Source organism: Calypte anna, chromosome Z (genome assembly GCF_003957555.1).
Source record: "Calypte anna isolate BGI_N300 chromosome Z, bCalAnn1_v1.p, whole genome shotgun sequence".
NCBI classification, from domain to species: Eukaryota; Metazoa; Chordata; class Aves; order Apodiformes; family Trochilidae; genus Calypte; species Calypte anna.
In genome coordinates, this window is record NC_044274.1 from 18708904 (window position 1) to 18780992 (window position 72089).

The following is a 72089-nucleotide window of genomic DNA, read 5'->3' on the forward strand; positions in this document are numbered from 1 at the left end:
TCTCCTGAAAAACAGAATCACAATTTGCCTTCAGAGGTTACATTTTCATATGCTATAGATTTACTTTTTCTTAGAGTCTGTTGCTGCATATTCAATAATCTGTGAGAAATGCATTCACTTGAGTGTCTTATGAGTGTAAGTAACTATCAGCGAGGATTTAGCCATTTCATCACTGGAGAGAGAATAGCTTTCTCCTTAATAAATTCCTCTTTCACAGAATTGCCATCCCCTGATGCCATGTCGTTCTCTGAAAATATAAAAATATATTTTAAAAATTATTATTTTTTTAAAAAAAGGAAAAAAAGATGTATTTGCTAACAGTTTAACCTTAAGGCAGGTGATTTGGGTTCAGTTTCCAGTTCTTACCTTAACACTCCGGTGTGACATGAAACCAAGAAGCACATCCTTGAAAGCTACAGCAGTAAATTAAATGTGCCTGGAGCTATTCTCTGATTGAGGCCAGCTGGCATGGATTAGCCTAGTGCATGCCACTAAACTCTCTCACCCTCAAAAAAAAAAAAGAAAAAAGGTATCCCATTTTTGTATTGGAAAAGGTCCCTGACTGACACTGATTCCTTAGCTGTGTCTGAAGTTGTTTCAAACATCTGCCTAGGCTGGGACAAAGCATGCTGGCTGCTGCCCTGCTGTTTGAGAGTCAAGGTGGATGGATTGTAATACAGAGGAACACACTCGGCACCATTCAATTTATGAGGGCATCTGTAGCCATAACATCTTTGTAAAATACACAGACCAGAAACTCACGTCTTTAAAACACAGAAGCATTCACAGCTGTTTTAATTCATTGAGGATCTGTCCTAGATGCTACAGCTACCTCTGGAGACCACTGTTAAATGAAACCTCACTTGACCACCCCATGTAGTACTACCTGTACTGTCCCTGGTCTACTTCCAGTGACAGACCTCTAAGGACAGAAATCAGTGTGAAATCTTTGCACAGGTAAAAAATATCACTTGTTTCTATTGGGTCAAGATCTTATCTTGACTGGGAACAGAGAAGCTGCTAACAACTTAGGCAGCTGAAGGCCTGGGACCAAAGACAGGACAGGGCAGGAGGAACTGGTAAAAACAGTCTACCTGAGAAGATATGGAATCCAAGATAGATAAAGAAAAAAGTGAGACAGTTATTTTTTTCATGTCATATCATCACCCTTGGTAATAAACAAATCCTGAAAAGTAAATGAAAAAAATAAGGTTCAGAACTGATCCATCTCAAAAATTATTTTTAAAGATATGAATGTAGTAAAAGCATAAGCTGATGAAGCTTTCCTGTACTAGTACTAGTTTCACACTAAGGCAGAGTGAAGGAAAGATAATGTCTGTATTAAGGCAGCAAAGTCGAGATACTTAATAAAATAAGGCACGGTAACTTTATTGGAGGAGAAATAAAATTCAAAGACTATTGACTAAAAAAGACTAAAGACTAAAGTTCAAAGACAGAAGACTAGAAAAGTTCACTGCAGGCTTAGAATTAAATCTCTGATATTTATTTTAAAGTTTGAGTTTATATTGATTTTCATTGGTGTTTAAATTTAGAGTAAACATATTTTAGTCAAATATATCTCAGTATCACCAGGTGGAGAGTAGAAGGGGAAGACATTTTAATCCCAGGTTTAAAAACTTTAGCGATCTGTCCTTACAGCTTCAAAAACACTTCAGTTTCTCACACACCTTTATTTTAACTCTGGAAATATCAATTCAACAGGCTTCAGACATAATCTTAAAGGTAAGAGCTTGTTACAGAGATAGTGTGACAAATAACTATAATAAGACTTTTAATAAAACAGTTCACTGATGTGGAAATGTATAAAACTCTGTCTTCGTGGGGAAAGCAAAAAAAAAACCAACAAAAAAAAAAGATGCTATTTTCACCATATATTAGCTAACACTAGTACATGCAATGTAGTGAAATTTTATTCTACAGAAAGCAAGTACAGACATCGCATCTAATCTAACACGAATCCTAGCACAGCCTCCCCACTGCACAGGTTTTGTTGTGCTGGTAGCACACACAAGAGCTGTGAAGCCCATATTAGGATTACAAAATGTTTTACCATGTGTCACAGCTCACTTAATTCCTTGCTTTATGTTAAGGGAGCTGCCAATAGGAAAAATAAATACACCTTGTGTTTTTAGCTCTTTGCACAGGTACACATCACTTGTGCACTGCATACACAGCATGGTAGCAGACCATGTACAAAATCATTTCTGCTAAAATCAACAGACCCACGAAGTCTTACCTGTTTGTGAAACTAATTTTCGTTCATTTGGAGGCTTTGAGGCAGACAGTTGAAAAAATGGGAACTTCAAACACTTCCCAGTTACTCTGTCACAGATGCCAGAGGGACAGTTGCAGGTTTTCCTGCATTCCATTCCATAGGTACCATATGGGCACTCTGAAAAAAGTAATATAGCAAAGCAGATGTTAGCAATTCAAGTAAGCTGCCAGCACTCCTAACAGCTTATATCCTTAGAAGTGGAAAAACTTTGAGTGGAGGTAGGCTAAAACTTAGCTACAAGATTCCAACATGCCAACTACTTGTTAAAAGTATTTTCCAGTTTTAACAAACCTTTACAAACATTATCTTCATAATTTCTTTTCCTGTAAGTTACTATGTGGAATCAGTCATCCCTCTCTGAAACACTCATAGTATCAAAATGCAGATTAAAGGCAATATGAATATTTAAGTATGTATTCAAAGAGGATGTAGTTAAAGGATTTGCATTGGATTTTGACAAGAGAGACTTCAGAAAGCTCCTAGATACACTATTTGGCCATGGTATTATCTGACTGGCATGACTGTTATGAGTAAGAGCTGCAATCTGTTGTTGGTGCCATGGTGCTGGTGGCCGTGGCCAGTGCATGTAGGCCAGGTGGCCGTGGCTGGCCCAAAACCCAGGAGCTATCCAGCAATGGAACCCTTCACCTGGAAATGCTCCCAGATCCCAGGAAAGAGCCTTCCCTTGAGCAACTGCTTTTCAGACAGCAAAGGGCTCCCTCCCCCGTGGCAAACAGCAAAGAGACCACTTACATCTCCAACCTAAAGAGTGAGTATGCTCTGAGGAGGTCACTGGCACTAAGGTGGCTGCCTGGTCATACTGCAGCTGGTCACATACAGCCCCTTTTTAAATCCCTTGTCCCTGAGCAAGCTCATAGAGGAGCAGCAAAGGGTATTAAAAACAGGTCCAGACGATTTGCCCCATCCTGTAGCTGATATGTATCACACTGGATCACATAAATCCCCAGAGTTACTTGATCCAGGGTCACAGTCTTTGTCTTCCTCTGCCTTTTTTGAACAGGGTACCTGTCCAAGACCATACATGAAGAGACATCAATAAGAAAAATCCTTCTCCAAAATCTCCTTTCCAAACGCCCACACAAGAGTTGAGCCCAAGAGAAATTTGTGATGTCCCAGGAGAAAGGTCTTGATGTTCAGATTGTCCTTGCCAACTCAGGGTGCACCACACAGTGAATCCCTCCAGCTTGGAGGACCTCACTGATACTGTAATGGTGATCTTCACAATACTCTTTCCCAAGCAAGGACACCTTGATCAGCTGTTTGTGTACATCAACATCAACAAAATCCTGCTGAAGCAAAACAGTTTTTGTGTGCAAAACCCTCTGTGAGGGACAAGCTTAAAGCACAGACCACTTGGTACATCAAACTACCCACTGCTGGTGCTCAGCCACTCAGCCCAGAATTTGCACTATTGTGCAAACCAGTGCACAACAACATGGAAACAAGCTTGAGCCCAAAGCACATGGCTCCACGTGTAAGAGTACTGACATCAGTGCTGCTCTTCAGATTTGGCAAAACCAAGATCTGAGTTAGTTTTGCTTTTAGAAGATTTTGTTCATCAGGAGCCTTTGCCTAAGTAAATTGCAAAAGGTTTCCAGTGATCTATGGGATGCAAGAGCAGGTTTTTTAACCCATAAAAGATTTAAAGGGTACTTAGTTAAATAAGTGTAGTGCAGTGCAGAGCACTTTACTCCTAGTCTCCCAGCATTCCTTAATCTCTTCTGAACAACTATGATGTTGATACTGATAATGATATGATGCACTTTTATAACAGTAAAAGTACACAAAAAATTGCTCTAAGACATATATTGTCTATGTTTTATCCATTTTAGAATAAAACATAGAAGAACAGAGGGTTCAGGTAATCTTTCAACTTCAAAGCAAACCAGTCATTGACAACCAGAAAGAATTTAGCTGTGTTGTGTCTGAATTATTACGGATGTGGAATTTATTAAAATGAGTGAGTGATCTGGTATCATAGCTATGAATGTATTAAAACGATGTATAAATAATACCTTGTTATTTACCAGGCCCCATACTTTGATAAAATTCACATACATAGAGGAAGAGTTTATACTATCCCTGATCTAAGATGGAAAAAAGAAAAAGAATTTGAAAAAACATCTATACTTTCAGTGCAAATAAAAATATGGAGAATAAGAGCTTTAAATACCAATTTCCAACCCTATTTGAAATCTAATGAGATTTCTCTAATGAGAAATTTTCCACTGACTTACTGGGAAAAAATTTTACCTTACATTTTATACAGCACTTCCAAGATTCAGCTACGAAGATTCAGATCCTCTGTCCCTCCATGTTTCTTTTTTCTCATTTGAAGTGTGTTACTACAAAGAAAATTCTACTAGAGCACATCAAAAGAGCTGTTAAGAACAATTATAGGTGGTGTCTTTCACTGCAGTAGTTTTTAGTAAACTGAAGATCAGCCAGCTACCTCAGTAAAATACTTTCCTTGTGGATGCACAAAATGTATGATCTTTATGTGTAAATTCTAGTCTTTAGAAATAACAGTAGTACTTTGGGTTTCACGCTCAAACGTTTACATTAATTGTCTTTAAATACCAACGTAAGTAAATGTGTGCTGTATGTGAGTGTCTGAATGATTTTAGAAGCGTCTGGTTTCATGTTACTACTTTAACTGATTTTTAACTGCCAAGTCATCTCCATTTTTTAAGAAGTTACTCACAGGCACACATGCATCTATTTACTGCAGTGAACACAGGAAAATTCAACACGTTCATATTTTGCAAAGCCTGTTTAGAAAATTCTTTATTTTAAAAAGTTTCATCCTGCTTCTCAGTAATCTTATGCTCCCTCTTCTTTTAAAGGTTCTCCTTTTTGCATGCTCTTAAAGGAAAATAGCTTTGTAGTTTATGTCTAAATAAATCAGAATGCAACATACCTGGAATACACTGCGAGCAGAGGCTGCCTGCTCATCTTACAGTCAGCTCCTTTTGCTATTCCCACTTTCCAGGCAGCAGGGTCTCTGTTTGCCTGCCCTAATCACATCCCTAATGTAGCTGAGCACCTCAAAGGCAGGAGTTACACACAACAATGTCCCCAGGCACCCAGGCAGTCCTGTGATCTCCATTTCCCCAACTCCAATGAGACAGCAGCACCCGAGGGAATCTCGCCCCAGGGAAAGCCCTGCAAGGGCAGGGACCCTGTGACAAGGTTGAACTAACAGGATTAAAGTCTTTGCAATTTATAGAAAGCCACCCACCAAATCAGTGGAAGAATCAGAACTAGCGCCTGGGTTTCTCAAGTCCCAATCAAATATCTCATCTCCAAGCACACCCCGTTTGTATTTCCTCACACATATTCCCAGATCTAAATAGTATTTTCAGTTAAATAACCCTTTCATGACTACATGTAACATCTTTTAATACCAGCAGATATGTTTCACCTTTTTCTTGGCTAAGGGTTGAGCTGGAAAAATCTCATTTTAGATCATTCAAGCAGGAGGCAAGCTCTACATGTAGGTTGCTGTCAAATTGCCACATTGGGTGCATGCAGAGTGAATATTGTTACCTTTGCAGATACCAAATTCATCACCAAAGTCATCCTCCTCAGTGTAAAACTGGCACTTCAGCCCAGGACCACACTTGACACCATCCATACCCGAGACTGTACGATAGCAAGTCTCCCCCAGAGCAGCTGCACACACCCTGCAGCAGCCACAGTCATCCAGCACTGTTCTCTTACAGCGCAGGGTACTTTTGCATGCGTTACTGTCACAGGGATCGGGACAATCTACTGCATACTTCGCACTCCAAGCAGTTCCAGCGTGCACGGGCATCAGGAGGAGTGTGAAAAACAAGAAGCCCTTCATGTCTTGCAGGGGTAAATGCTCCATCCCACAGAGCAAGCTTTAATGCTCAGCTTGCTGGTGCCTTGTGCCGAAGGAAGCAGCCGAACAGAATCCAAAGTGGTAGCTGCACACATCAGCCTACAAGTTTATCAGCTTTATACAGTGTGTTGCCCACATGCTGCACCGTCGTCAGCTTCCTCAATCCGGCAGTGCTGCTCCTGCCAGCCTCCCTCGTTTCAGTTTACGAAATCCAGGATGAAGGTTGGATTAGCACTCTGCTGCCATCCAGGAATTGAAAAGCCTGAGCTGATGTAATCTGTTATGTTTAGTTGGGTTGTTTTGCATGAGGACTAAAAACTCGCTCACTTCCGTCTCAAATGCTCAAGGACAACTGCCAAAAGAAAAAAGAAAAAAAAAGTTTTAAAAAAAAAGAAAAAAATTTAAAAAAAAAACAAACACACACAGAACTGAAAAGAACAAAACCCAGCCCCAAGGAGGTTGCATACCTTCCTGCAGGACAGGGATTGCCCCTGACACTAGGCACACTGCTTACAGGAAAGCTCTGCCTCACTAACGTATCTCATGCAGCCAGAAGAAAATCACACTGAGTCATCTCACTGCTGAATGAAAAATCTTTAAAAGGATAAAGCTTTGCCTTCCCCTTCAAGAGGACGTGGACAGTTACTTTAAGGAACAAATTGAGATCATGCCATTTAGCAGCCAAGCTCAGATGTTTCAGATGTTTCAATAGTTTTTTTCCTGCCAGCATCAAAATGGAACTTTTTAATCAGCATTTATATGGAGATGAATTAAACACTTCTGTCAAAGATTGCTGCTAGAACTAAAAACAGGTCAGACAGAAAACAGCATTTTCTAGGATGTTCTGTGGGAAGTTTAGGATAGTGATCGATGAGCTGCCCTGACCTCATAACCAAAGGGGGAAATCCCCATCCATCACCAGCACTGTCTGCACAGACATAATGTGAATGCAGGATGGAGGACCAATGATTTTCCTCCCCTTTACACAGCTTCAATATTGATCAAACTCTGTGGTTATTCCCTGATGTTGCTCTTCAATTAAACCAGTGTGAGCAAACAGAAAATAGGTCTCAGTTTCCCCTATCTCTCCTCATAGACTTCATTCACACTGTCAGAGACTTGGCAAAAACCAGCAACCAACCAAAGAGCCCAATGAAAAGGTGATTCACCAGAGAGAGATGAAAATTTCTGCTCTAAAGAAAAATCTATAGGAAAAACAGGAAGAAGGAAGGAAGGAAGGAAGGAAGGAAGGAAGGAAGGAAGGAAGGAAGGAAGGAAGGAAGGAAGGAAGGAAGGAAGGAAGGAAGGAAGGAAGGAAGGAAGGAAGGAAGGAAGGAAGGAAGGAAGGAAGGAAGGAAGGAAGGAAGGAAGGAAGGAAGGAAGGAAGGAAGGAAGGAAGGAAGGAAGGAAGGAAGGAAGGAAGGAAGGAAGGAAGGAAGGAAGGAAGGAAGGAAGGAAGGAAGGAAGGAAGGAAGGAAGGAAGGAAGGAAGGAAGGAAGGAAGGAAGGAAGGAAGGAAGGAAGGAAGGAAGGAAGGAAGGAAGGAAGGAAGGAAGGAAGGAAGGAAGGAAGGAAGGAAGGAAGGAAGGAAGGAAGGAAGGAAGGAAGGAAGGAAGGAAGGAAAACCACCAAACAAAAAAACCACCAACCCCACATCTCCCTCATATTTTGCAGTTCAGCAGAGTAATATGAATCACAGTCCATTTCTACCAGCATCAACTAATACTGACATTAATTACACAGCTAGGTCAGGCTGTAACCCATGGGGCTGAGGAGCCTTGGTAAATCCCACTGGGCAGTTCCTGAGTGGGAGATTGTAGCTATGTTCAGTCAGAGGTACCACACAACTAAGGGCAGTAACCATGTCAGTCCTCTAGCCAAATCTGCTCACCAGGGTGAAATAACCCAAAGAAGTGGGTTGCATACTACATATGTGAGACTTCATAGGTCTGCATCAATAAGGAGGAGGAAAGCTCTCCCTAAAAGTCTCCCTTAAGTTCCTCCCTTAAGTCTCCCTTAAGTTAATTCACACCTGCCCTTAAATTCACACCTGCTTGCTTAATCAGAGCAGATAATAGAGTGTGCAGACCCATCCACACATGCACTTAGGTACTTATGTCTGTTAGTAAACACCAGCTGGCATGATTCTGTACATGTATTTAGGAAATGCTTGTATAAAACATCGAATGAACTCAAGGGCTGCATTTCACATTTGGGTTTCTCACAGGGAAAGTGTCCTAGGGAGATGATAAATAAACAAAATACACACAGATGTGGCGAGGAAAGGAAATCATAAAAGAAATCAGGACACTCCCCTAGCAATTACCCAATATTACTTGGAATAAGATGGAAACTGTATCCTGTATTTGGAGCTAGAAGCCAAAGTAAATTATTACAATTGATAAAAAAATACATGTAATGGAAGAAAACTATATGACCAGATAGAAGTCTGATGTATATATGAGTATCATGGAGACAATAATAATACTATGATTTCCCACACTGCCTACGGATTAAGTAGTGAAATAAATCCAATGACATACACATTGGCTTTAGTGTTTCTTTGTTGTTTTACCTGTTAAATCCATTAAGTCTTTCTTTCCAATGAAAAGCCCTGAACTGATCTCTTCCTTGAAAACTGTTCAATGGGAAGTAATGAAGCTTTCCCAGCTATCAATCAGAGAAAACCTGGCATCATTATTTAACTTGTGGTATAAATTTACTTTAAATGTCGATGATTTTCTGGATCATATCAGATCAGTGCTAGCTATTTTTTTTTCCAGATTTACTGTATAGATTGGCCCAGATAAACTGGCCCGGGTGCCAGTTTACATCATAATTACATCACCATACATAGTTTGGCATTCTTCTGAGAAGCATAAAAGGTTTCAAACCTTTGGTTCAGCACTTCGTGGAGAACTGGGCAATCACTTTTCAGTATCAGTGAACTGCGTTTCCCTTTGAATAGTCTGAAGCAGAAATCTTCTAGTTATTTTGCAAGTAATGCTTTTCTCAAGAAAAAACAGCCTATGGGCATTATTGAGGTTGCATTTATGTCCTATGAAAAGTTTGATCCCACCTGATTAAGATCCCCCATGAAATTACATGCCCTGTGGCAGATGATTAATCTGTGCTGATAGATAGCAACAGCCTGTTAGCTAGACCAGCACTATAAGGCTTTGCTCATTTTACTCTTTTGATAGTGCCATTCATGTCAGTTCTTTTGAATTTGAGCATTCTGGCCACTGTCATTATTCAGTCTTTTGAACATGTGAAGTCAGGATATGCAGGAAACATTAATACCTCTTTAGACATAGGAAAAGGTTTAATGCCTGACCCTTGTCGCTCATTTCCAAATGGCAGTCCCTAAACTAAAAATATGTTACCGTACATTCCTGAACCATCCAACCTTTTTCCAGGCTTCCTTTCAAAAAGCCATAAGCACAATGCTATATGAGAAGTAAAGGTTCAAAGGGAAACACCGAAAGGAAGCTGAGCTGCAAAGTCCAAAATGAAAACCCAGAAATAGGAAGTAAAAGATAAGAATCAGGAAAACGAGATAGCGGCAAGGACTCCCCTTTGTGTGATTTCTTTTCTTGTATCTTTTCAATGGACTGCTAATTACTCTTTGTTTTGACTGTAACATGGCAACGCAGCTTCACTCTGGTAAAAATAGTTACTTTGGGGTATTTCCTATTTGCTGAAGGCAAGAGGTGTTTACATCCTTTCTCCATGCAGACAAGGTGCTACACAGAGAACTGGGTAGGCTGGCTACCTCTGCAGAGACCTCATGACTGGCTATAGTGAGGGTATCTTCAGGGAGCCTCAAGAACTACAGCCGTAGCTTCTTTGGAAAGTACCCATATACAAATACATGGCGTGTCCAGACTGCCATCTGGAAGCCAAACTGACTGCACAAAACTTCTGCTCTGAGCTCCCTCTGTCAGACCTATGGTCATGCAAATGATGCTGGGCACCTTTCCTCAAAGGGTTACTGTGAAGACCTGACACTAAATGAAGGATCTCTGCACTGTGTGATACCTGCACAGTCTGGCAGGTGGTTTCACAATTACTGCTATCATCTGTGTAGGAGAAATAACTGACTTTCTGCCAATTAATTCATTAATTTACTCAAATAATTTCACAGTACTTGCAAAACATGTTCAAGAGACAAAAAAACCATCAGGGAGTAGTGGAAAAACTCTACTAGATGGCAGCAGAGTTAAATTTTCTTTGAGGCAAGCAAGTTTGGGTTTGTCCAGTGCCATAAATATGCAGGGGAAAATGATGAAAAAATAGGTTGTGATTCTGTTATGCCGACGTCTTTTCTAACTACTTTCAAATCATCCATATTTCCAGAGGAAGAAAGGAATTCAGTGCCCAGGACACCTAAGATCTATATTAGTTTCTTAAAAGTAAGAAAAAGACACATACCTTCTTTGTATGAATATTTACTTGTCTAAGCTTAACTGAATACTCACAGCCCAAACAAATGCTCTGCTCTCACACACACACATCCCCCACCTTATCAAGAGTGTTATCAGTAGCTGTTTCTTTTGCAAGACCTCTTCATCCTAGGAATCTAAATCACCTTGATTAAAATATATGTCCACCTAGAATTTTTTAAAAAGCCTTTCCACATAAGAAAATATCTCCACTATTTTTCATAATTACTGGTTTTCAGACATTTCAGAAAAACAAGCAAAACCTACCCACTTCAGGAATTATATTCTAAAATTTGGTTTCTCTATCAGTAAAATAAAACAAGGTGTGAATTACTGTTCTTTGCATGTTCTACTTAGCTGCTCAGCTCCATGCATTCTGCCTATATAGTACCTAATATTAATGCAGAGACAATGTGAAAGATATTTTGTCTCTCACCCTTTGACTTAATTAGCTGATGCAGGAATACACTCTTATTTCTCCATTGCCATGCAGCCTATGCTCTCAGTAGTTCTCTGCAGAACTAGAACAAAATATGTTAGACATATTTTATGTCTATATGTCACAACATTTTCATTGCATTTTAATCAGTTTTGTTGTGACATAAACAATAGCACCATACTCAATAAAATGTCAAATATTCTGAAGTTCATCTTTCCTCACTTAATGTGAACGTTAATTTACTCTATCAGTAACATTACCATGATAACTAAGCCCAATTCCCACTTGAGAAATGTTTGTTTTTGGTTCCCATTCAGAATCAAAGAGTGCACTGCTTGGTATTTAAATCCTCCTTTGGTTTATGAATCCTACTTTAAAGTTTCAGAATCAAGTACTTCAGTATGTTGGAAAATACACTTTTACTTCAAACTCAAGCTGATTTTGACCTTTGGTCTTTGAGAAAAAAAAAAGGTGACATATCTATAAACACTTATGGAAACAGAACCATATCTTAAGTATTACTGTGATTTCTGCTTTTCTGTACTAAAACAAGTCTTTGGGTACATTGTTGGAATTAGGCAGTGCTTTTGCCTTACAACATTTCTGCAAAAGTTTTATCTACACTTTATATATAGTTTAGATTTGAATAAGTAGCTATTTCCTGTAATGAATGACAAAGCTATTAAAAGCTCAGCTCTTGTAGTCCAGGGGCTGCTACAAGAAAATCTCTTGTTATTTGTGTAAAATGTTGAGTTGCTTCATTTTGGGTTAGGTGTCCTCATGAGCTAATATTTCCATGTATTTCTTGCAATATCACCATGATAATGACCTTTCCACTGGCAGAGATAAAAACTATTTGAATTAATACATTCAGATAAGCAAAATTATCAAATTTATGTCAACAATCATTCTTCTTCAAGAAATCTCTCTTCTTTTTCTTCAGAACGCTTTGAAGCATAAACACTTTCCAGAATAATTACGTGACAAAAAAATGCCATAAGAGGACTTCAGCATCTCCTAGGTAATAACATTTCAGGGAAGAGCCAGCCAAAGGCCAATAAGAGTGAGAACACCAACAGGAACTATTAAAGAATTTTCCATTGTTACACACATCTTATTTCCTTAGTATGAGTGTTGTTTTATCCAGGCTCTTCTCTTCCACATGTCTCTCCAGCTCACCCTTAGTCCTCATTATTCTGTTTTCCATCACTGCTGACATTTTCATCTCTTTATTTAAAAGTCCTCTCTCTGAGATTTATATGTGGCTTTATTCTTTTCAAGTCTACATATGCCATACATTAAACACACCCAGAAAAATAAGTGGAGCAAGACTGTGTCCCTTCAGCCCATTTTTAATGCTTTGTCTTGCTAAGTCCTCAAAATGTTCGTGTCATCTAACCAGTATGAGGTCTTTCTGAGACATTGTCTTAACTGGTCTTCTTAAACAAAACTTGGTATCTACTTCAGTGAACAGGTTTGAATGCAAATTGAATTAGTATCTTGGCTTCTATGAAAAGAGATACCAGTGAAAGTCTCCTAGAATAATGCACTTGGAGGCAACCAGCACATGGCCATTTTTTTACTCAGGGCATCAACAGGATTCTTATGCATGCTTGTGCTTCCTATATTCTTTGTCCTTTGCTTCATCAATCATATGGTTGCATTTTCAGGTACATCTTTTTTTTTTTTTTTTTCACTTAGGGTATATTGTGCGTGAACATATAAATTGTGGGTGAACACCAATCCCAATAACATAAATATTTTGCAACTCGTTTTTGTGGGCCCAGGATTTCATATGATACTTTCAATGCGTAATGAGACTCAAGAGGGAAGTCAGCTACAGATAGTTCATGACAGTAGGACACAGCACCCAGACTGGTGGTACACGACATTAATCCTCATGTGTACCCCATGAGTCCAGTTGTGCCACAACAAGGCAATAGTATCTTTAGTTCTGGCTTTAGTGGCTTTCTGTTTCATAATATTTTTTTTTTTTAAAAAAGCATTGACAGTAAACAGATCAGTCTGTTTCTACAAGCAACACAGAAGGATAGGTTTTTTTGCTTGAGTATTGCCTAGTGTAGTGAAACGAGGCAATCAGGTGTTGCTAATTACGAGGTGGAAGGCATGAGCTTGTGTTAAGCCCACCTGTGCCCAATTAGCAACACCTGATTGCCTCATTTCACTACACCTAAGTCCTGTTTGAAACAGAACTTCTCAACCACTGGCTGTGCCGGTTGAAAGCCACCCAGAGATACCAGCAGTGTTAGGCTTGGCAGACGGATACTGCCCAGGCTGGCTAAGCTCAAACCAGACATCATGAAAAGAGAAAAGCCCAGCCCAACACAGCTTGTGGAATAACAATCCCCTCTGGAAAACACTGTTCAGAATATGAATATCAAAACTAGTATACATTATTCTGACCCTGACTTCACTAACAGAGTGCAAGACAAAAGAGGAGGGAAAGATGAACCTATGACACTTCATTGTTTATGAATTTAATCTAATCTGTGCCTTTGGAAGTAGTTAAGACCTGTAAGTTTCTGTTCTATTTTTCATCACAATAAGGGCTTTTTCCTCATCTTGCTGTGGTTTCCTCTTTGCCATGACAAGGATGTGGAACTTGGTACAGCTTTTAGACCTGCTGATTTTTTTGTGCAATTAGTGGCTGACTTTCAGTATACTTTTCACAGCTGATTTCAATGACTTTGAAGCAATCTGGGCCACCTTGAAATGAATTACAGTTAAATTTAACCTACTTACAATCTGCTAGAGGTTGATTATTAAATATTATTAGCCAATCCAAAAAGAGCTTCATTCGTTGATTTTGGGGTTATAAACATATTGAGATGGAGGTCTTTGAACCATCTGCCAGAACATTAATGAGATGAGGATAAGTTTTGGAAACTAGTAAATCATAATTAAAAGATCTAACAGATGTATCAAAATATCTTGCTGCAATCTGTCTGGCTGAGGTCAACTCACCTATTCAGATGTCAGAGTTTATCTTCACTTCTCTTTTGCAAGTATCCAACAAAATAATCTTGAGAAACTGATGGTTTTCTTTTTTTTTATTCTCCATTCTAAATATTTCTTCCTGGTGCCAGACTGAAATGCCTATAAGGAAGGTTACTTATACAGCTCACTAAATGGCAAGTAGTTCTGTAGTCAGAAGATGAAACAAAGACTTGACAAGGAGCTGTGGAAGAAATCCATGCTCCAATCATACCACTGCACTTGCAGGAACAACAGTTACTGTCAATCGATAATGTAGCTTTCTGTACTGGGAACTAGAATTTTGTTTAAAAAACAACCACTGAACATGCAATGCACTAGATATACAGCCCGAACAAGTACAAAACATCAACATCAAAGGCAGTAGGAATGCCAGTAAAGCTACCGATCTGGCGTCTCCATCCCTTTGTGATGCGTGAATGTGAGTTGCCAGCCCCCTCTACTGGATCGAGCGCTTCCAGCCGCACGGCAGCACCGTGCGCTCCTCACCGCGCCATACATCCCATCACCTCCATACATCGCATCTCTCTGCACGCCTGGTCATCTGCCAGCTCTCCGCACGGCCTGGTCAGCCTCAGGGGCTGCTCTCTATCCCCAGGTATGACCCTGGGACAGGCAACGAGCAAGCCAGACTTCCTCTGCAAATAATCCTTAAGAAATACCTCTTACCTGGAAAAGTGCAGTGAAAACAGAAACAGATGCAAATAGCTGACAGAAGAGTCAACCAAGCTGAGACCAAGATACCAAGTGCAAGAGTAGACAGGAGCTCAGTAGAGCAGGATTCCAGAGGAAGGACTCTTTTAATCCATTCAGAAATGTACAGTAAATATAAAAACAGTGTAGGAGAGCTGGTTTGGTACAAGAACACAGTATTTGGAAACTGGGAGGTAATGTGCATGGGAACACCTCACAGAAGCCTAGAGATTAGTATTGAGATGTGATAGTTTGAAAGAGACAAGACTATATTTCTCTTACTGAATGAAAGTGGAATTAAAAATGCTGTGCTGGAAACAACTGGAATCTATAAAAACTCTGCCACAAGCTGATGAATACATGCTCCTTTCAGTCTAATACGAATTCCAGTCTAGTAAGAATTTCTAGCTTAATTTTGACAGGTTTTGTGGGTGTCTGTTACTGTAAAGCTGTCAAGGTACCTACAGCTACTCTCTATGGCTTTCCTGTTCTCAGCTCAGTTCTGAGAATCAGCCCCTCAGTGGTTTCATCAGTGAGTGACACGGGTGGTCATCTTGTTTCGCCAACAATTAGCTTTCCCTTTGCCTACCCCAGGCTGGAGTAATAGTTATCCTTCCAATGTATGCTTTCACCGACGCAAGTAAAATACAAAATTGTGAGGCATTCTGTAGACTGATCCACACTGCCCCTCACCCCGCAGGGCAGATGAGCACCCACTCTCTTACTACGCAGGGACTCTGGCTCTAGCTATGTCTTCCCTCATGTTGTCTGCAGAGGGAATGAAGGGTCTGCTTGTCTCAGAGTGGGCAGAAAATGAGGCTCCTGCACCTCCCTGGGGATAGGCCAGGGCAAGACCGGAACACTGGCCTGTGGTAGGGACAGGTCAGTATACCTGTCTGGTATACTGGCAGTAATGACCTTCAACCTATAAAAGATAGGTGGAAGATAGTTTTTCCACTATTGGAACTAGGGCTAACCTGCTGGGCTACGGTTTCCAGGCTTTTTCAGTTATTATTTCCCACCAGTGACTGAGATACAGCAGTATTAACATGAGTAGATTTAGTGAAATCTTTCCCTCAGAGATGTTAAACACCGATTTGTTGTTACTAGTTATTAGACGGGTGGGAAAAGACTCCAGTGGGATGGGCAGAATGTTAACCTTGCTGGCATTTAACTTACAAAGGTAAGAGGTACTAATTTGTATTTGAAGAGCCCTCTGACCATTGGCTGAAAAGTAGTAACAGTGGTGCATTACTCCTTCCATTTTTATATTGCTTCCCTGCTTTTTCCTGCATTTTTCCCAGTTTCTGCCTGTGTTCCAGGATTAAGCCAGCTCTCACCAGCATCTCTGAAGACCTTCAGAGAGGACTGGAATGAGTCCATGTACACCACATTTTTACTGCACCATGGCTGACTACCAACCCAGCTTTCCAGTGCCCATTTGCTCTTTTACCTGCATATCACTTAAGAGACAGGGATTGCTCTGCTCCACACAGTGACACAGCTGATGGTCAATAAACAAGAACAGTATGATGATGTATTGGAGTTTTTTATTCATGCCTCTTCAGGAACCTAAAGTTTACAGTATTTGGTACATAATAATGAAATAACCAGAGAAGCAGAGAAATTCTGCAGATGGTCATTTCTAAACTGTATGCAAGAAAAGTCCTCAAGAATATCTGGAAGACAAGGGAATCCACCACACTAACCACAGCCTTCGTCAGAAACACAGCAGGTTCTTCTGTTAGTAGAAGTCTGTTGAAATCCCTAGCAAAATACCTGATTGTTTTGACAGGTGTTGGATAGGCACTGTGTTAGAGGGCTATAATTAATTCTATGAGAATCGGTATTTATATTGTTTTCAACAGAACATTCACTCACAGCATGGTATCATGAACCAAGCTGCGAGAGGAGATGATTTTGTTAATTTGATAACAAAAAAAACCAAAACAAACAAATAAACAAAAATAATCTGTGAAAATAATGTATAAAAATAAAGACAATGTTTTTTCTTTCTCCCATGATGAATAATTAGCTGAGAAAATTTTTATCAGTTTAGCACTTTTTAATACTTCAATTCTTTGAAAATTAATTTAGTTAAATAGCTATCTATTTAGTAGATATGAATTGAAGTATTTGGACTTGAGTCACATCTCAGGAAAAGATTTGAACACTTAAATCTTTTGCTCTGTGTTTTTCCTTTTTGGCAGACATCTCCATTCCCTATCAATCTGAAATCTAATTTTCTGTAAGTACACATTTAAAAGCGTTTCCTCATCCCAGGTACAATTAATATGGTGAACTTTCCCAGAACAGAGAAAACACAAACTGCATTGCTGAAGAGGCATTTTCTTGCTAGAGATGAGGAAATACATTATGTGTACAATGGGAAATATTTCAGACTGTTCTGATAAAGCTGGGGTGGTGTTAGTAAAGCTGTAAAGCTGAGAGGTACTTTCTAAAGGTGTCACAGTAAAGCAGCAGCATCTGGTTCTATTGCAAAACACAGCTTTTATTTAAATGGTCTTGCCTGTCTCATGGATCTCTTGGAAGGGAAATGTTTTCTTTTAACTACTCAATATATTTTCCAGTCAGTCGTGTATAAATTTCAGGCTTACTTCTTCTTCCACATCCTTTTCCAGAAGAAACGATCCCACTGTATAGACCAGCACAGGTTAATGGCCAGCCTGAATCTCCCTAAAACACAAAGCAGAAGTAACTACCAGTGCTCATTCGTTGCTCTCCAGAAAAGCACACAGTGCCACTTGCAGTGCACAAGCATCTTTGGCAGTACTGCTTCTCATCTGTTCCGAGTCACTGAATGGATCTGTGGGCTTACACCAAGTCATGGGTGTTGGGTGGGTTATGAAGAGAGGTTGCTTTTAAAGCCTGAGGGAGTCTTTGATGTCAATGTTGTAGATCAGTACAGTGCTATCATAATTCTATTTCAAAGGTATTTTTTTAACCATCAGTATAAATTTATTCTCATTTCCTTAGCAATTGGCCCTTCTGGACTTGGCACAGAAGATTTTAAAAGCAAGATCCAAACAGCATTTTTGAGTGTACCACTAATTCTGTACTATTCATACCCTGACATCTGGGAAAGGTCAGATGATTCAGACCCTGAAAATCCTTCTTTTTCTCCAATAATACAAAATGATCATAAAGGACAGAACCTTAGTTAAAGAAATGCACCTCAAATTAACTGAGATTTGTAAACAATTCTGCCTTCATACAGCTTAACAAGGCACTCCAATGAATCAAAAGCTTATCCAAAAAAATCCTACAGTTTATTATCATTAGTGCTGGTGAGAATTTCTAGATAATTTATCCCAAGTCATTCAGTACTCCACTAGAGCAGAACTGTAGAGACAGGAGGTCTCTACACAGTCTCAGTCCCTACATGAGCCCTGCTCACCTCCTGCTCCTGTGTCATATTGAGACAAATAATTTTATGGTAGCCACGTCATTCTGCAAGAGTTGTAATTGTCAGCTCAAGAAATAATACTTCCTCACTACCCATTTTGATATTCTGTTTGCTGATAACACTGTACTCCTGATACTGTGTTATCACCGGGCTGGTGGCCACGGGAGAAGCCACTGAAATGAACTTGTCTCCCTGCAATGAAGCATATGTAGAATGCTCACTAACATCTGGGGAAAGAGCTTCTCATATTGGGACAGTGTTAGGTTAGTGGGGGCACCAGTGTCTGTAAATGCTCCAGGTAGTTCCAGAAAGGGTCATTACTAGTTCCCTGCCTATGATATTGTCATATCAAACTGCCCATACTGTCTAAATACTAGAAATCATATTCATTTGCTCATTTTCCATGTATTTCTAACAATTATTTCAGGAGGTTGGTAACATTCATAATACACTGTATCTAGCCAATTATTTTAAATACACATAATGATCTTTCATGTAAACTAATTCTTCATTACCACAGGTGTAACACTGAAACACTCTTTAAATAAAGGTCCATCCAAGAGTTCTTTGGCATCATACTGAAGTTATAATGCTTCTAAAGGTGTTTACAGGTCTTATCTTTCTCAAGGACTTTGGATTAGCATGGAAACTGCTGGTACCAGGAATGCAGTCCTACAGAATCATTTGATCATCTGCAGGTTTCCTGCATAGACACTACCCTCTCTCTACTCAGAATACCCATGGCTGCCCCTCTGTCAGTTTGGGTGCTGGATTAACAGAGTTTTCAGAGCAGGGACATGTGAGGCATGAGGCATGAGGCTAAACAGGAGCTGATACACAGGAAATTCTTACAGCCCTGCCCCAGAGTTACATCTAGCATAATGGTGATGATGATGTTTGTGAGGACACCTTCCCATGCTTCATTCTGCAGTGCCCTGAGTCTTCTTTGCTGTGTGACCATTCTGTGCTCCTAAAGCTGAATTAATCTATGTCCTGTATTATTCATACCTTTACTCTACGTTGTTACCCCAAATAATTATCAATAAGTTTCATTCCTGTTGTTGCTTCGTGCAGCAGAAGATACCCCTTTGAGATACTGCTCTGATCCAGACTCCATTGCATGCATCACTTCGGTACTACCTTTGAAAAATTACTAAAAATATGTTTTAGGGTTTTGGAGGGGTTGACATAGTGAGTGGGTTAAAGGGAGTTTTAGAGCACACAATGGGCTTGAAATTTAATCCCTGCTCACAGTGCCAGTGACCGTGTAACCTTACCTACATTAGGGCAACCAAAAGCAGGGTGTTCTGAAATATTGTTAAGCTTCCTAAACAGTATACTCTTTGATATCAAAGAATAGCCAAAACAATAATCAGCAATACTCCTTTTATAATAATACGTAATCAATTAACACAATACCTTGAGGAGCATTATATCATTTTCCTTGGAAGACTTAATAAACTGAAGACTAGGAAAGAAGTCCATAAACTCAAATATCTGCTGTTTCTTTTTCAGCTACAGATGGCTGATGTGCTCCGAGAACAACTCTGATGTTTGCTTCATTGAATCTGTAATTTAAAGAAAGTACATGGAGAGAGGGTCACTACTGGAACTGAGCAACATCTCCAAAGATAATCAGAAGACATACAACACAATAGTTACAACTTAATTTTACACTGACATGAATAAAACATAAAGATATTGTTCATTCCAATGTTTTGACATGTGCTTGTATTTTCCCCTGCAAAGTAAAATTTCTTTACTGTCAACCAAGTTCTGTGAAATAATGGTGTGATAACAGACCTTCATAGATTTCCAGGGTTCAGAATTAATTTTGTTTAAAAGCCTATTGGCCTTTTAACAAGACTACTAGGCACAAGGACTTCTGGTGATGCTGTCTTTCATAAATCTTCTAACGTTCTCCTTTGGACTTATGACCTAACCTGGCAAAAGACTGAAACACATCCGATTATCGGCATGCAGGGTGTCTTGCTGACATCAGTTGGATGTCATTATATGCATCAACACTCAATAATCATTCTAATGCATATTATGCATATAGGTAAGTGCTCTGATAAAGCAGACATCTTTAATGTTAATAATAGTTTTGTCCTTAAACTCACTAGTACAGGATCCAGCCCTTCAAAGAAGAAGAATTGGGTGTTGCCTAACTTGAGACACAACTATTGTGAATATTAAAAAGGAATACTGCCAAAACCCAAAGTTGTATGTCCAGTTTCTGCTAATAAACAGTAAGAGCTAGGCAATTCATAAATGTCCCTCTTCTCCAAGCTCTCTGAGTATCATCAGAAATTTATCTGAGTTTGGCTTTCTTCATTTTGTCCTGTTAAACTTCATGCAGCCCAGTAAGATGACACTGCCAAAATACATACTGCTGGTTTCCTGTGCTTCATCTTTAGAAGACAATCTCACTACACACAGGACAACTTACTCAAGCCAGAACAAAGGCTTTACCAACAACAACAAAAAAGTTATTTTCTTCATTCCAAATGCATGTCTCACTGTAAGATATAAAAGATATAAAGACATCTCTGTTTCAATGCATAAATAATGAACTGCATCTTTTGTAAGCAGTCTGTATCTTGTAACGTTGGCAGGATCTGATTAATGAGGGTAATTGTACACAATGCAGATCAGTAGAATATGAAACACCCTAAAACAGCATGACAAATTCTAATATCAGTTTAGTTACTGTTTTAACAAATCTTAATGATGACACATGATGTGTTCTCCAACAATGTCCATGCATCCACCTGAAATGCAACAGGAGTGCAATTACGTCGGGTGTTATGTAGAAGTAGTGGGAATATGGATATTTCTATCCTTAAAGTACTTACATCTCTGGGGTAGGATTAGAGAGATCAGAGACAGGACAGCTAACAGGTAGCTTGCCATAGTTGCTGCTATTTAATGTCAAGAATACTGTACATTATAATGCAGTCTTTTCTATTTAAAAGTCCCCTACATGAAATTGTGGTTGAAATGTTTTATTAATACCTCCCTCTCTTGAAGTCTTTACATCACTAATATTGTATTGTTGTAACTGCAACTTGCTCTCTTTGGTTTTTTCTTCAGGTTTCTATAAAACTTGCCTGTTTCTTGTGTTAATACTAACAGGTCCAAATCTCCCAGACATTTCAGCAGCCCTTCACCATGAGTATTATATTGAAAAACAAGCACATAAGACAATCACTGAGAATTGCATGGGATGAAACTATAGTGAAACCTAGGTGTCTCCGGGATTCAATGTCCAATTCAGTGTTTAAAGAAAAAAAAAAGCCTCTGAGATTTCTGAGAAGAATGGAACATCTCTGGCCATCCTCAAGCAGAGGAATGAAGACAAAGGCTACCAGAAGAGGCAACAGTACACCAGTGAGGGGGAAAACCAAGGGTATGCAGAGTACTGAATTCATTCCCAAACAGTGGACCAAGATACAGCAACATCCTCTGTAGAATACTACTGCTCAGAAACATTTGTGACTGAAAGACTGTAACAGTGTGTTTGATATTCCAAATCATTTAATATTGATAGAAGCTATTTCTATTATTTGCATGTATATTTGGAAGTGAGGAACTGTGCCTTCATAAGGCTCTAATAAGCTTTACTCACTTTTCAAGACTCAATTCTGCTGCCTAAAACCAAGCATTTAGTGACATTTGAGATACCCTGGGTTTCCCAGACACGAGTACAGGCTGACAAATCTGAAACAGCATCTACAGAAGACCCATGGCCTTCTGCACCAGGAGACAGATGCAAGAAACCTTATGACACTTACATGGCATTATACACTTAGCTCTAGGCCACTAAACCACACTCTATGCAGATGCTCATCCAGTTCAAAGCTAATAAGGTAGTATCACAAGCTGAAAGAGGCAATCCAAGAGATTCCTTGGTCTTGATGGGCTCCTGAAGAGAACAGATAATTTACTAATGAGAAAAGGGGAAAGGGCTGAGATTAATCTCTGACCCAGAGGCCACCTAGGGTGCCTGAAATGGAACTGTATCTAGCCTAAATTCATGTGAGCTGAGTCTCACTGTGTAACTGGATGCTTAGTGGCTTGCAAGGTTTCTCCTCAGTACTGGTATTAGCTCTCTGCAGTCCAGAAGACACAAATAGAGGCAGATCTTGGCTTCACAAAACAAGAGAGGATGCAATTTCTCCCTAACGCTTCTGTTGTGAACCACATTGCTGGTGAGGTTCCTTTTACCTTTGCCACAGTTACAAATGTCAACTATACCTAAGAGGAAAAACAAAACCCACATCCTTTTCATATATATATATATATATATATATATATATACATATGTAAAGCAGTGAATAAGGGGAAACACCAGCCAGAAATCATGGCAGCTTTTATCACTTTGTCCAGCTCTGCGGCTGTCATTCTCCTGGTAATTCATGGAGGTAAGTGCCCAGTTTAATCCTTTTGTAGGTAAATGCTGACATATACACTTTCTGTTAAGCAAACATATTAATGCCAAGGAATTAGTGACAATCATTATTTGAATTGTTATTAGGTCTTTTCCACTGTCTATGTGTGTTTGATCTTTTGTACAAGCATAATAATTTCTGAGGGGTAGCATTAATTAAAGCTGCACAGAGGACAGGATATTTGGAGGAGTTCAGAGGAGTTAACATAGCAATTATCTGACATTTCTTCTCAGTGGCATAGACATAAATTAATACCTCAATTTTCTGTTTTTCATGTAATATGAGTCACACTATAAAGTCCAGTTTCCAGGTGCCAGCAGAAGCCATATATTGTACATCTATCATCTGTCACACTTGAGGTTGTCACAATGAAAGCTAAGAAAGTAACCATTGCAATGAACTTCAGGAAAAGAAATCTGTGCAAAACCAACAATAGTCAAAGCTCATTCCACTGATCGGATTTGGGTCCCACTGAAATATACAGAAGTAGTATTGATGAGCAATTTTTAAAGTCTACCCTGAAGACCACAACTGTGACATATGTACAATCTTGTGTGTTTTGTATACATTGTAATTAAATTTACTGCTTTTTCTAAGACTTTCAGTGTCTTACAGGATTGTATTAGCCCAGCTGAGTGCATTCTGGCTTACTTTAATTTTCAGGTTTGTGTGTGGATACCATTGGAGGAGATGAAGTGGCACCACACTCAAGATCATTTTGGCTAATCAGTGTAGCAAATGGAAAATGTATTTGTGGAGGAGCTTTTATCAAGGAAAACTGGGTGTTAACAGCTCACTGTAACAGCTCACTGTAATGTGTTCTTGCTCTGATTCAGTGACTCTTCTTAGTGAGCATCTGGTGTCTCTGTTCAAGAAGGAAAGTTATTATCTGTGGTGGTTTTGTGCATTTAGCACGACCATGATCATGTTCTGATTACTGTCTGTTATAATTTATATAGAAAAATGTTCTTCAATGAATTAAAATCAATACAGCAAGGCATATTGTTCTTCACAGTTTCTGAAGAGATATAGCACAAGCTTCTAACTGCATATAAGCACAGAATAGGAACACTGAAGTAGTGAATCTGGGGGAAAGGTTTACCCCTGTGAACTAGTGCACTCAGCCAAAGGACTGTACAATCTAAATAGCTACTCAAAAAATAGAAACAAATTCTTAGCATTTTATTCTGGAAAAGATATACAGTTCACCATAGACAGAGAGAGCATGCAAGTTACACAACAGCAAAAATCCTCCAGACAGATAACAGCAGTGAGCAAACTCTCTTCTTTCTCTCTGACACAAGACACTGTCTGGTCCCATGGGGTCCCTCAGAGAGGCAAGATGTGGCGTTTAAATGACACGTCCCACCCCTTGCCTTTGAGGGGAGGACTGGAGCTGCTGCTGAGTCACACAGGTTCTGTCAATGGGCTGCCCCAGGCCACTGAATCACTGGATTCTGCAGGCATCACAGCAATGTGTCCATCTTTTCTGTCCCCATCCACACAGGGTGGTCTATGGGACCCACTACAAAGACAGCATAGGACCCAAAAGCAGTCATATTAGCATAAGGTAGAGTGATTTTGCTAATGAGATCACTTTAAGGAGAAAAGTCCAACAAACAATTAAGGTCCTGGTGGTCATTGAGCAGCCATACAACTCTTAATGGCTGAAAAAAGCAACCACTTCCTCAGGGCTGTGTTTGCTGCAGAAAGTTGCATATGAGGGCCAACCTACACCTCTGCTCAAAGAATCCCACTAATCCTGTTGTCTCTTTTCAGGAATGGAGGCAAAGTTATTCTTGATTCTTATTCACCAGAGTAAAAGAAAAACAAAAACAGCTTCTTAAGATTGGAAAATGAATTCATTACCCATGCTACTGTTCAGATTGTAAGGAACACAACCTCAGGCTGCTGCAGATACAGCCTTACACATCTCTTATGAAATATGTATCTCCTATGATGTAACAGTTTCCTCCTTCTTGTGAGGGAGATATCTCAAGGGAATTTCCGGCGAATTTTTTTTTTCTGGGATGATATAGTGTGGTCTGCTAATCCAGCAGACTACACAGAATTTGGGAGGCACTAAGAGCTAAGGCAATCAACAATTCCTACAATGTATGCCAATGCTAGAAGCAGAAAACATCTGGAACTTATTTCAAATTCTGGCTTTTCCATAAAAGAATAAAGAAGTGCATTTCACACATAGAAATAATTTGGTTTAAAACCCTAATGTTCTGTCTGAAAAATAGTTCTGACTTCTCTGATCTGCAATTTTGTCAGCTTCAATGATTACTATTACTTTGTCCTCCTAATGTTCTGAAGGCCAAAGAGGTAAAATAGGGTATTTTTTAGAGCTAATATTTCAGCAGAAGATAAATGGGTTTTCTCCATTCTTACATTGATTACATAACTCCTGTTACAATGAACTGAGGAATCCCAAAAAGGAGTAGCAGTAATCTCCCATATCCATAATGGAAAAGATGCAACAATTAACATGCAGTGGCCTCTGTTAGACGGTGTTCTCTAATAACTACTTTCCATTTCTTCTACAGCTTCAGAAAACAGCAAAACAGTGCTGCGCAGCTCATTCCCCTGCCTACTTCAGAGGATGATCGCAAACCAGGAGCAACTTGCAAAGTAGCAGGATGGGGATAAACACATAATCTTCTGAAAAAGTCTCCTGATACCCTGAGGGAGGTCAGTATCACTGTCATTAGTAATTAGAAATTTGCAATGACAAGAACCATTATAAAAAAACCAACCCTGTTATAACAAACAACATGGTATGTGCATAGGCTAAAAAGGGAGAAAAGGACTCATGTTTTGTAAGTATATTTACTGTTCATATCCACACAGATTATAGGAAAACCAAAATCTTTTACGCATTTATAATTTCTGCCCCTCAAGTTCAATGACAAACTAATTAATTAAGAATTAATTAAGAATTAATTAGTTTGTTTTTTTAAGATTTAAAGCAAAACTTCTGATTTACAAATTCACCTTCACAGACTTCGGATATTGCAGTCCTACCCAGGCACAGCAGATAGCTGTTCTCCAGTAAAATTATTTCAACAGAAAGATCTCCACAAAACAGCTTATGAGCCCATTCTCAAACATCTAATTTCAGTATGGCAGTGGGCTTTGAAACAGGTTTTGCTGATAAAAAGCATTTTTACTGGGCCCCAAGTCAAATGTATATCTGTATAAGAAATAACATTTTAAAAGATGTAAATGTTGACTTAACAAAGTTACAAAAAAGGCACCAATTTCTATAGACTTGCTACTTTTCAATAGGAATGTTTCCAGCTTTTTCTTTCCATATTCAAAAAGATTTTTTTTTAAATCCTTTTCTCTTATTTTCTAATGAAAATCTAAACTTCCAGGGAGGAAAAAAAAATCCACAATAGCACTGTCTGTATTTTTATTTCTTACATACTATGCAACTGCTGACAATTATAGCTAAAAAAAGCATTTTTTTTTAGCTTTTGTGAACGACAATTTTTTCCTTCTTTTCAGGGGGATTCTGATGGACCTTTAAGATGTAATAATCTGATGAGAGGCATCACTTCTTTTGGGAAGAAAAACTAATGTGGTACTGTCAATGGCCCTGGCATCTACACCCAACTCACAAAGCAGTACCTTCAGTGGATAAAGAAAACCACAGGGGGAGCTTAATAGATTGGGTTTTGACCAGATTATTTCCTACCTCGCACTTGTGTAACAATATCTAGTTTTGAAATATGCTTTTCAAAATAGATTCATTTTACTGGTGAAAGAGGTATTCCCATGCTGAATTTTAGCAACTTGATATCCTTAAAAATGAAAACACATGTCTGTTTTCAGGGCAGATGTGACCTTAACGGGGCCAGAACACAGTGCTCTGCAACAACAGCAAGATGATACTGGCAGCTATGGAGTCATTTGGCAGCTATTTGTGACTCAAGACTTCCACCCCTCTTGCACTGCACATTTGGACTGAGCTTTACATGGATGAGTCTTTCAGACCAAGAATCTAATCCAGCTCTTTCTTTCCTTACTGCACGCTCAGAACACACTGCACTCCTCTGTCTCTGGCCTTCCGCAAATAACCCTTAAAGTTAGTAATGTGGGAGGTGAAACTCCAGACACCCAAAAAACTTGGTTGTTTCTCAGCAGCAGAGATCTTCATTTCAGAAGCGTAAAGAACTGCTAAGCTTCCAAAGGTTCATTTTCAGCAACTGTATTTGACTGTGGGACATAATCATGAATTTTCTGTCTGTCCTTTATTTGAAATGTCTAGATTTCATTCCTTTATGTACTTTGCATTTAATTAAAAATTAGCAATAAAAGTCTACTGCCTGCAGCTGTCAATTTGGAAGTCCTGTCTGCTGCAGTACAGACAGTCTGTGAACATGGTTTGGATGTGCAGTATGCTTGCAGAATGCACCAACATCAGTAACATTATGTTTAAAAACCACCAGAAAACCTATCCTCCAAAGAAATGACAGAAAACCTCTCAGCTGGAACACCGTTATGATAAAGAAACGAAAAGATTCCCCAGACTGAGTTTCTTTAATGCACTTCATTGCATTACAGACAATCACTTTGTCATATCAGTATACCTGGGAAGACACATGCTATTTATCTGCAATGGAGTTTTTTCCTCTTGTAAAAATCCTTCTTATCTTGAAGTTTTGGATTCCGTATGATATCTAGTGCTCCACCTTGGACAGGACTTGAGTTTTGGCAAGTAAAATTTTATTTAATCTTGTGCCACCCCTGGAGACTCAGCCTTTAGTGTATGCAGAACACAGGTGTAGAACAAGATTACCTTAGAAATGGGTTCTGATTTCTGTGCCAGTCTGGGCCTGAATGATGTGCTGGGCATAAAGCAGAAAATGAACTAAAAATATGCCATATTCTACTGGGAGGAAGTCAGGATTTCATATTTTGCCCAAGACTTTGTATGTTAAGACCTCTGCACTGGCAGAATAAGGCAGCTACAGAAGAACAAAAACTACTTTCAGCCACTCTATACCTGTAAGCATTCAGCGGAAGACTCATGGAGCAGAATCATGCTGCCTACTCAACTCCTCACATTCCTATTACAGAAAGACCAACGTGTGCTATGTGAAAGAAACTGAGAGTAAAGGATCTTATCTAAAAAAGAAGCACGTCCAGAAAAGTCACTCAAGTACATGTTAAGCTTCACTCCATATTAATAAAAGTCTGGAATTTAAATGAATGCTTAAATGCTTTCTCAGACATGGCTATGGAATAGAACTGCAGGTCACATATACAAGATTCTCTCACATTTATGGGCTGTTCATTAGTTTTACTGAAATCAGTGACTTCTGTCACTTTTAGATATTATTTTAAAATGCTTCTGTGGCAATGCAGCTGCACCACTCAATAACAAACAAGCACTAATTTCCAATAAATGAGTACTTCTCAGTCTGCAAGACATATATTGTCTTATTTTGATAGTTAAGCATCCAACAAAATGTGCTTAGCTTCAATATTGACTAGCTCCTTCCCCACCACAGTCCCCATTTAGATAATTCTGTGTTATAAATCTCTTCTTATACTTCACCTTCTTATAAAACAGCCTTTAGGTACCATCAAAGGAAGAGAAAACTTCTGGAAAAATTAAAAAAATACAAGAGACTTATTTAACTGCTTTTTTTTTTTCTTTTACATTCAAAAGAGAAAAAATACTTCTAACATTTAAAAAACTTGAATTATTTAAAAAACTATTTTGATTATTTAAATCATATTTGAATGTTTGATAAAAGCTGCTACTACACATGCTCATATGAGAAGACAGGCATAGTCTAAGTTCTGAGACACAAGCTTCTCACTAGGCATTTCTCAATTGATAATCAACAATCCTATTTTTTGACCTATTCTGAAGACCAAACAAGATGATGTCAGAAACCAGAAGCTTAGTAGCAGATTTATTTTAAGCTCACACCTTATGAGGTAAAAAGCATGAGTGGTCTTAACATTTCAGGACTAAATTAGCAACCATGGAATTTATAAAAAGCAGAAGATGAGGTTTTAAAAATTGTAAGAACAAAGACATGAGAGTTTCACATTCATTTCCAGATATATTTGTGCCTCTGTTAGCCTTGCCTCTCTCTTTTCATAATTTGATCACATCTTAAATTTCCATGATTTGACACTGCTATAGTCCCCTAATCTACCATTGTCCCCCAGCTACATGAAACAAAATTTTCCAGCAGAAAAGAAAAAAAGAAAGTCTGAACAATATGATTTTCCAAGCTCACAGGTCTTCTAATATACAGGAGCAAAAGTGAATACTTAACCCTTGCCTCTCTTCTTTCCTAATAATGATAGCAAAGCTCTCAAATAATGAAAGCAAAGTCTGTGGTTAGAACATATTTTAAATAGCCCAACTGAGCTGCATCTGAATAGCATCTGAAAACTCATCCTTAGCTGCTGACAGTGCACAAGTCTTACATAGGCAAATGGTACTGTGTCTGTTAAAGTCCAAGAAGTTGGGTCCTTGTGCTCATAGTTTTATTTACTAAATAAAATTCATAAGAGAGAGAAAGCTGCCAGGTTTGCTGACACTCAGAACTAAACTGGTATAATGAAGGAACAAATGAACTAACTGTCGTGTTTGATCCAAACAACATTTTTGACAGAAGACATGAAGGCACAGATCTCAGTTGCTGTGCACAATCAGAATCGTTCATTGTGTGGTCTGTTACAGTTATTTAGTACCTCGATATCTATTGATTGACCTACAATTTGCACCTCAAAGTGCTCTTCCTAGTAACATAAAACCTTATCTACCCATTCCCACCGGAGGCACCTGGTACCAGGACATAACATTGTCCAGATGGCAAATTCCTTAAGTTATTTACAGCTCTTTGTTCTTCTTTAGGGTCAGTGAGTGCCACGGAATTCACAACACTCCTCTATCCCATGCAGGCCTGCTCCTCTGCTGTTCTCCTATACATTTTCTATGACTATGTCCATCTGGCTTATTAATCAGTTGATTACATAATTATACAAAACAGTAGAATTAGCATTTATATTTCAATCATTCTAAAATACACTAGGTTGACCTGCATAAAGGAAACAATTCAAAACCCTAAAAAGACAGTTTTCTAATTAAAGTGGCTATAATTACAACTATAAAAACAATAAAGAACTTCCAGTAAATCATTTTATTTAACCTAGATCTCTAGAAATATTTAGAGAGATTCTGTACTATGATGTAATAGATAGACCAATACAGTACCCTGCACTGGTCTCTACTGATCCTGGCCTTTGAATGATTCAAAACAATTTCCATGAGCTGGTATGTGGTTCTCAACAGGGATATTAAGATGATGTAGAATTATTTACAAATATCATAACTAAAAGCAGGACCTAAGAATTTATGCTGTAACTTAACACAAAGTGGATTTCCTCCATGCTTACTAGTTTAATGAAAATAAATATGGTGGGTTTCTCCAGCAGTAGAACATTTCTATTATTTCTAGGATAAGCAAAACAAACTACTAAGATTTCACATGAAGGACCAATGGGGAAATCTGCTTTCTCTTGAAAAAATTTTACCACTTTTTGCCATGTTTCAATTGGAAGGCACACACAAATATTTTGAATTATTGAATGGCGTAAGTACATTTAATCACTTGCTTTTGAGGAAAAGAAGTCACAAAAATGAGCTTAGAGAACCACTAGAAAAAGCCTTGCTGCTGTGCTTGCTCTCCTCACACTCCAGGCACTTCCACAGACAAGCTGTCCCATCAGCTGCGACAGAAAAGAGGCTGCTCTGATCTGAGCTCAGAGCTATATGCAGGACTCTCCCTTTGTGACCTGTTAATCAAAATGCACACAAAGCATGCAAAGATAAATTTGAGTTCTTCATTGATTATGGCAATGACTTTCACCATCCCCAGCAACATGGTTTGTTCCACTTTTAGTATAGCAGTTCAAAGTGCTGCAAAGAATGTGTGGAGCTAGCATTATCTATTGATGATTTTCACATTAAGAAAGAGTTGAAGGCAGTATCTATCTTCTTATCAGAGACCAGGCTTCAACTGCCACGACTGTGCCACACTGAGAAGACATTTCTGTCAAAGGAGAACATTGAACTTGAACTCTTGATTCTTCACTGTATTTATAACATCAGTCCCATCTGTGTTTGGTACTGTGTCTCACTGCCAAGTTTTCCCATCTGGTTGCACATACCTTGTAGACAGACAGTTTGCAGCTAATCCAACCATCATGAGATCATGTCTCCAGATGCTCAGTTATTACTGTTGAGGAGATCTTTTAACACTGATCCCACCAAATAATTTATTGGAATTCTGTATAAAGTTTAGCTGTAGCTGTAGCTGTAGCTGTAGCAAATTTGGGAGCCAGACACTGAATGCCAGGAGCTACCCCAGTCTAGCAGCACAAAAGACATACAAAACTCATTAATCTAGTTATACAAGTATGTTCCTCAGTAGAAGCAACTGAATTTGAATGGAAAGAAGAAAGAGTCTGGTATTAAACCAACACTGTTGAGACCTGTACTTATACCTGCTCTTCTGTAAGATCTAGCATGAAGTAAACCATGAGTTTTCAGGTACATAGGAGCATGAGAAATTAGCAGCCTTTTCACTCTGAGTTACTGGCCATTATCTTGTCTGTTTGGGTGAGTTATTATACAGCTGAACGAGTGACCCAAGGAGGAATGTCTACTTCTGAGACATAGTGTATCTCATCTAAAACAGACAAATGAACCACATCCTGAAAGAAGTGTGGAAGTACGAAGGAAGGCTTGGGTGACCCACTTGAATGAATGCAGGTGACCTATGTGCTCCCATCATCTGCATCTGAGTTCTCCATGAACTCAATGTAGATAGCTCTTCTCTAGTTCAAAATAACATGTCCACCTAAAGTTGGTGAAGAGAATATTGACAAAACCATTAATTAATTCAGCAGAGATTAATTTTCATGCTTTGCTCCTTTTCAAATTATTGAATGGTACATGGTCTTTGTCATTATTTAAGACCATGAGTTTACGATTCAGTGAATTCTTTACACAGTCTCTATACAGTGTCTGTAATGATTTGAATGAAGAGCTAGAGATAGTCTTTGAAGGCATCTGGAACTACCCACACTGCTCATCAAAATCTGATTAATAGTTTAAGAAAAAAGATGTAAACAGGAATAGGGAGAAACCAGGAAAGTTTAAATTATTTCCATGTTTTCTGAAAGGAGAGGGGTAGGGTTTTATTTCACTGTTTCACAATGACATTCAGATACATTTCAAAGCAATTACATAATCTGCTTGTATGTTTTCTTTGATCTACAAAAACTTTTCTAAGGGGAGGGCATTACACAAAGTTAATCTTTTTTATCTAGTAAATTACTCTAAATGTTTTACCACCATTATTTTAAAAATGCACTCAGAGCTATTTCAGGTGTTGTTATTTTCTAAATATGCCTTGTAACATACAACCTCAATTACTAAATACTCAACAGTAATTTGACAGTGCTACATTGTCAGCTGAGGTCTCCAGCATTTCGAAGGACAATTAAATAGAGATTCAGTTCCGATTTATTTGTTCAATTTTTGGGTATAAAACTCATGTTGTTAAGGGTATCTGAGGCTCACTGATAATGATCTCAATATCATCCAGCACAGTATTTTTTCTGAACATATGTTGACACATTGACAATTTCTTTCAGTAAGGCAATAAAAGTCTTCAGAAGCAGGAACACATCTATGTAACAATTATCTGGTTTTTTGTTCATGAAAATTAGTTTCTCTTTCAGACAAATAAACTGAATAGGAAACAGGATGATAATTAACCCTCCAGTCTCACCAAATTACCAGTGTATTTGATTTAGATGGTAAATGTTTTACACCATATGCTATTCTCAAGAGCAAATCTAGGTTTCATTTCAAATAGTATGGCTAAAGACTTACAAAGATTTGAGAAACCTCAGGCTAGAGCTGCTAAGACTAATGATCACATAACTCCAGATCATTTCTCAGAACATCACAGGACCTTAAGAGCTATACATAAATGAGCAGGGGTAAGGAAAGAAAAGCAGCACAAACAAGCAGCATTATACAAGGACAACGTGCAATCAGATCCATATATGGCCCTGATGCCCACTGCCTTCTATCCCTCTTTGTTTTGACTCTCCTCTGTCTTCCTCTTATACACCAGTGTTGAAGCCAAGTCCTTGGTTGCACCCAAGCTGCTGGCCCAGGGACAGCATCCCAGTATATGTGGTATTTAACAAATCAAGAACATAGCAAATGCCTTCAAAAGTAGAAATAGGATATAAAAAATTATTTCCAAATATAACCTGTCAGGATAAAAATCCAGAGCTTCTTTGGCTCTGTCTTGTCAATGAGTGTGAAAGACTAACCATACTTGTTTAAAAGCAGACAGTGTGCAAATAATTTGGTTTTTCTTTTAACTTCAGATGCTTCTATTGGATCACTTCAATTAACAGTGAAACAAGTAAAACTTAATGGACAGGAGTGACAGCTAGCATCAGGAACAAGAAGGCTTAATAGCATGAACAGCTTTGATGTGTAGTGCAGTCCACAGTCCATGGAGCTGCAAGGAAACCCCACTTCCTCTAGCTGACAACACAGTACAAGGAAAACATGCTGCACTGCATTGCTTCATAGCCAAACTTATTAAAATCCAGACAGCTCTAAATAACACACTGATTTCAAATGTAATTAGGAAGCTGCTTCATTCATCATTCTCCCATGATGAGCCGCAAAACTGAAGATCTACATCTAAACTGAGTTACATACTGATGAACCCAGTATATATTGGAGGCAAACTGCCACTAGCATATTCAGCCCACACCTAGTAAGCCATGGAGAGAAGTGGAAATCAACATTCTGCCCCTGGGATAGCCTTAGAAACTATAGGAAAGAATCCTATCATTAAATCCATGGAATTTTACAGATGTAACTTACATTATTTTCTTATTAAGTCAACCTTTACAATCTCATGAATAAGAACTGAGCACATGAGTGTATGTGTAGTCAGAAAATGGATGTGTATGTGACTGCACTTTTATTTCTATTTTATATAAGTGTAAAATATATGCACTTGCAAAAACACACTGATGAGACTGATAGTTAACTGAAAGTTCAGACTCGTAACTGAAATACTTGCCATGTAGTTCTGATGAATTGGTAAGCATGGGATACTTCCATATTTTCATCTGATTTCCAGGAAGGCCTTGTCCAGTTATCAGCTCACTGGTTTTGGGTAACCAGAGCAAGGAACAAATCTATTGCAATTTAAAATTCTACATTAGTTTTCAAAGAGCGTCAGCATGCACTGTTCAGTAGATTTGAAATGTTATCTTCAGTGTTTAAAAAAGCTACTGAGAAACAGTCCCAACAGAATATTTACTTATTTAGAACAGTCATCTCATTCCTCACAATGCTCTCTCTGAAGTATAGCTACCTTTTTATACATAAACATAATAGCTTGTCAGTATAAAACCAAAACCCTCCAAACACTTCCTCATCTAAGCTGTCAAAGCCCCAGAAGAACCAACAGCTATGCTGCTTTACTCCAGCAGAGAATCTGTTCTTCTGTCTCCTAATATTCAAACTTTAGAGATGGATGTTTGCCCTCTGACTCTTAAAACTCCTCTCACCCCATTCTCTCCACATTGAGGGTTTTAGCCAAAACTTATTGCCAATGTGGAAAAGATGACAAGTGTCTGGCTGAGAGACCATCTCCTCTTCAATCCCTTCTGTGTGGAGACAGAAGCGGTGAATTAGGAATAACAAACCATTTCTGAGTCCAATCACACATTGCAGTGCTGAATGTATCACTACTGCACATGGAGAAAATCCTGCTGCTCCTGACCACAGAACCACCTTCAAAGATAGTGGGAGTCTGCCAGATGATCACAGCTATACAAGAAGAGCATAGCCTAAATCTGCAGACATTTCATCATTTCACCTGAGAATCTGTAGCTGTACTTTGGATGATTTTCTCATTATTAATGTCCCAGACATGCAAAATCCCATTGTTCATTCCACCCCCTGTAGCAAGGACTTTGGTCTGCCAAGGACACCAATTCATAGCCTAAACAAAACAAACAAACAAAAGAAACCAACCCATAAACCACAGATGCCAAAACAGACCAGGAGGTTACCTGAAAGAATAGTAGACTTGCTTAAAAGCTTAGTTGGAAAAATTAAATGCAACAAGCACCCAGAATGTATCTTTGCCTCTTCTCCTTCTACACCATGCTTTTCTTCTGTGCACACACACAGCAGTGCAAAATCCCAAAACTTCAAGTGCTGCTTTCTTTGCTATTGCTTCACAGCAGCCTACACTGTCTCACGTATTTTCATAAAACTCTGGTTACTCTGCTTGCCCTTCACAGGCCACAGGTTCACACCTTGGAACTAAGAAGAACCCATCAGAATGCACCCTTACTGCCTAAACTAACATCACAGAAGTGTAAGCAATATGGCTTACGGGGCTTGTTTAGTTTCTTCTGAGATGTTTCCAAGATATGCTGATGCCTAGACTCTACCTGAAGAAATGCTACTACAAACTGAATTTCACCTATTTCAATAACCTCCTCTTTAACAGCAGAGCTTCAGGCCAGCCTCAGATTTTTCTAGAAGGATAAATTGCTTACAAATGCTGGACTACCCTGCTTCTTATTGGTGATACATATCCTCTGTCCCACATAGATTAGAACTTCATAAAGATGAAGAATCCAAGTTGTCTCATTCCCAGTTTCTCACTTCAGATTTTTTGCTAACAGCAATGACAAAAATTAATGACACAAAAATCATTTCAGCATTGGATTTTTAAAAAAAAAAAATTTAAATTGAAATATCTTGTTTGTTAACTTGTAAGTACTGCACCACCCAAGTTCTTGGTGCAAAACAGAGCAGAAAACTGTTGATTTTATTTCTATTTGGCATTATAGTTACAAAGGCCTACTAATCCAGTAAAATTTCCTGATCAAAGCCCTAGTAATCTTACCTGTGGCTTGGAATGAGAAGAACCAATCTTAAAACTAATCATATCACAGCCAGTGGAGAAGAAATTTATAGAAATCAGTGAGATAATCTCCAAAATTCCCTAATTCTCCATATCAACATTGTGATACCATGACAGTAAACACAGAAAAGAAGACAGTACTTCTCCATATACCTTAACTGCTGAAGAATGAGATATGGTTTTCAGTGGCTTTGACTGCAATTTCACACCAAGGTCACTGGGCCATATATTCAATATGCCATCGCTAGACCCACTTGCCAGCAATTGGTTGGTTAGTGACCATTTCAGGCTGCAAATGCTCTGCTTGCTTTGGCAAAGTGTACCAACATGGTGCTGAGCAACCCGAACATCGTGGTGATGAATAGATCCTAGTGTGAACCACTGCAGGTGAGAAAACACAGCATGGGTTTAATGTTAAAGAAGACAAACTGCTCCATCACACTGAAATTTCCTTGGCAATTCCAGAAGCAAACCAGAGCAGAGTAGAATGTGTCTGTAGAACCGTATTTCAGTACAAGGAAATACAAACCAACCACTAAAAGACGTTCTGACCACAGAGCTGTCTGATGACAAAAAGGATCCAAGCAGCTGCTCAGTTCAGGCAAGAGAGAATGAAAACTCATCCTCACGGTTTTAACTTTACTGAATATATATTGCGTTGTGCCACTAATCTGCACCCTGCTCAGCTGCCAAGTCATTTATTATAAACTCTTTCCTGTTCTTCATGAGAAATAGTTTTGCAAGATGATTTTTGCCAAAGCCACATATGACTCCATGCCCAACAAAGAGACAATGTAAAACACAATTGCTCTGGAAAGGGATTCCTAAAAGTAAGAGATTGTTCCTTGAGTCGTCCCTTCCCTTGTCCCCTTTCTCCTCACTTCCAGACTCAAAAGAAAATCTGCACAGCTTGACACTTTTGCATGAATTGTCTGTTAGGAAATGGTTAGGAAATTGGTGCTACAGACAGCAGTATCAGTCTTACCAAATGAAGGACATACCCTACCTGAGAGCACAGCTTAGCTCCTGGAAAAAGGTTTTACAAATCAATTGTAGTGCTAAACTAAAAATATCTTGCAGTGCATTTTCTTTCCCTAGCCTCCTAACGATATTACTGACATTAAATCTATGACGAAACAGAAACACTTCCTGCTACAAAGTCATATTTCACCTATTCTGCTGATACTGAAAATGTTCATTACCATCTTTCTGGGTATCTGAGAAACAGGTGTCTGATATTGCTGCAACAGATTAATTTAAGGTAATAATCACTGGAAGCTTTCCCACACTGGCTCTTAAAAAATCTTCATATTAAAGTTGAGTGATTTGGAAGCTCTAAAAATGCATGCACAAAGTTGACTGATTTCAATAAAAACTGTTCTAGTGTTCTAATATCATGGACTTGCCAGCCTCTTGAATTTTACAAAATCGTGAAAAATTCCAGTCAAGCAGTGCTCCAGTGAATATCAAGAACATCTTTATGAAAAATACCTATGAAGACACTTGGGAATATGTGCATTACATGCAAAGGAATAAATATTTGTCTCCTGAAGATTTATATAGATTTCTCCTACTAAATAATTGGCAAAAAATCTAACCAAGAGACATAGAATTGAATTGCTAATGCTGGCCTTATTAAGGTTTTCAGTAATTCTAGTGCTATGAGTGGGGAGGAACTGGGCTTCTGAGAATCCTGTCTGAAAGGACATTTTTCCACTTGGCACAAAAATAAATAACTTTTTTTTTTTTTTTGACACAGAAGATGGAATCTGTTTAGCTAAAGACAAAGAGAAGTCAATAAAATTCTTGTGACAGATTAGTTTATGGTACTGAAATTCATTTACAGGTTCATGATGATGTGCTGTTGGACTGCTTTTAGCCACAGAAATCAGTATGCAATTCCAAAGCGTCAGCTGTATACAGTGAAGCTACTGTAAGAATGCTGCTCATATTTTAACAACAAATATTAACTCCACATCTTTTTATTATACAGGTATTTTAACTTTGCCAAAATACTAGAATCAAGTGGTTAGTTTCAAACCTACAAAAGAAGTAACCTATCAGCCTAATCTTCAATGACAATTACAGTTGACAGGTTCATGCTGAATTTTATCATCAATTTCTACTTCGAGAGATCTGCAGTTTAACTTTCTGTTGTTTTCACTCCTTGGCCAAGCTGAAATACAAACTGCAACCACTGTTTACTGTAATAAGGTTATGTCACTTGGCATTGGCAGGATACTCTAGGTGCAGTCTTGTAATTTAATCCACCCAGCATACCTACTCCAGCAACAGCATTTTATTTACTGGTTATTCTGCTATCCTTGTACCTCACTCCACACAGCAGATATAGCACAATCGAACACTAGATATCTTGTGAAATCAGAATAACACTATCTTTAGTGTTCCTGTCCAGAGATAAAAGCTTCATTTTCAGTTTAATAATAAAGTCAGTTCACCCTTACTACTATTTCTGGTTTTAAGTAAAACAGAAGACTGTCATAGGATTTTAAAACCACAGAAGTAAACATCATAAACAAGTCTCCCCTGAGCCCCTTCAAATCTAAGTAAAAGATCTGAAACAGTGGGAGGAAAAAAATTATTCACATTATTCCTAAATATAAGCTATTCAGCAGCTATGTAAAATACACCCTTGGCAAAGCAAAGGTTAACCACTTCAATCTTCCTTGGATTGTGGATAAGAATCAGGTGGCCATGTATATCCACAGATATACAGAGGGGTGTGCAACTCTTAACAGCTTTGTTTCTCTGTGCAACTGAAGACAGGTGCAATCTGGATTTCAGTGGAGGGGTAGTCTTAGCTACACACCCTCTGACCAGTACCAAGCAGGCTATGACTTTTGGAGTCCAGACCCACTGAAGAAAACACCATTTCAAGTTCAAGCTTTGTACAAAACCAAAGCCAGAGCCTCCACAGCGAAATTCTGCAAAGTGGTCACAGCTTTCTGGAAGGAGCATAGCAAAAAAGACCAAAAAGGCAAGATAAATCCCCTTGGATTCGACATGACTACTGAGATGGTTTGTAAGCTAAGAGGCTGGATAAATCACCTTTGAGAACAGCCAATGGAAACAGCTAAAATAAACGGGACATTTGTCTCAGTAAAAGCAGGACTCTTTCTGAGACTATACTATACCACTTACCTGCTCAGAATATAACGATTCCAGCTCAGAGCTCCAACTACAGAAAGGTGACCAAACATATTCCTCAACTTTTTTTTGGTTTCAATGTCCCAGAGCTGCCAACCCAAAAAAATGAGAAATTAAAACTTAACAGCAAAAATTAATTTTTAATTATATTTTCATTTGTTTGCAAGTGAGTCACTGCCCAGTTCTGATCTGAAACATGAACAACCTCAAGCTCATTAATTTCATAAGATAAGGAGTATCTCCAAATTTTTGGAACCTGTGTCAATAACGCTGAAGTCAGACAATATTGAAGGGAATGCACATCCCCTTATTTATATGTCAGTAGTTGGAAGTCCATATTTGAAAGCACTGGCCTTAAATACCTTCATATTGCTGACTCACAACTGCAGCAGCCAGGTTCCCACATTACCTAGCTGAAGTCCCACAAAAATCTTTTGATAATAGAAATGTCCCATAATAACAGGCTCAGAGGTATGTGTATAATCAGACTGAAGTAAAATTCTTGTGTGTGAATCCATAAGGAGAGTTTGGCTTGAACTCTCAAGGCATTGATCACTCGAGTGATCTTAGCAAGAGAGATATGAGAAAAAATAGCCAGTGTTGAGTAAATACAGTGAAAGAATTACTCTTACTGGGGAAAAAAAAAATCTGATTGTCTCTGGACAACTGAATCATTAATTCAGTCATCAGCTTTTTTAACTGCTTCAAAGGCTTCACTGCACATAGATAACCCTTGATGTCACAAAGCCATTCAGTAAGGTGTATCATTCAAGATGATACAAGGAAGTACTCTCCAAAAGAGCTCTTCTATAGTTTAGCCATTTTCTTTCGTTTTCTGAAAAAAAAAAAAAAAAATCAGCATTGAACTGATTGAGCTGTCCTGTAGCCACTTAGCTAAAAATGGGAAAAAATGAAAAGAGTAAATTATCTAGTACTTGCACTTCTCCATCACTGGTGCCAATTGCAAGGCAAGTTCCTTCTTTTATCCAAGCCAGGGATGAAATTTATTTGGAACTGGAATTCAAATCAATCCTTTCAATGGCTTGAAGAGTTCCTCCATTCCAGATGTGTGCAGCAGGTCCTACAGCAACAGCAATGAGATTCTCAGGGCTCCAGTCCAGGATGTTTAGATCTAGAAGAAAGCTACAAGAAATTACTGCCAAAAAAAAAATAAATACGTAGGTAATAGAATGAGACGAGGAAAATATGTTTTAGGGACAAAGGCTTTTTTTTTTAATAGCTACGGAAAAACTTTGAGGGATGTTTCTATAAAACCATTACTAGAAAGTATTCCTCCTACATGATGGAGAGTATCTCTAACAAGCTAAGCTTTTTGTAAGACTAATCTCCACAAACTGGTATGTTTTTACAGCAGGATCTGACTTACAGCTTCCCCACATGATTTTTTAATCTATCACCCTGTATTTCGGATTGTCAAATGACTCACTCTAACTGAGGATCCTGCACCAACACCTACCACTCCAGAACCACTCTTGTTTGACAGTAAATTTCACTACTGAGGGAGACATAGGAGAAAGTATGTATCCTACAGGCTGTGCTACATCCTTGGGTTATTAGCATTTACCCCTGCATATGATAGGAAAAGAAAAAAGCCACAAAAATCAAAAACAAAAGAGAAAGGGATCATTAGGGATATGGAGAAGGCTGATGTGCTCAGTAATTTTTGCCTGTCTTCACCAGCAAGCACTCTGGCCACATAGACCAAGTCCCAGAAGGCAAAGGCAGGGACTGGAAGAAATAACATCCATCCCCCTGTAGGAGAAAAGCAGGTTTTAGACCATTAAAGAACTGGAAAGTGCACAAGTCCATGGGACCTGACATGATCCATCTGCAGATCCTGAGGGAGCTGGCAGATTAGTTTGCAAAGCCACTCTCCATCATACTTGAAAAGTCATGGCAGTCTGGTGACATTCCGACTGGCTCAAAAAAGAGGAACATAATCCCCATTTTCAGAAAGGGAAAAAATGGAGACCTGGGAAACTACAAACCAGCCAGTCTTACCTCTGTGACCAGCAAGATCATGAAGCAGATCCTCCTGAAGATTCTGCTAGGGCACACAGAAAATGTGGTAATGGTTGGTGGCAACCAACATGGCTTCACCAAGGGCAAATCATGCCCAACAAATTTGGTGGCCTGTTACAATGTGGTCACAGTGTCAGTGGACAAAGGGAAAGCAACTGACATCATCTACCTGGACCTGTGCAAAGAGTTCAACACTCCCTCGAATGACATCCTGGTTTCTAAGTTGGAATGATGTTAATTCAATTGACAGATCACTCAGTGGGTAAGGAATCGGCTGAATGATCATAGTCTGAATGTTGTGGTGAACAGTGTCCAAATGGAGTCCAGTCATGAGAGATGTTCCTCAAAGGTTGGTACTGGGACCGGTGCTGTTTAACATCTTTGTTGGCAACATGGACAGTGGGATTCAGTGCACCCTCAGGAAGTTTGATGTTGACACCAAGCTGTATGGTGAGGTCAACACTGTGGAGGGAAGGGATGGCATCCAGACAGATCCTCACAGTCTTGAGAGGTGGGCCCATGCCAACCTTAAGAAGTTAAATACAGGCACATGCAAGGTTCTGCAGCTGGGTTGGGGAACTTCCAAGCACAATAACTGAAAAAGGAATGAGAACAGCCTGAGGAGAAGGACTTCAGAGTGTTGGTTCACAAGAAGCTCAACAAGAGCAAGAAATGTGCTCTTCCAGCCCAGAAAGTCAGCCATATCCAGGGCTGCAACAAAAGAAGCGTGGCCAGCATGTTCAGAGAGGTGATTCTGCCCCTCTGTCCTGCTCTCATGAGACCTCATCTGGAATCCAGCACACGGGCTGTAGAGCCCCCAACACAGGAAGGACATGGACCTGCTGAAGCAAATCCAGAGGAGGACTATGAAGATGATCAGGGCACTTGAGTACCTCTGCTATGAAAACAGGCTGAGACAGTTGGGATTGTTCAGCCTGCAGAAAAAACTTCAGGTAGACCTTGTAGTGACCTTCCAGTGCCTGAAGAAGGCCTACAAGAAAGCTAAGGAAGGACTTTGTGTAAGGGCATGCAGCATTAGAACAAGGAATAATGGATTTAAACTGGAAGAGGGTAGATTTAAACTAGATATTAGGAAAAACATATTTCCTGTGAGGGTGGTGAGACAGTGGAACAGGCTGCCCAGAGAAGGTGTTGATGCCCCATCCCTGGAAGTGTTCAAGGCCAGGCCAGATGAGTCTGGAGCAATCTGGTCTAGAGGGAGGTATACCTGTCCATGCAGGGCACTAAAACTAGATGATCTTTAGGGTCCCTTCCTATCCAAACCATTCTGTGATTCTGTGAAATTCTGCTCCTCACCTCCAGAACTTGCTCAGCAAGTATATGATGGAAATTATGATTCCACTGTCTGATGTTGTGTGTATTGCATCTGCAGACCCTTGCAAAGCCAAGTTATGCAGCAAATAGCCTCAGAACAGTACACTGTGTCAGGTAGGTCAGAAGTTGATAAAAATAAACGTTGTCATTGAGTACCAACAGAGGACTTTCTCCCATGTCAAGGGAAATCCTCAGCTGTCCATTCAGGGCACCTTAAAAGTTATTCTGCCTGTCCCCTGAAGCACAGAAGATTGTTTCCATAAGTAAAGGTCTGACATATTTTCATAACTAAAATCACTCTGAAGAACAGATGAATCCATCAGTCAGCTGTTTAACTACAGTCCTGTTTGTTGCAGCTAGAAATAAGTATTATGAAATCACTTCCAAAGATTTGTTAGTGCAGTTAGTCTTGGAATACACCTTATGCATAATCAGTGAAAATCATACAAACAAACCTTTGTCCTGTTTGTATAGGTAAATTAACACTTGCAAGGATATATAAAAATAAACTCCACAGAGATTATTATAAGCACTTGCACATACAGAGCTGTTCATTAATTCTCACGAAGAATTAAAATATGTGATTGCTGCTGTAGACCAGAGATCCACATCAGTTCATGTGTAACTTGTGCATGTGTAATTCTTGCCTCTGCATCACCAAAGACATAAATGTGATTTTAGTTCAGAAGGTATCTACCACCCAAACCATAAACAATGTCACTGGTGTCTTCAAAAATCAGAGATTTAAAAGTCTGCTCAACAAAGCTGCTGCCCTGTTGACTGTCTGGTAGATATTCAAGACTGAAGGCTGAAGCATTTAACTTAATTAAGCTGAGGCAAGTATATTGGTATGATCTGAAAGTTGTATAACTGAAGTAAACTGCATGAGAGTTAGCTAGCAGTGATTCTAGTCTTCTCTCCATCCTGGGACATGTAGTTTTCAAAGATGCAAATATCCTGCAGATTTTCTATGTTATGTGAAGCAGATACACATTCACCACCTTTCTTGAAACCTAAATTAGAATTTCCAGTCTCCACAAAAAACACTACATGGGAGGAATCAACTTACAGTAATCGTCGCACAAGCCACTAATATGAAGCTTCAGTTCAGGTTACAATGGTGTAGAAGGTTTTGAGATGGCAACAGCTCTGAACTCATTCTGGGTGCCCTCACAGCATCCTATATTTGAAGATTCATCACGTACAAATCAGTAACACAAAACACCACCAGTTTTTCTCAGGTCTTTCTGATTTCTCACTGAAGTTGTGCCTCCATGGTCCAGAGGAAGCCCAAAGGGTCTAACTTATCCTGGGTAGGCTCAAAATAGTAGGTACATCAAATTAGGTGAAAGCCACCTTTTACCACCTCTCTTAAACATCCATGTATTTAGTCACCTAGAACAGAGAATAGGCTCCACAATATTTTGTTTCAATTGTACCACAGCTCATTACAGAGCGTGTATTTTTTTGTCCTCTTTAGTTTTCTGTCAGAAGTTTGTAGCAGAATGATGTTTCATGTGTTCTCCCACTTCAAAACCCACTCACAGAGCAATTAGCTTTTTGGCTTTCTCATGTTAATTTTCCACCAAAAGGTCTCCCCATCACTATCTAACCAAAGGACAAGGTTTTTAAAGCACATAGGCTTTGATGACAGCACATGAAGCTTGTGACTACGTCTTGAGAAACAAAAGCAAATATGAGTAAGCAGAAGAGTCATCCTTTGTGGTCACTGTCTTAGGCTGTAAAAACTCCTAAACATCCCAGAAAATAAAGTCATATCATTAGCACTATGAATCATGTAATGTTATACTTTCATGCATAGCTAACTACCTTGCTGTAATGTGCAAAGCAGAAAGCTGCAGACTGACATTTCTGCACTTTTCTGTTTCAACTTCCTTTTTTAATTACTCTCTAGAGAGGAGCATTTATAGAAACTATCACAAGTTTCAGGGGCAGAACACATTACTTATCTCTCCAACTAACCCTCTCTGTTCAAAAGCATTCAACAGTGACAAAGTTTTTCTAGTCTGTAACTTAAATACACACAATACAAACATCCTATAGGAAAGTTCAATGACAAACTGTGCAGAACATATTTCACACAGTCATTCCCTACTCTGTCCTAAATCTTGTCCCTTAATCCAAAAGTAATTTCTGCCAGACAATAAATGTTTGCCCTCTCATGTCATACCTTCTCTCTCTCCAAATGAAGACTGAACATAAGCAAGAGAAGACCATAGTTATCTTCTACTTCTAAAATTTTCTGGAGTTAAACAAGCGAGGATTGAAGGAATTACATTCGCTGTGAGATATGTAATTCTGCATTTTAAGTCTACAAGAGTCTAATACCAGTGAAAATGTCTTTGTATAGAAATTATTAGATAGAGAAAAATCAGTATTTCTAGCACATTTCTGAATCCAGCCAAGTAAGATAATTCAAGAAAACTAAGCTATTTAATTGTAACACTTGGATGAATGGCAACACTTCTGAAAACACTTCTCTTCTTTAACATTGGTGGCTCGTGTTGAACAGTGATATAAAGGATGAAATCACCTCTGTAACTCATCCAGGTATCTCTTCTCTCATAATTAATTTGTCTTCCCAAATTCATACCGATCACAATTTCAGGTCTATTAACATGCTTCACATACACATGACTGTGCATAATAAGCCTTTTAATTAGTGGGAAATAAGCTTCATTATACCATTTTGTGATATTTTGACTGGATACTAGCAGGTAACACTTAATTTTGATAGGATATTGGTTTTCACATGCCTGTGTCATATCTCAAAATGAGAGTCAGGAAATGGTAAGCTGTCAGTACTGTCACACCAGACCACTTGATCAACAAGTAGGTGGGTGGAATGAAACCCAGTATTTCTAATACCTGTATTCATTTGTCATCAAGAATAAAACCACTGTGATTAATCCCTACATTGTTGGTACTGACTGCTCTTGCATGGGGAAGAGGAACAAAAGAATATATAAATACAGCACATAGATCCTAAAATCTTCTACAGGAGCTCAACTCCAGATTCAAAAAGAAGCTGTTTCTCACTGTCTTTACATGAGCAGTAATCAGGCCATGACTGGCAAGAACCTGTCATACACAGGAACAGCCAAAGCAAATCATCTCTCCAAGACAGAACACAACAAAACATTAGTTTGATATTTAATGAATTGCCTCATACTCTAGTAACTCCGGGAATGTCTGTATCATTTCACAGGTTGGGTCCTTGAATTTCACCTCTTTTCCAGTTGCCTGATCATTCACACTTCCTTATGCTCATTCATTTAGTATTACCTTTTGGAACAAATTAACAAACTCCCCCATAGAAGAAACCAGAGGCAGAGTTAGAGGCAAGTTGCTCTAGCTACATTTCCAGCTACAAGAAGGAGAAACAAGACCCCATCACCTCTGCACATCTTGCCCTCTCATGTACCCAACAGTCCACATGATACATATTCTTAGCCCATTCTGCAGCATAAACCCACATTATCTGTTAGATTCTGAAAGGTAAAAGCTGAAAGGAAATTCATGTTTTAGGGTAACCAATGCATCAGATGGGCTTCAAAGGAGATTCAGTTAAAATACTAGTGATTAATCACACTGTAAGAGGTGGATTACTGTCTCTTTCACAGGCAGTGATAATTCTAGAAGTAGCTTCAAGCAGTGAAGATCTCAGCCACTTTGTATTATTCTGTGACAGTTGCTAAAAGATACAGAAACACTTGCTTTTCCATTATAGATGCAACCTGCTGTATCCTACTGTTCAGTGTATATAAGAGTACTTGCTACATTAGAACACACCTTTCCAGATGCAATTGGTATTTTCACATATCTTCACGTCACCCCTTTCTGCACTACTGTATCCAACCTCCTGGACCACTTGAAGCTGAGAAGGATAATTCTGCTAATACAGTGAAGTGAAAACATGACTGAATCAACAAGTCTGTCAAATAAAGTTATTTAAGCATCAAGGATAACACAATACTCATCAAAAGGCTCAACACTCAGAACACAAATCTTCAAAACAGCTTGTTTCTTAGATGGGAGATTAGTAACAAGCACAGAATACCAGGGTCCAGCTCATGTATTGTAAGAGCTACCATCCTTCCTTCCATAAATTACCACAGAATCATCTGGGTTGGAAAGGACCTCTGAGATCATCAAGTCCAATCCTTGATCCACTCCCCCTGTGGTTCCCAGACCATGGCACTGAGTCCCACAACAGTCTCTTCTTAAAAACCTCCAGGGAAAGAGAATCCACCACCTCCCTGGGCAGCCCATTCCAATGTCTGATCACCCTCTCTGTAAAGAATTTTTTCCTAATATCTCACCTAAACCTCCCCTGACAGAGCTTAAGTCCATGCCCTCTTGTCTTACTGGAAGCTACTTGGGAGAAGAGACCAACCCCCCTGGCTACACCCTCCTTCCAGGGAGTTGTAGAGAATGATGAGGTCTCCCCTGAGCCTCCTCCAGCAACCCCAGCTCCCTCAGAGCTAATGAAGATGTTTGATTACAGCATGAAACCTACTGAATATCAGTCCTGTCTCAAATCAGGGTCCCAGAGCCTGGACTCCATAATTCCATTCCTTAAACCAGTATTACAATATGAAAATGAAAATACATAGAAAGTGTCTCACATGGCTTTGTGGATTTTTTTAAATTATATCACCATTTCCTTTAGTGTCAAAGAAAGAGATGATACAGCAGACAAAGATAAGAAAAGGGAGATCAGTGTTGTCATTGTAACTTTTTCTTTTTTTTAAATAAAAGTAGATTAGGCCTTTAGCCAAGATTCAGGCAAAGGTTCATATCTGCCTGCACAGGATATTAATCTCCTCATCAGTCCCTTGTAATATGCACTTCTACACAACGTTCACTGAGTAGAATACTCTGATGCCATTCATCTGTTTGGTGGAAAGGTAGTTGATGTTTTAACCAGCCACTCAAGGTTAGTATGCTCTTCCTTCCTCCAGTGTGTATGAAATCTATGCTTCCAATTTGGTATTACTCTGGGAAAAAATTGTTCCTCCTTTATATAATCCAGCTGTTCTACAGCAAGCCTTCAGCTTTGAGAGGCACTCTCTGTATGACTGACGGACAACTTGGCAGAAAGCTAATGAGACTTCTTGGATCTGTGTCCTTCTAACATAAGTGCAGACATTTCTGCGGAAAGCCAGTTGTGTATACAAGGAAGAAATCTTCTGGCCCACAAAGAGACCACACACATTTACTGGATGAGGGATGATCTCACACTGTGAGAAGACTTTTTTTTCAATGCATCCCATCCATTAATGCTACTAGGCAGCATAAATTAAAGAGTGATTAATTACTATATATAGGAAGAATGGTTTTAGCCAAGACTGAACTCCAAATGGTTTTAGTAAAAACTTGGGTTTTGGTCATCACACAATGTTATCTCAAGGACTTCCACATCATACTTTTAGAGACGTTATTGTGGTTCTTGACATAGAGCTCTGAACCTCTTAGTTCTAACTCAATTCCTGATTGCAATTACAGTGTAATTCTAGGTAACTTATTTCATTGTAGAGATGAAAGACTGACACCTGGAAGACTGACAGATTGTTCATACTGGGACAAGTACTATTTAATATCTTCATCAATGACATAGGCAGAGGGACTGAGTGTACCATCAGCAAATTTACAGATAACACCAAGATCAGTGGTGCAGTTGACATAGCTGAGGAAGGGAATACCATTCAGAGCAACCTGAACAAAGATGAGAAGAGGGAACATCTAAACCTCATGATGTTCAACAAGGCCAAGTTGCCTTGGACCTGCATCAGGGGACTGAATGGTCTGAGAAAGACCCTGCAAGGAAGTACCTGGGCATAATGACCTGGGGGTGCTGGTAGACAAAAAGCTGGCCATGAGTCAGCAATGTGTACCTGCAGCCCAGTAAGCCAATTTTATCCTGGGCTCCATCAAAAGGAGCATGGCCAAGAGGCTGAGGGAGGTGATTCTGCTCCTCTGCTCTCATGAGTACTTGGAGGACAGTGTCCAGCTCTGGAGTCCTCAGTACAAGACATGAATCTGTTGAAGCAGGCTGAAAGGAGAGCCACAGAAGTGATCAGAGGGCTGGAACATCTCTCATGTGAAGAAAGGCTGAGAGAATTGAGGTTGTTCAGCCTAGAGAAGGCTGTGAGGAGATATTATTACAACCTTTTAATGTTCAAATGGATCTTTTAAGAAAGTTCGGGTCAGACTTCTTAATAGGGCTTGTTGCGATAGGACAAGGGGTAACAGCTTTAAACTAAATGAGGGGAGATTCCAACTACAAATGAGAAAGAAATTTTTTACAATGAAGATGGTGAAACACTGCAACCTGTAGCCAAGAGAGGTGGTAGATGCCCCAATGCTGGAAAGACAGGGCTCTAAACAACCTGATTTAGTTGAGGATATGCAGTGGGATTGCACAGATGACCTTTAAAGGTCCCTTATAACCTAACACCTTTTATGAATCTATGACTAAGAGGGAAGAAAATTACCTGTACTTGTCTTTTAGAAGACACAACCTTTTAGGGAAGGAAAAATGTTTTACATACATTGCTTCACAGAAAGCTTTTATCATCTTACAAGAAACGTTTTATCAAATTTCTCTGTGGAGTAGCTTCAACTAAGATTACTAAACCCATTAAGATATGTGTTCTAAAATTCAAACACTCTCCAATCATACCATGTGAAGAGGTGGGAAGGAAAGCAGCACAATTGTTGAAAGTAGGATTTCCAAACTATTTTGATAATTTAAAAAGGAAAGTGATTGGCCAAAGGACCAGTTTCTCAGAATTACATAAAAGCATAATCTTTTTCCAACAAACAAAGGCTTTCAAAAGTACATTTTATTACAAGGTATGAACCAACAAGCCTGTTAACCCACCTATCCCTACACTTAGTTCTTTTCTTAGGAGTAGAGCTTGATACTCTCAGAGAATCTTCTCAGTAATATTAATTAAGGATTATAAACCCCTGTAAGCAAGGAAACTGAGTATGCATCTCTGAGGCATCCTTACACAACAGCTATGGTTGAAAAGGTAGAACCATCTGAAAACAGGTACCAGCATCTTCAGTACTGACCTTGCAATTAGGGCAACCACAAAATGGAGTGCACAAGAAAAAGCAGGGGCACTGACTAAACATTTGCCACTTATATGAAGTCACAAGATAGTTCTAAAATAGAGAAGTCTTTTTGAGTGTAATGTTATGATAATAACTTTTACTAAGACAGACAAGTATCACCATACTTTACAGGAGAAAATAATTTTCAAGAAGTTAATTAAAAGAAATAGATGGGTGGCTAGAGCATAGGTTTTTCTAAGATGACCAAAAACAATGGGTAAAGCCCAAGAAGAAAAAAAAAATGTACATCAGTGTTCACTAGGAAAAATAAAGGGATGAAGTGTACAGCAATAGAAAACAACTCCTAAATGGGAAGTTATCCAAAGCCTTTGCTTCATATGTCAGGCAGATACTAAGTGTTCTTTCATCCTTGGCCAAGAATCTGACCTTTTACTGTCATGACAAAATTTTATGCTCAGAAAGCTGCTTTTTGGCAAATTTTTCATAGCACCTCCTCCTGTCCATGTGACAAAATGAACGGCTATATCCTGCACAATTGAAGAAATTATCTTCTTCACACATAGTGGTTATTAAAGCAAGTGGAAAACTGAGTCATTCATGTTTTTCATGCATATTTCTTACAATATACTTTTTCCCTCAGAGGTATCTTGAGGGCTTCGTTATCTTGGTTTCAATTTTAGTTTCCAGGACAATAGCCTAGAGGAAGCAGAGAGAAGCTAAATGAAACAAATGATTAAGCAATTGCTCCTGACATTTCTCTAGCAGACGTTTCCTCTTGTTACTGTTTTTCATGTCCATAAGAGAGTATTCACATAATAGATTACAGACCAAAGATAAAGTGAAAAAACACATCAGGAAAGCAATTACTGTACCTGTTCATTTGAAAGTTGCATAACTCACCCGTTTCTTTTCCATTTTAGCTCTCCCGTTATTCCTTCCTTCCAAACCTGCTACAGCATTAGTGCAGGGTAGAGTCAAGACAGTTTTCATGATGGGGAGTTTCTTAGGCACCAGAGGTGTCACTGGAAAAACAATTTTAATGGAAACAATACCTTTAAAAGCCATACATGGAGGGATTTGTCCAGTACTTTTCAGAGTAGCACTGTGTAGTAATAGTACAATAAAAGTAGATGTGACACACTAAGTAAAAGAACACAAACATTGACATTTGAACGAGTCACTCTCTTTTCCTTTTGTCAGTGAAGGGAAAGAGATATTTCTACAGCACAATTCATCTTACCCTAAAATAAATGTCAAAAAAAGGTCAGATTGATAATTCCTTTAAAGAGAAGTACATATTTACTGCTGCTGCTCATATCTAGCCTTAGACTTATTAACTGGTTACCCAGCACCCTACTCCATAGGAAACCAATACCTGTTATTTCCCAAAACCATACAGGCTTTCACCACCGCTAGTAGCAAAAGTATACAGGACTTTCTGCTCTAGAAACTGAAATACTGAAAACTTCACCAGGTTTCATAACCTGAGTTTTCTAGAGCTGAGCACTTGTTATTATTTGAACAGCTCTGGTATTCTGCTTAGCAGAAGACAGAACTGCACTTTCTGACCAACAGCCATGGTACCATAAGAACACATGTTGAACATTAAATGGCATCTTTTATTTACTCTCTAAAGATTTTTAAATTATTAATCAACAAGCCTTGTTTAGATCCCTATGCATTCCAGGAAGCTCTTCCGGTACCTACATCATTCAAACCCTTCTCCACTTTCCCCTTAGCACTGCTGGTAGTAGGAGTCAGTAAATTCAAAGGCTCATTTAACCACTTCTCAGCTCCCTCTGTTGTTTATTGAAAGAAACAGCCTTCCTTAGAGACGGTTCTTCTCCAGACCAAGTCAGAGTACTGAAAGTTTGATCTGTGTTCTGAATGGCCCTCAGAATAGTGTTATTGTCCCTTGGCTGCTCCTCCTTTTTCAACAGCAGGAGCCTTACATGCTGGAGGAGAGACAGTGACACCAGGCAAGCTTCTCCTTCCATAAGCATACACACAACACAACACAGAGGCAAGCAGACCAGTCCAAGCTCTGCAGTTGCAGCCAGGTCTGCAGCAGTGGTGTGCAAGGCAAAGGAGAAGCAGAAGGAAGGGAAGAATAGAAGCCTGTATGAATTCTGCTCTCCTGGCAGTTGTTAGCTATTCCATATCCAAAGGTGCAGCAACAGACCCTGTGCATTGTTACAGCCCACTGCAATTTAATCCCAGTCCAATACAGCCCTCATCACAGAGGAAAAAAAGAGTGGTCCACAACAGGCATTGCTTGGCTGGGGCTGAGACTTCCTTTTCTCTCTTCCACCCCCTCTTGATGCCAGCTGTCTGTACAAACCACTGCCCTATGCTGACTGCACACCGGTATCAGGAATGTCATGCCCACCTCTCCTCTCAAACAGCAGTATTCTCCTGTGGACAGAACACGGGCCCCAGGCTTGCTCTGCCTGCAAAGGTCCATCTGCACGCACCCACCGAGGCTGCAGCACTCCAACATTGCCAGAGCTCCTGACACTGGGAGACAGAGGAACACGAACCCACACCCTCCACTGATCCCCTGCTCTGGGTTATTTCAGAAGGCCCTACATGAGGCCATCTGCTATCTGGATGTGTTGCTTTGCACACCGTCTAACCTGGAGCCTCCCTCCCAGAGGCACTGAGACAGGTTGGACAGATGGCCCTGCAGGGCTCCACCATGCTACCTCCTGCGTGCAGCGGCTGCCATCTTGTGACGATAGGACTGCTCACCACCCCAGCCCTGGCTGACACTTTCCTCCTAATGATACTCTTAAACCTGGAGTACGTGGTCTTTCCTGTGCCTATAGCCTGCACGAGGGAAAGGAGACAAAGCACCACAATTAGACATGAATTCATATCATTCTATCTCTTCATGCCGTTTCAAGTTTTCCTGCCAGGCTGCACGGGCTCAGGGCACCTTAGAGTAAAAGGCCTTGGAAATGGATGCTGGGCTCTAGCAGGCTCCAGCCTGCAGTCACCTGGGGGGAGAAGTGAGAGGCAGGACAGACAGTGTAAACTGGGTGGCTTCTGAGGTACTGCCCCACTTCCCCCTCCACAGCTGGTCCCAAACTCCTCCTGCATCTGTCCTGGCATCGCTGCCTGCTGCTGAACAATGACACCAGGACACCTGAGGGGCCCGGGGATGTGCAGGAGCTGCAATACAGACCCACAAAAGAGGCCAATCACTGTGTGACAGGCCCACACAGGTTAGTTAAACAGAGCAACCAGGTGATGGGAGCGCATTATTTTCCTTTTTTTCTTCTTCTTTTTCTATGCCCTCAGAGATAGTTCCGTACTTTACCCACAGCTCTAAATCCCAGCAGACTCGCTGTGAAGTCAAACACCGACTTCCGCAACAGGCACAAAACGAGCAGCTTGTGGGTTTCCTATTTCAGCTCCTCCTTCACATTCCAGGCCTGCTCAGGCTCCCCTCCAAAGATTTCGAAAATGGAGCCTCTTAAAACTACTAATCCCCTGAAATACTCAGTGCCCAAAGCCAGGGTTTTTGCTGTCTTTCTGTCGGTGGTTTTGTGTACTGCCATTCTCTGCCTGCTGCAACTCAGATTTTTTAAACCTAGAATTAAAGACTTTTACTCTTTTGAAGTCAAGGATTCACGAGGAAGGACAATTTCCTTGGAGAAGTACAGAGGGAAAGTAAGTGACAAATTCCTTATATCTTTGTCTCAAATGTTTGCTGAAAGACAGGTGTCCATTTGTTGGTAGACAAAAAGCTTGCTTATGGGAATTTTAGGCAGATATTTGTGCTAAATTCCTGTTCTTAAAACATTAAGATGAAGAAAAAATTCTTTTATCCAGGGCTGCTCCAGGAATTATTAGATCTAATAGATGAAGCGATTTTTTTTTTCATTTTCTTTATTATAAATCAATAAAGCCTAACAACATAATTTGTGTATTTTAATCTGAGTTTATAATGGTAGAATGTTGGAAGCTGATCTAGTTAATATTATTTCAGTGCCTGTTCTAAGAACCTGCTTTTTTGCATGCTTATATTTAAAGAAAGCTGTAAGCCTAAGTTTATCTATCTATTTGATTTATAGAACAGGTTGTCTGAAAGTAAATATCTACAGCTTCTCTCATTGGTAGCAGTTTAAGAAAATTATGATCGGACAGATCGAGTTCAGCCTTCAGGCAGAGACAATTGTGCTACTGGGAGATGCGATTTTAGGACTTAATTGTAATCCCTATACCATCTCAAGGTTTTTTTCTTACTATTACAACTTTATTTCTCTGAAGGCAACTTTGGTTGTAAACGTGGCCAGTTACTGCCAACACACAGACAAAAATTACATCGCACTACAAGAACTATACAGAGAGTATGGTCCCTCCCACTTCACTGTACTGGCTTTTCCCTGCAACCAATTTGGAGAATCAGAGCCTAGTTCAAGCCAGGAAGTGGAATCTTTTGCCAAAGAAAACTATGGAGTAACCTTTCCTGTTCTCCACAAAATCAAGATCCTAGGATCAGAAGCAGAGCCTGCCTTTAAATTTCTAATAGGTAACTGTTTTCTTTTATTTATCAAGCTGCCTGTAACAATAGTATTCTCCCTAAATTTTGGTCTGAGTTTGCTTGTCAGGAGACTTTGTTATCTTTGTAGTCTATGGAGAAAAACGGGCACTCAGCATACAGTTCATTTTGTTCAACTGTGCATATCAAAAATATTGTCTGAGGAATTACACTGTCAAAGCATTGATTTCTTCAATGTTGTTTATACAAGAACTGCCTTCTGAGACCCACCCAGATAATAATATCCATTTTGTCAGTGTAAAAACTTGAATGCAAACACCCCCCCCTTCAAAATCCCATTTCAGATATGTGACTTTTCTGGAAAACCAGCTTTTCTAATGGACAAATGTAACTATGGGGGGTCTTGAAATTCCTGGAAGATTTACATAAACACATGCTGATGAGAAGATACCTGATTTAGCAGTCACATATCCACCTTCATGTAAACTGAATCATAAAAAAGGATTATATATACTGTAGTTGAATATAGTCACTCATTTGCATTCATTTGTCATGTTAACCTCCAGTCCTGGCATGAAAAACCAGCTTGCACAAATACTCTTTTAAAATAAACCTTTACTTTGAGCCTCATACTCTCACAAGCAAAACGAAACCCTCCTCAGTTGACCAAAGAGCCCACCGATCCAAAGCCAACCTTAAAAGCCTCTCTGAATTTTCCTGAGCTTTAGCCTTCACACTAAACACTGATACATGAAAGAAAGGATAATTAGAACATAATCCTTTTCTGTCATAGCATTTTAACTAGAAAATAAAGTAGAAGCATCACCTGAATTCCATCTGCCTGCCCCAAGACAGGATCACATTTATCCAAATCTGTACTTCAGACTGTTACAGTATTAGATTCCTAAAAATCCCAACCTACCCCAATACTTAACAGCTTCTCTTGTCAGAAAGCAATTTCAACATCCAAATGAAATTTTGCTTACACCACTTGCTGTTGTCATGTTCTCTGGGATACCTCTTATGCTTATTGTTTTTGTTATTATTATTTAGAAGTCATTTAAGTCATCATTGTTGTCACTGTAACAGTGTTCTCTTCCCACCTCCCCTTAGGCATGTCACCAAAGACCTCAGGGAAAGCCTTATCTTGCCTGATGTCCAGTGGAATTAATGGATATACTCTGGCTGTGCATTAGAAAGGAGCTCATTAGAAAGCTCATTAGAAAGGAGACTTGAGCACGTAGGTACTAGCTGGGTGGGATGAATCCAGATTCTACCTACTAGTGCAATCAGTATCAGACATTAATACCTATACAGGAACAGAACAGCTATATTCACTCTTTTTGTTGTTATTTGAAGTCATGTTCACACACAAGGAGAAAGAGCCTCTGATACTTAAATATTCTGATATAAGGTCTTTTCCTGCACTCTGCTGCTTCACATGGAATTACTAATTTCAATTAAAGAAGCACTTGTTTTCTTCATGTACCTGTCTTGACAATCAAAAGGTTGAACATCTTCAAACCCCCTGTAACTGTGGCTACTAGCTACGATTTGTCTAGCACTGTCAATCTAGTGAAAGAAGAATCCACTGGCAGCATAAACATGGTGCCAAGGCCTTTACACAATTGCTCCTGTAGCTGTCATAGCAATAGGGCATTTTCTTAGACCAGAGCAAGGTTTGTGGGCTCATGTTTCTGATGATGTCCAGCTTCCTATGTGTTTGTACTTTTTACGAGTCATTCATAAGCATTAATGAACACTGGGAGAATATTAGTAGATGGAATTATGTTGCTTCAAGACTGATCCTAGCTACAAGAACTTAGTAAAAATATAATTACTAGCTAGGTCAGAGCTTTCACAACATGAGTTTTACTACACCCATTTGCTTGCCATGGTATCCCCTTACAGTCATTACATTACAAATGTAGTACAATGACAAAATTCATCCCATTGCTTCCAAAAATCAGTGTAGGACTATGTACTTTTCCCTGCTGCTATCCACTCAAAATTTCCTGGATTTTTCTAGTTCTCTAAAAAAGAGGTTTCCTCCTAAACCTGTGAGACTTTCCAGAGACAAAGCCAGAGTCAAGAAACTGCTTCTGCCTCCTCTAAAGAGCCACATAGTTTCCTGATAGTCCTTGGATCTCAGAAGTTACCTTGCCAGGTATTCATGATAGTAAATATATCTGTAAAGTTTTGCCACATGGTATGAAAGATTAATTAAGCCACCATCAGTATGACTAGGTCCTACTCCCATTTCACTTTTCCTACACTGACATAAAAGGAGAAATTTCCCAAATAAGTATGCAGCCTTCATATCCTCCTCCCTAGGAAGGAGAGCCCAGTAAAAGCAGGAACTCTTAACCAGTTTCATAAGAAGGGGAGAGCATATTTCACTTCCTACTTTTCAGATCATTAACCCCAACCAGAAAATCAGATGGCCAGGCTATTACCAAAGAACAGGATGGGATCACTTCAACAGAAATTGTTGAAGACCACTGCAAATTAATATAACAATGTCAAGTGTAAGTCACTAAAATGATATGATGCTATTCTTACAGATTCTTCAAAGAAAGAGCCTCGATGGAATTTCTGGAAGTACCTTGTCAGCCCTGATGGTAAAGTTGTGAAATTCTGGAGACCTGAAGAGCCCATAGAAAGTATCAAGCCAGAAGTAGCCTTATTAGTCAGGCAGATTATAGTGAAAAAAAGAGAAGACCTCTGAAAAAGCCCATTCACACTATGAATCCACTCAACAGCATGAGTACACAGCTTTACTACATTCACAAGAAATGCTGCTAGCAGCTAATATATCAGGTGACTCTGATTCTCTTTGGTGTCACAGCTACACAGTGACTGCTAATGTTGGAATGGTTACCAGCCTTAAGAACCACTGAGAGAGAATGGCAAAGCTCCGTACCTTGCAGAGGTCGACCTTCAATTTGAATGAGGTTTCTGTATGTTTCTTTAAATTGCTGATAACAGCAAATTACTGTTACCAGTAACTGCTGATAACTGGCTAATTACAATTGTGACAAGCTGGGATGTAGTTAAAAATAAGAGTATTTGTTGATAATTTCTCAGTATTTGCACAGATGAGTTTGTTTCCAACCCACCAGTAACAAATATAATTTGATACTCCATTAACACACAACTGCCCTGACTGAAAGACATGGGGCACAGAGGTATTATATCAGGGTTTTTAGAGACAAATGCAACTGAAGATACCAGCTTTGCAGTATCTTCTTGAGGAAGATAATTGACTTGTGAAACTGTCAACTTAGTTGTAAAAAACTGTACATAGAAAATAAAATTATTAGAAGAACAAGAAAAAACTGTGAAAATATTTCCCTTCATTCCCAATATTTATTTTGATTAATTTTGCAGTTCACCCTTACAGCAATGCCTTTAACCTTCTTAGCCTTCTCCATACATTTGCACTGTAGCACAGTGTCTCAGATGTGAGTTCATCTCCTGCCAGATTTCCAGTCTTCTGGCATGGACAAAGGCAGGGCCTGTGTGAATATATATGGTTACTTATAGTGGAATTCAGAGGGCCACAAAAAGAACAGTCTGACACTCTTAACAGACAGCTTTCTGAAAACAGTCCAAGACAATTCTCCCCAACATCTATCTCTTATCTCTGGAATAAAACAACAGTATTCAAGTAGATGTAGAAGAAGGGGGTGCATGTTCATCCCTCAAGCCCTGCTTTTCTCACCTCACAGTCTCCCCAGTCCTGCATGCAACTGCAAACACGTCTCCAGTTCTGATCCTCTGTTCTATTTCAAACTGCCTAGAGTTTTTTTATTTATCTGCTTGATGAAGGGAGACAGCAAACTGAAATACAAAGAACTTCATTCCAGCTGTCCAAGTCTTAACAGAGGGATGAGAGAATAGAAATGAGAGAAATCAGCGTTTCAGAAGTTTTCTACATGAAAAAAGGACCGGAAGCATTAGTGCTGTTCTCTTGTAAGACTAATGGTGACTGAAAATACCTGCAGTGCTTCAAAACACTTTCCAATAGTGGCAGCCACTAAACTGTATTAAAAATGCAAGAATTCAAAAGCAATTTCTAGAAGTATTTTCTCATTCATCTAGGAAATTAATGGCAAATTTCACAGAAAACCCCTGAAGGATAAGGACATAAAAAGAACTTAAAAGATTGAGTAATGATACTTATGTGGAGGATTAAAAAGTTAACCCTCAGTAATGACAACTGTCCCTTTGGAAAGGAAGTCAAACATTATACATGACAATTTCACCCACTCTGACTTTCAGAGATCAGTTTTGGAGACCCTCTGCAAGGGTCTAATTAGTTCAAATGTGCCTGCTGCTGCTGTTTTAGACCAACCTCTGAGCTGTTTGCCATTAGCAAGATTCCATGTCCAGTCTTCCAGTTCCTGTTCTTATGTTCAAGTCTTGTGTTTTACTCCAGTCTGCTTAAATGTGCACAGTTCCAGCCTTGGGAAGACTTAGTGGAACATGTTCAGGTGATTTTTCTCGTATGTCTCCTTGCTGCTTTGATAGAGCAGGAAGGGAACCATGATATGGATCGTTCCCCTTTACTGGGAGCAGTCTAAATTCTGCAGACCTAAGTGGGAGAACAGAATGTTTTTCCCATAAATGGTGGATGATATCTTTACTTGAAATCATACATGACTAAAATATGCATGTCCATTCATGTGCACTGCTGTAGTGCCCTGCTTTTGGTATCTGCATAAAAAAGGTTACATGTAAAGAAATATTGGGTGCTGTTAGTGGAACAGCTGAAAAAAACAATTTCAGTCCTGGTATTGCCTAAGAGTTACTCAGCATATGGGAAATTTCACCCAAGTCCTCTAAATACCCTGTGAAAAAAGAGAACAGAGCAGCATCAACTTCTAGTTTGAAAGAGATGAGAAGAGAGGGAAGCTTGCACAGCTTGCTTCTGATACACTCAGTAAAGCTCATATTCTGTTTTTCAAAGGGATACACTGTAATCTTAAATAACTCAATGCCAGCACTAAGACCAAGTATCTTTCCTGGTATTCAGAAATAGCATGGGATATCAGCAAATGAGTGAACAGAATTATTTAACTCACTGCTTCCTGAATTTGAGTTTTACCTCAGATTCCTAGAAAACAATGGTATTACCTGGGAAAACAGAAATTAAATCTCTTATTTCTCTTATTGTTCCATCACAATACAGTACAATAGTCTTTGGTAGAAATTTAAATACAGGTACCACTCATTCCTGAGTATATACAGAGTTTAAATGTCAAGCTTTACTGTTAATTAACATTCGTCAAAAAATGTCAGTATGCTTACTTTACTTAATGAGACATACCACCTCTCCCAATGTAATATTTAGGGCAGATCATCAATAAACTAATCAGTTCTGTCTTAAAACTAAGTTACAGTTATCCAGGGTAAAAACAAAGCATCTAACTGCCAAATCTACAAAGACTTGAAAAGGCAAAGAAATAAAATTAAAATTTAACACTGTTATACAAGCATACATTTGTCTGTAGTCAAAAGCCAACAAAGTAATATCAACACATTTGTACAAATAGCCACTTTGTTTATGTAGGATATAGCATATAGAAAAAAATACTGAACTCCAAACACTAGAAACCAATTAAAACCTATTTAATGGATTCTTAAGTAATACCACCACTTAAAGATAAAACTGTCCTCTTAATAAGGTTAACAGAGCTCAGTCCATTAATTTTAAAGTTTATTCAGTCCTATTAGAATAGAATCATAGAATCATAGAATTGGCTGGGTTGGAAGGGACCCCAGACATCATCGAGTCCAACCCTTGATCCACTACCACTGCAGTTACCAGACCATGGCACTGAGTGCCACATCCAGTCTCTTTTTAAATATCTCCAGGGATGGAGAATCCACTACTTCCCGGGGCAGCCCATTCCAATGTCTGAGCACCCTCTCTGTAAAGAAACTCTAATATCTAACCTAAACTTCCCCTGGCACAACTTAAGACCGTGCCCTCTTGTCTTGTTGAAAGTCATCTGGGAAAAGAGACCAACCCCCCCCTGGCTACACCCTCCTTTCAGGGAGTTGTAGAGAGCGATGAGGTCTCCCCTGAGCCACCTCTTCTCCAGGCTGAACAGCCCCAGCTCCCTCAGCCTCTCCTCATAGGATCTGTGCTCGAGTCCTTTCACCAGCCTGGTTGCCCTCCTTTGGACCTGCTCCAGGACTTCAATATCCTTCTTAAACTGAGAGGCCCAGAACTGGACACAGTACTCGAGGTGTGGCCTCACCAGGGCTGAGTACAGGGGAAGAATCCCTTCCCTGGACCTATTGGCCACACTGTTCCTGATACAGGCCAGGATGCCATTGGCCTTCTTGGCCACCTGGGCACACTGCTGGCTCATGTTCAGCTTCCTGTCAATCCAGACTCCCAGGTCCTTTTCTGCCTGGCTGCTCTCAGCCACTCTGTGCCCAGCCTGTAGCACTGCAACCTATTTCTTCCTTCATCCTAGCACTTCCTTCATTCCCACCCATACTTTCCTCACTCTTTTGGTGTGACATATCCTCATTACCTCTAACAGGTACCTTTTAGCTGTTAGCTCTGCTTTCCAAAAAGGTGCCTGAGAGTGAAAATATTCTAAATCCATTTCAATCACTTATTGGACATGTCAATTCAAGTATTATCCAAAAAATGCTTGTTTGCTGAGCTCAGAAATATTGCCAAACTACTTGAATTAGCTGCCTAAGTGTGTCAGTTACAGTAACATTTATTTTATACACTACATTCACTCAGTTTGCATAACCTAGCAGTTCATCCAATGAACTATCTATAAAACCAGTGTTTGTATCCTTTTCTCAGTAGTGATGTGCTGATGTGGCAGTGCCGTCAGTTGCTGGTGTATGAAGAACAGCTAACTAACAAAACACTGCCTAATCATCACACACAACTCTGGGATCATGGTAGTTCTTGAGGCATTCACAAACATTAATGCCATTTCTTACTAGGACACCTTCATTCTGCAAGGCACATATAGCAGCACACAGACAAAGCAAGTAATAAGAAAGGATTTCTTTTGCATTCTTTAAATGCCAGGATAAAGATAAAGGTAACGCTGTTGCCTGTGGCAGTGTGTTGGCTTCTCTATTTTAAACAGAAGGGAAAGGTAATTGTTTTCCAGATACAGTATTCGGATATAGTTAGTGAAACTGATTTTACGCCTTACCAGCATTTGAAAAAACACTTATCAAAAAAAAAAAAAAGCCAAACAAACAAACCACCAAAAAAACTTGCATTTGCCAAATATCATAATAAAAATATATAAAGAAAAATAAAATACAGAATTAAAATTGGGAAGTTTTAACTGTGCTTCTTTTGCTGTAAGAAATCTCCCAGAGTTTAAATTGTTTTATTTATTTACCTGTTTCAAGTATTTATAAATTTCCTGTTACCCTGGTATCTAGGACCAGATGAAAAAGAGTCTAAATCAACAAATCAATCAATCAAAGTCAACTAAAAATTTTCATAATTCTTTGGATAACAGTGATAACAGAAATACCAGACAATGCTATAATAACAAAAATGAGCCTGACAGTCAAAAAAAGCAACAAGCAGCTGGACCCAATAGATTCCTTACACAAAAGTAGTAGCTTTCCATTTTGATGATCAAAGCATGTGGAAAAGGATAGCAATTGCATGTTAGCTGATGTCAGAATTTCAACCAGCTAACATACACTGCCATCTCATCCAACACAGATGCATCACCTGGTTCCCGGAAATTACAACCCTAGCACTTTCCAAAAGAAGGATTAGGTGGCCCTGCAGCAGGTGACAGTGCTGTAGTGACTGCTACATTCAGATACAGCAGCCACCTTGCAGTACACTGCCTACCAGACACAGGGTCCATGCAGCGCCAGGTGTCTCATGAAATAACATACCTGGAAACATCTCTTCTACCTAAATTCAGCACTGCTCACCTATTTTGAGGTTCATTGTATCATATGTGTATGTATACAAATTAAAGTCAGCACTGTCATTAAAATAAATGGCATAGATATGTTTCTGATTCAGCAAGACCTGAATTAAAGTAACAGTATAAAACCTACATGGAGTATTGCTAGAACCAGATATCAGACTGTCCAAAGGAAGTGGACACTGTTGCAAATTATTTCTTGCCTTAGTTGCACAAGTGCCAGTATGATATGTCATCTCCACAAATTAATCAGCATTATACACACTTGGTTCTGTCTTCTCCCTTGGGCAACCATTTATGGCTACTAGGAACCTGACCCTTGGGCTAGATGAGCCCAGAGTCCAACACAGTATAGTCAATATTAGGTTATTTTTAAAAAAGAATTAGCATTGGTTACTTGATAGTGCAACTGAGCTTTAGGTGATGAGTCACATACTCCATTTACAGTCACATACTGGAGAATGCATAAAGATCCCAAGATTCAAGATTATGGATTTAGTCTTGATGAAGATAAAATTTTCTCCACAACATCCCTTCTGGTGGAAAGGCCTTTGAATTATGTTGGAAAGAAGCTACCATGTTAGACACTGTATAAACGTCAGTGAGTACCAAACTGCATAGAAAAGCCTTCTTTTCACTACTAAAAATTGATCTTAAGTAACTAAAACCAAACACCAACTCAGTACAAAACAAACCACTAAAACATTTACTTGCCTGACTGCTGCTATTAGCAGCCAGGGAAAAACATTAGCTAATTGATTTCTGCTTATCCACAGCAAGAGGGGGACACCTCTAGCTTTCTACCGTGCTTTTGAACGAAACAATATGGAGTGCAAATAGCAGCTGCTGACACATCAGAGACAACAGCCAGCTAACAAGCACTGCCAGACTGTTACATTCTGTTGAGCTTTGCCCAGTACCTCACCCTCGCCCTCCAACTAATTTTCCCATGGGTCACATGCATAAAATATTTTATGTTGGAACAACATCCTCAGCATGCTGGTGGCTGCATTTCTGTCGTTGCATGGAAAGGCACACTATTCATGTCCTGCTTCAGCATTTTCAGTATAGTCAACTCCTTTTACACCTCCAGCTCCCAGTCGGTCAGTTTGCATACCGTCATCTCACCAGGTTTTGTCATCTATGTCAACTCATTAAAACAAAAGCTGCCTGTATTTTGCCTCTCACTTACTGTCAAGCATATTGTTAGTGATTAATAAGCTTTCCGCTTATGTTCCTACTGTACAGGCGAGTTCTTCGTTGTCCCTTCTTTACCACTCTCTAAATGTGAACAAGTCAGCTTGTAGTGCCAATGAATAGACAGTTCTGTAAATCCATACAACTCCTGCAACGAAGCGGAGAAACTTCTGCTTTTGAAACAGCAAGCAGTCCCTCTAGTGCCAAAAGACAGACGCTCACAGCGCCTCACTCCTGAACATGTCACTTTACTGTATCTTCTGTTTTTCTGACATTACAAACGCTACACTTGAGAAAGCATGATAAAGATTATTAGGAAGGAGGAAAAAATAAAATAATGTGTGTTGTTGTTTTTTTTTTAATAACTCGTTATCGACGGTTTGCCCCTCCCCTTGCCCAGAAAGGTTAAGAGAACTCCTCAGCGCAGTGCATTCACAGTGGTGTAAATCTCTGTTCCTGCTCTTACCTTACTGTGCTCTCTGCTCCCATTCAGATCTTTTCCAAGTGTCTCCCTCGCTTTCTCCTTGAAACAAGCCCAGAGACACAACACTTCACAAACGCGTTGCTCACCTTTCCTTCACCCTAAGTCTCCCTGTGCCCGGCCTCGCCGCTGGCAAGGCTCGGCAGGGAACCATGGGTCCTAGGGAAGAGGCAAGAGCCACAGGACAGGACAGGACAGGACAGGACGGGACAGGACGGGACAGGACGGGACAGGACGGGACGGGACGGGACGGGACGGGACGGGAAGGCGCCTGGCAAGCCCTCCCTAAGGCACCCACATCTCCACAGGGCACAATTACCCAGAGCAAAGCCTCGTCCCTTCTCCTTCTCCTGCGGACAGGTGTTTCGAATTTCCGATCCATCTCCGCCGGGGCGATTGAACGCGCAGCCGCCGGAGGCTCCTTGGGAGAGGTGACCTGACCCGAGGTGTGTGTCCCTGAGGCCGAGACGTGCAGGGCAGGTGTGGGGAAGGCAGCCTCCAGGGAAGGCAGCCCACAGCCTAGCCAGCTCTGGGGGCGCCGGTCGCTGCAGCGAGGGAGATGGTGGTGCCAGCCCCTCGCTGCACAACGCGCACCACTCCCCGGCGGCCGCCGTCTCCCTTTAAGCAGCTCACAGACGCGGCCGGCGAGGCGGGAACGCGTGGCCGGAACGGACTGGACCGGACCGGCCCGCCGGCGGGACGCGGCGCGCCCGGGCTCGGCGGCGGCGCCAAGGAGCGGCGGGCAGTGGCAAAGGAGCTGGTCCTGCAGCCGCCGTGGAGAGAAGGGAAGGGAGGGAAGGGGGGGAAGGCGGCCGTGCCAAGCGGCCCTGCGTCGTCAGTCACACTGGGTGGCCAACGCCTCTCCCCGCCTCCGGGTCGCCTGTCCCGGGCCGTGTCCTGTGGAGCTGTCCCCGTGGCCGTGCCGTGTTCTCGGGTGCTGCTGCCCCGGCCCCTGCCTGAGGAATGGCGCGAAGGCAGCTTCGGCGCAGTCCCTGGGGAAAACCCTCACGTCGGTCTGTTCCCCACCGCGCTGTTTGCCTGCCGTGGGGAGCTGGGCACAGCCAGGCAGCAGCGGCCTCGGAGTGCGGCCCGGGCAGCAACACTTGGCTGAGGCTTTCGGGCTTGGCTGGCTGAAACAGAGCCGGAGCAGACCGAAGGTACAGCACTGCATCTCTGCTCCTCGTGGTGTCGTGCCCTCCAAAGGCCCCCAAAACCTGAAGTGAGCAAAACCTAACCACCACCGCAAACAACCAGGCTACAGAAATACCCTGCAATCGTTTGATATAACGTGACAGGTAAAGGCAGAAGCTGTAGGAGAAAGTGTGAAGAATCATTTCGTCCTAGCAGATGAAATGATGGTTATGCAGGCGTTGTGTGGGAGTACAGGTGACAAGGGGGTTGTATGTACCCCCAGGTACTCGTTTCACCTGAGAAATCTTAAGCACAGGTTTCATAGACAAGAAGTCAAACATTATTTTGTTGGAATATAGGTTTTAGTTAAATGCAAAGCAACAGGAAGAGTTACCACTACATATACCTTCTGCACTGGTCTCAAAATAGGCTCAGAACACTCTTTTTCATCTTGATTTGGTTTCAAATTTTGGAGTGACACCACTTGGGTTTTCAAGCAACAAAAGCTGAGAGACACACAGTATGTAAAAGAGCTCATTTTTTCCTCTTTCAAGCTTTTGAATCTGAGAATCAACATTAACTGTTGCTTTCTAAGAGTAAGAAACAGTGCCACTTTTTAAAAAATGTGTTCAAACTTTTCTTCACTTTCACAAAAGTTACTATTTGAACCCAAAAAACCCACCCCATTCTCATTTAAAGTCCCATTTCCCACTCAGTTCTATTTCTACAGCTGCACATAACACAGCTGTAAAAGGACATCATGTTACCAATCACAGAATCATAGAATTGTTCATGTTAGAAAAGATCACCCAGTCCAACCTTCAACCTAACTCTACTAACCCAGGTCTACCAGCCCACTGCTAGACTATGTCCCTAAGCATATTTAGGGATGGTGATTCAAACACTTTCCTGGACAGTGAAAAGAAATTTTATTTAACATCCAGCCTAAATCTTCCCTGGCACAACTTGAGGCCATTAGATGAAGCAAGCCAATGAAGGAATTTTTTTTTTTTTTTTAATGCCTGACTTACAGACAACATTTATATACCATATGATAGAGCTGTTTTGCCAGATGAAAAAAAATAATTTCAAAAGTGACATTCTACTATCTCTGTATGGATAAAGACTCAGCTAAGCACAGCAAGGATATGAGATGGCCTAGTCACTCAACACCATTTTAATGCTTTATATTGACCAAACAACGTACAAAGCTTTGCTAGAGCACCATCACAAAGGATTGTTTGCAACACTCCATTTGTTCATTTAACTGAATATGAGTTCATCCCTCAAGACCAACATTCACCAAGCATGGCCAGCTAACATCACCCTGCCTAAAGCAGCTGCTGTCATGCACCTCACAGCCACCTTACTTTAATATGCAGGGAACCAGCAACACTTAGGTGAAGTACACTGAACTGCTAGGTGTCAGACCAGTGTTCGGGCTTCTGATGAAGCTTTGATTGCACTGAAAAGCTTCTTCTAGATGAAGAAACCTGTAACCATGCAATTTATTTGTTTATTTGATAATGTGAGGAAAGAGGGGACAGTCTGAGACCTAGATTGTTGCACATTGGAATGATAGCCACAAGTCTTTCAAAGTCAACAAGTTTTTGTTGGTGTCAATTAGAGGATTAATTCATGCAGATCAATTCATTAAAGAGTAAAGAATGTGACCCACTGCAGTTAGCATTATATAGCAGTGATACCTGCTCATGAAGCTTCAACTCTGCATACATGCACCACAAACTAGTTATGAGAAAAGATTCGAATGTTTTTCTGTAAAAGCTTTCTCCGAACAATAATTGGCAAGCAGAAAACATGCCAAGATACTGTGTTTGCTATTAGCCATAAAATGAGGTCAGTGGTAAAGCAAATCCTGAAATAAGCAGAGAAATCTGAATTACTTTGTTTTTGTTAAGGATGTGTTGGATTGTTAAGCACATATTATAACATCAAGGATATCCTTAAAAGTCACTTCAGCACTTGAATTGTCTGGTATTTTGGAAATTATGTCATAGGCAATTATTAAAAAATTATGTGCTCTGCTGTCACTTAGAAATTGTAACTGGATTTTAAACAAAGGAGTTTTGTTTTAGAAAACTTCACAACTGAGGGTATATCTTCTGTAGTCCTTTCAGTATCTCTAACACTTTCAAAGTAAAATGAATAGGTCATCTTGGTTATCCTCATTTCTTATGGCTCCTCATTATGGAATCTATGCAGCTAATTGCTCGATTATTTCACTCACTAGAAAAGGGGATCATTTTTTGTAGCTCATAAAAATATTCCCAAACTAGCAAGTAGAAACTGTGTAGTTTGTCCCTGCAGACAGTAGATGGTGCTGATACGTTGTTGCTGTACATCCCTGACAGCTGGTAGCTCGGTTCTGAGTCCCATAGTTATTAGGACCTTATTTGTCCTTAACGTCGTTTCATACTACATTGCCATCATCATCGGACTTCGGAATTTATCGAGATAAAATATTAATCTATATTTTGGAGCTGAGAGCTGGAGACCAATAGCAAGCTTCACGAAATTATCAGAGGATTAAACATTAACTGAAATAACACATTTCAGGAAAAGCACAATTCATCACATCCAGACTGCTGAAAAATCTTCATTTTTCCTCCTCTATTTCTTCAGTGTTCTCTCTAGCTTTTCATCCAGTATCCCAGATCACAATCTTGTTGCCTGCTCAGTTGTATCAGTGCTTAGATTCTTCTCAGTGGATTAGAGGTCTCACAGTGGTAAAGAGCAAACCATGGGACCTCTCTAAGTGTCTGCCAGTAGAAGTAAATACCCATCTGTAAAAGGGAGCTTTGACCCTCGAGTGTTTGTAACTTCAGTGGAAAGCAGAAACAGGATGGGGAAGGGAGGAATCAGGAAAGTGAAGGAACTTTGTGGGAAAGCAATCTGCGGAGGCTTAAGGATTCCATGTACGCATCAATATGATTGCAGGAAAATCGTTTATTAGCAACTTGCACTCACTTTATATAGAGAAGCCTTGTTTACATCATTTTATCATGCAGGTGGCCTTGTACTCCAACCACACATACCATTCTCACGGGACCTTCTTCCCACATAATTATTTTCCTCCTATGTTGCCGATTAAGTTATCTCTTTCCCAGTAGCTCGTTCTCAGAAAGCCTCTAACTAGGCCTCAATAACCATTAACCCAATGTAGCCTAAATTGAAGTAAGTCAGGATTGCTCACAACCTGTATATTTCTGAACTGTTTCCCCAACATATTCCCCTTTTTGTTTTTTGAGCAATTCTGACTTATTTCATTACATAAGATAACATGCTAATGATATATTGTCATAAGCAGCATACTAATAATGCAAAAGCAATAACATACCAATAATACAAAAGCAATAATAACATATATACTAATGTGAAGGTAATAATAACATACTAGTAATATGAAAGCAATAATAACATATATAACTGATAAGCCTTGCCTAATTAAATCTGTAAGCCAACAAGCTAACTGGTATATTTTATGATTTTTATCAATTCTTACCAAAGGCTTTTCCTCTTTCTATGTGTGATACAAATGAAACAGCAAGAAACCCAGATTTCAAACTTTCACTTATATTCTAGGCCTAATTTGATCACAAATGTTATTGATAACTCATTAGTGCTCTCATGAGGTCACGCTCTTTTTTCTTCTCATGAGGGTATACGCTCTTCCCTTGTCTTTTCCCTTTTTTTTTTTTTTTTTTTTTTTTTTTGATTGTAATGAAAATAGTTTTATTATGGAATCATGTGCTGTAATGGTTTCAAACTAAACTTGAAGAAATGTCTTTGTATTACATCACTCCCTGCATAGTATACAGTATTTTGCAGTGCAGCTTTGAGCATCTTTTAAACTCTTCTCTTAAACAATAGATAAAATTATAATCAATGTACCCATCAAAGTAAGTTGTTTTAAAATATCTGGAGTTTGCATAAAAGCAGAATAGTGACACTACCTAATTGAAGTTACTTTTTTTTTTTTTTTTTTTTTTTATGATTGTAAATGTCTTCATCTTTTGTATGGCGTAACACATTAAAAAGATTCTATTTCACGGATAGCTAAAATCTCCTGTCAAAGAAAAGAAAATATCACTATCTTTCATGAGTAGCAGGTAACCCTCAAGTTTGGGGTTTTTTTTTTGTTTGTTTTTGTTTTTGTTTTTGTTTTTGTTTTTTTTTCCTTTAACGAGGCTACGTGGTGTCCTTTCCTCCCCCTCCCAGCAGGGCTCACAGCTACAGTATCTGCGGAGGCAGAGGCAGCACCTGCAGCTGTAGCAAACTTGCTGAGAGCACTCGCCAAGCACACGAAGGGGGGTGGAAAAGCAGCCGCGGGGGAAAGAGTCGGGGGCGGGGGGGAAGTTTCTTTCTCTCCGCAGCATTTCTCGGCCTCTGAAAAACATTCTCATGAATCTTTCGTACTCCTTACCAATATATGAGAAAAATTTAACAACACCTACCAAAAACTTTAAAAACCAAAACACTATTACTACTAAAATCTGGTGGAATCAGCCTAAAATAAAATAAATCAATACAATCTCCCAAACCAAATACTTGTATCAGAAATATTATCACTGTGAATCCATATTTAAAGGCCTTTGTTTCCATGGTCGAACCCATCTGCTCGGTACCCAACGCACTCCAGTACCTGTAAGTAAGCACATATAACCTCGACCAGTCAGTTTCACCTCTGCCGGCCCTTCCCATTGTCCAGTGATGGAATTCTTGAATTCCACCAAAATTTTGTAGAAGGTTCCGAACCAAAGTCTGCTAAAGCTTTTTGGTGAATCAGTATCTGAGGTTCTGTACGATCTCCTGTAAGACGTAAATAGTTCATGACATACACAGCCTTACTTAACCGGTCCTGAGGAGGACTCCCTTCCTCCTCCCTTTTTGTCTTTCAAGGAGTGTCTTTAGTACCGAATGGCAACGTCCCACTATTGCTTGACCTGTAGGGTTATGAGGAATACCAGTAACATGTCGAATACCCCATTGTCCACAAAACTGTCGAAAACGAGCAGAAGAATAAGCGGGGCCATTGTCTGTCTTAATAGACTGAGGTACTCCAAGAACAGCAAAGGATACATATAGATGTCTGATAAGATGTTTCGTTGCCTCACCAGTCTGAGCAGAGGCCCAAACGGCCATAGAAAAAGTATCTATAACAACATGCACATATTTTAAGCGTCCAAACTGTTGTACATGAGTGACATCCGTTTGCCACAGTTCCAGGGATTTTAAACCTTTAGGATTGACTTCCATCCCAATACCAAATCAACCTTTTGGCAATCAGGACAAGATTTCACAATTCCCTGGGCATCCCCCAAAGGTAAATGAAATTGCTTCGCTAGCACTTTAGCAGTTTGATGGAAAAATGCATGAGATTGTCGAGCTTGTGAAAAAACATCAACAGAAGGACCAGTCCACGCTGGTGCAACTAAATAGTCAGCTCGGTTATTACCAATAGCCAAACCTCGGTCACTAAAATGACTCTGGATATGAGTGATAAAATAAGAATGTTCTCTTTCTGCTAAGAGTCTTAATAACTTCTGCAATAAGAAATACAAATGCTTATTCGAAATTTCCTTCAAAATGGCATGATACATTCTTAAAACAATCCCTACTACATAAAGTGAATCAGAGACTATATTTACAGCAGTATTATTCCACGTTTCAAAAATCCAAATAACCGCAATAAGTTCAAGGGTTTGCAAAGAGTCAAATGATTTCCCTTGAATTAAATGCTCTTTCCATTGCCCAGGCGTCTCCTCCCAGGTAACAACAGCTTTAAGGGATTTTTTTTTTTTTTCCAGCATCCGTGAAGACCATTATGCCGTCCACTGGACTGTCAGACAAAAAATTACATGATTCCCACTGCATGTTAGATAAAAGTGGTAACAAGCAATATGAGGGGTAAGAATTCGCTATTTCCCCGCTAAGCTGTGCTAAGGCTATTTGCAAGTCTGTGGAAGTTCACAGCAACCAAACCAAATAGTCTTGCATTAGGGGGCAAAACGATCTGTCCCTCTCGGGTCCACTCCAGCGATGTCTTGACATCGCGCTCTGTCTTTTTTTGGTTTTTTTTTGTTTTTTTGGTTTTTTTTTTGTTTTTTTGGGTTTTTTTTTGTTTTTTTTTATCAAAACCAATAATAACAGATATAATTGATAAACCTTGTCTAATTAAATCTCTAAGCTATCCCTATATCCTTAAATGATTTAACCATTAATTTAACCCAGTATATACAACAGTTTATTTTTTCATGTTATCTTAATCAATAGTTTTTGGTTGTGAATTGACTCTGAATGATCAGCTAAATTTATGCTAATACACTCTAGCCAAGTCTTCACAAGCATAACCTAAAAGCTAACAATAAAATGTCAGTGGCAGCACAATATTGTAAAACTGCATGTCTGACACTATCAACATCTTTTAGCATCTGTTTTAAAATATCAAAAGTTAAGTTTATCTGCTTAGCAGTGCAACAAAATAGCATAACCAACAATCAACATATACACGACGCATCCCATAATCAACATATAAACGATCACATAAATTACAACATTAACAAAAACCTGTTATCAATACAACACAATACTAAAAGCACATTTCACGGGCTTAAATAACTTTTTAGTATGAGGAAATTCAGATGTCCACTGGCGTGTAGAACCAAGGGGGTAGAGGAGGCTTATCCGACAAAAGTTAGTCGGGGGGCCCCAAAAGCGTCCCCAGACCCCTCCCGGGTCACAGCACGGTGGAGTCCTGGTTTCCTCCATGGTTGCCAAATTGAAGCCCAAAAAGCCAAATAAAATTGTTTAGAGACAAAACTCCAAGCCTATAAACAGCAAAAGCACACACACACACACACACACACTTTTTTTTTTTTCTTTCTCTCCTGTGGTGTCTGCAGCAGGGCTCATGTTCTGAGCAGCAGCAGTGTGTGCGGGGGGGCGAGAAGCGGCTGCAGAGGCAGGAGTGGGGGTGCTCTCCGTACCAGGAGCAGCTCTCACTCTCCGCAGCAACTTCCAGCCTCCAAAAAGGCATACTCATTCTCATAACTGTGTTTTTTGTCTTACTTCTCACCAATATATAAGAAAAACTAACAACCACTAGAAGATTCAAAAATGAAATGATATTGCTACTAAAATCTGGTAAAGTTACCCTGAAACAAAATGAAGTGGTGCAATCTCTCAAACCAAAACTGCAAGTATAATTACCAACCACGTTTTTTATCTCTGTATGAAACACCAGTGTACCATGCACCACAATATACATCAATATTGAGAACTATATTGCAATGATGGTTCTTAAGCAGCTTTATCTTAAGGATCTTTACCTCAAGCAGCTTCTAAGAATTGGGCTGCTGTAGCACCTTTTGGGAGTAGTCCTAATGCATGTTCAGTTTTTTCATTAGCATTGTCATACGCCGACATACAAAAAAAAATTTTTTTTTTTTTTTTTTTTTTTTTTTTT

At 39.6% G+C, this 72089-nt stretch overlaps 4 protein-coding genes across 6 annotated transcripts; 2 read left to right on the forward strand and 2 right to left on the reverse strand.

Moving 5' to 3' along the window:
• Positions 1-146: 146 nt before the first annotated feature.
• Positions 147-6279, reverse strand: ESM1 (endothelial cell specific molecule 1). Of its 2 annotated transcripts, XM_008500143.2 has the most exons (3): positions 5867-6279; positions 2258-2413; positions 147-247 (listed from the first exon to the last, which is right to left on the reverse strand). In XM_008500143.2, the coding sequence occupies exons 1-3, from the start codon at positions 6189-6191 to the stop codon at positions 147-149; spliced, it is 582 nt and encodes a 193-aa protein (XP_008498365.1). In that variant the 5' UTR covers positions 6192-6279. The 2 variants fall into 2 exon arrangements, with proteins under 2 accessions (XP_008498365.1, XP_008498366.2); XM_008500144.2 differs by lacking the exon at positions 2258-2413.
• A 16290-nt stretch (positions 6280-22569) lies between these two features.
• On the forward strand, positions 22570-26332 carry GZMA (granzyme A). The gene is given in 7 exon segments (XM_008500173.1): positions 22570-22630; positions 23321-23468; positions 24437-24468; positions 24471-24579; positions 25210-25378; positions 25381-25482; positions 26174-26332. Coding segments are annotated over 7 exon segments (780 nt in total).
• A 3994-nt stretch (positions 26333-30326) lies between these two features.
• Positions 30327-52452, reverse strand: CDC20B (cell division cycle 20B). The gene is given in 12 exon segments (XM_008500175.1): positions 30327-30490; positions 33820-33937; positions 34624-34749; positions 35839-36053; positions 36857-36870; positions 38848-38942; positions 39789-39985; positions 43301-43411; positions 46045-46144; positions 50239-50390; positions 51975-52167; positions 52396-52452. Coding segments are annotated over 12 exon segments (1542 nt in total).
• Positions 52453-52584: 132 nt separating this feature from the next.
• GPX8 (glutathione peroxidase 8 (putative)) lies at positions 52585-57144 on the forward strand. 2 transcript variants are annotated; one of them, XM_008500145.2, is made up of 3 exons: positions 52588-53013; positions 53614-53875; positions 56410-57144. In XM_008500145.2, exons 1-3 carry the CDS (start codon positions 52807-52809, stop codon positions 56571-56573), a joined length of 633 nt encoding a protein of 210 aa, XP_008498367.1. In that variant the 5' UTR covers positions 52588-52806; the 3' UTR covers positions 56574-57144. The 2 variants fall into 2 exon arrangements, with proteins under 2 accessions (XP_030323123.1, XP_008498367.1); XM_030467263.1 differs by lacking the exon at positions 53614-53875 and having other exon boundaries at positions 52585-53013; positions 56410-56576.
• The last annotated feature ends 14945 nt before the right edge of the window (positions 57145-72089 follow it).

Excerpts from the sequence above, each read along its gene's own strand:
- ESM1 (XM_008500143.2), bottom strand. The coding sequence starts at position 6,191 with ATGGAGCATTTACCCCTGCAAGACATGAAGGGCTTCTTGTTTTTCACA. Across the intron at positions 2,414-5,866 it reads TGAATTTGGTATCTGCAAAG|AGTGCCCATATGGTACCTAT; the intron begins GTAACAATATTC and ends TACTTTTTTCAG. Across the intron at positions 248-2,257 it reads AAAATTAGTTTCACAAACAG|AGAACGACATGGCATCAGGG; the intron begins GTAAGACTTCGT and ends TTATATTTTCAG.
- GPX8 (XM_008500145.2), top strand. The coding sequence starts at position 52,807 with ATGGAGCCTCTTAAAACTACTAATCCCCTGAAATACTCAGTGCCCAAA. Across the intron at positions 53,014-53,613 it reads TGGAGAAGTACAGAGGGAAA|GCAACTTTGGTTGTAAACGT; the intron begins GTAAGTGACAAA and ends ATTTCTCTGAAG. Across the intron at positions 53,876-56,409 it reads TGCCTTTAAATTTCTAATAG|ATTCTTCAAAGAAAGAGCCT; the intron begins GTAACTGTTTTC and ends CTATTCTTACAG.